A 72089-nucleotide genomic window follows, 5' to 3' on the forward strand; every position below is an offset into this window, starting at 1 on the left:
AATGGGGTGATGTGTGTGTTCATGGCACACAACTAGTAAACAAAGGCTTATTAAGGCTTCAGTCTGTGCTCCCCCTTGGGGCACTGATAGTCTCTTGGGGCAATGGTCCCTGTTCCCCACCTTCCCTGCCCCTTATCTTCCTGATAAAGCTTCTTTTTCTTCCAGGCCTTGGTTTGGAGGGCTAAGGCCTAGAGAATTATGTTTCAAACTCTGGATGGATGTCTTGTAAATTTTGTGAGTCATACTTGGCATTTAAGGAAAGAAATTATAAACGAATAAGAAGTGCCTGCCATAGAGGCAGGCTGGGCAGGAGGAGAGCTGGGGACACCGGTGGAGGGAAGTGGACACTGGTACAGGGATGGGCGTTGGAACATTGTACACCTGACACTCAGTCATAAATAACATTGTGACTTCACAGTGAATCAATTAAAAAACATTTGAAAAACAAATAAAGAACAGAATCCAGATTTTGCCAAACTTGTTCAATGCCCTCCCTCCCGGAAATCTCCCTTTTTTAATGAATAAATAGAAAGCACCCCTATACACGGTGTACACCGAAGTCTGGTCCATCCCCCTGGGGAGATGCACCCCACTTTGGAAAAGACTTGAACCATCTGACTACATAAGCTACAATAAAGTCACACGTGATTTTAGTTACATATATGAAGTTCTCATGATTATTTCTGAGGGGGTGCACACACAATGATGCTCAGGGCTTCCTCCTGGCTCTGTGCTCAGGGATCACTCCTGGTGGAATTCAGGGAACCATATGCAGTGCTGAGGATCAAAACAGGGTCGGCTGCATGCAAGGCATGTGCCTTAACTCCTGTGCTATCTCTGCAGCCCCTTATTGATGATTTTAATTAAAAATTAATTAACTTAAATATTAGAGGCTTATCTATATCCCCCCTACAACACTGATCAGAAAACATGATTAAATTTGGTTTAGACATGAAGGACATTTATTATTTCATATAAAAGAAAGTTCAGTGGGGCGGGGGTCAGGCAGAAGGATGGTATGGTGGGTAAGGCACTTTTTTGTAGGTGTCTGACCTGGGTTCAATATGAGTACTGAATATGATCCCTTGAGCACCTCTGGGAGTAGCCCCAAAAGAACACAAACAAAACAGAACCTTCAGAGGTGAGTAGACCCCAGGGAGGGTGGATACATGCTGAGGGGCCATAAGAGAAAGCCTAGGGCGAAGGAAAAATCCTGGGTTGAGCCCTGACACTAAGTCTGGCTTCCTGAGCACGCTAGGGATCACCTCCATGCACAGGGTCAGGGTGGACACTGGGGCTTCCTGTGTGGTCCCCAAACCCACCTCAGCCCTGAGTAAACAAGCTCATAACAACTGAGTAGATTTTTTAAAATTAAGCTGTTTTGCTTTGACATCCTCCACACTGTCACAGGTGCGAAGCTGTTGTGGTCAGCCCACCTCTGCTCTCTCATTCACTAATGTGGCAAGGAACTTTCTCCCACACTTTCTTCATAGGAATGGAATAGTTAGTCACATGGCATATGCATGTCACAAATAGACCCAAGAAGACCAGACAAAAATTGCCTGATTGCCATAAAATAAGCATAACACATTTTGTTCCACACATGGTCCAGATCCAGCAGCTCTCCTCGGGAGCAGCTTGGACCCACATTCTCCCCTCTAGTCCACTTCCCTTCTACTTCAGGGCATCAGAATCAATTGAAGGGTGAAAGCCCATGATACTGACAACAGGAGCACCCAGAGTGGCAGAGAAGCCAACTAAATGCAATAAACGAAACCAATAACACAGAAGGCTCAGCTAGCAACAAACAGCTTGGTAAGCCCTCAATGACTTTAATGACCCCGCGGTGAGATATAACAATTTCACAAAGTTTCTTTCACTGAAATACTTTTTGAGAATCCCATTAGCCATTTTATTCTTACACGCAGTAAAAAATAAATGATTTTGTGCCTACGAAGGGGGCAGACTGTTGTGGTGGGTGGGAAATGGGACAGTGGAGAAAGGAAAGTCACACTGGAGTGACCCTTTCCTGGAATGTCCCTTTCCATAATCTCACACTGGTGGTGAGATTGGTGTCGGAGCATTGAATGCCTGAAACAACTATATTATGATCAACTTTGTAAACCACTATGTTTAAATGAAGTAAAAAAAAAATTGGGTGGGAGGTGGAGAAATATAAAGCTGTTGGGGCATGCTTTGTATGAGGCTGACTGGCTCAACCCCAGCACAGGAGTGATCCTTGAGCACAGAACCGGGTGTAATTCTTGGGTACCACCACATGTTGCCCAGCTGCCCCAAAGTAAAAAGGGGAAAAATGTGTCTTAGAATCAACTGGAGGCTGAAAACATGATTCTTCAGAATTTGGATTCAGCAAGCCTACATAAGCTGTCGAGAATGTCCCTTTCCATAACATTTCTAGGCTATGTGGCTGCTGCTGCACAGGGCCCAGGTGAGAACCACTGCTCTAGGGCAACGGATTCTTGTTTTTCTAAACTGGAGCCACTCTTGGAGGGGCTCCAGGGCACTTGGGGCTTCCAGGAAGTGCATGGGAGCCTCATGGTGCCTGGGATTGCATTTAGGACCTCACACATCCAAGGTATACGCTTTCCTGCATGAATTACCTCCTGCCCCTGCAGTGGTTTTTAACCTCAAAGATACACTGGCATCACCTGAGAGCTTTACATCAGCTGCTTAGATACCACTTCCAGAGTGTCTGTTGAAATTGGCTGAGGAGGCAGCCCCAACATAGAGATAGTTAAGGCAGTCAAGGAGTCCCTGCTCTAGGGCCTTACTCTCTTTCCCTCCATTCATTGTGGTTGCTGCAAGAGAACAAGGACTTAATATGGAATGTTAGTGGGTCAGGTATGTGAAGGATCTGCCCACCTTCCTCAGCCTAAAATGGTCACATGACTGACATCTGCAAAGAAGGCTGGAAATGTGCTCTCACTGGCTACTTAAGAGAAAAGGGAGTTCAGTGTGCTTGACCTACAAAACTATCACTTTTTATTTGGTTTTAGGTCCACACCCAGTGATACTCAGGGGTTACTCCTTACACTGCTGGAGAACCATAAGGGATGCTGCGAATGAACCTGGGTTGGCTGCATGCAAACAAATGCTCTACCCTCTGTACTATCGCTCTGGCCTGAAACCTATACTTCTGAGCACACTTGCCTGATGGTGCTCACATATGTGGACTCACGAGCAACAGGAACCTAGGTAAGTGTATGGGATTCCTGACTTTTGCTATGTTGAGCTGAAAACTGTGTTGGCAGCGGAGATGTATGGCCATCCTGAGAGGGCAGAAGCTGTGTGGTGGAAGGAGCCAAGCCTCACAGACCTATGCTGACTCCCTTCTCTGAGAAAACTATTAACAGGATAAAGGGAATGAGTCTAAAGCCCTGACCAACGCTAGTGCAGCAGGTACATACATAGTACAAGTTTAATGAGAAAATACTACTGACACCAGAGATAAGGCAAGGGCTGTTGGTGGAATTCTGAGCTTATCTTGGCTCATGTCAATGGGATGAAGAGCTGACACTGAGTGCTTTGCTGTCTGTTCTGTTAAATACAGAGATTTGTATTGACTCCAAGATGGAGTGATAGTACAGTGGGCAAGGCTTGCACATGAATGAGCAGGGTTTGATTCCCGACATCACATCTGGTTCCTTAAGCTCCACTAGGAGTGATTCTGAGCACAGAGCCAGAAGTAAACCCTGAGAACAGCTGGGTGTGGCTCCCTACCCCACCTCCCCATTCTTATTGTTGTAAAGAAGGGAGCAATGGTTGTAGGCCCATAGTGAGCAATAATATCTTTGTCTGTCATTTTAGCTATTTTTTGTTCATTATTTTAAGAAACACTTAAAACCTTACAGTAAATGGAAGAATTATTTCCACCACAAAAAGATACTTCACATTATCCAACAATTCTTTCCACAGTCCTGTTTCCTTAGATCTGCATGATCCAAGGTAGTCCTGAACACTGACGGAGAAAAGGTCTCTTTCTAGGAAAAACACGGCGGGAAGGACAAGTCAGGGAGCCCAGAGTCTTCCCTGCCGCCAGTCCTCAGGTCACAGCCCTGCGAGGTCTGGGAGGCCGTCCACCACTAGCGGAACTGCTAAGCCGTGCAGAGTGGTTTGGGATTAGAGTCTGGCTCCAACCTTTCAGTTACGCAAGTCACAGTTTGGTCATCCAGCAGCTCCTGGGCGTAAATTCATCTGAGTAACTGTTCATCAGCATGCGCTTAATTTCCAAGAATCTTTCCATGATCTTTGGTTTTAACACCAACTCTAACCTTCCTGGGCTTTGTGTTTCTCAAAAAAATAAAACAAACAAAAAAGCCAACCAAACATACAACCCCCCCCCCCCAAAAAAAAACACTGCCTTTTTCCTGGCCTTTGCACCTCACTTTCTACCCAGTACTTCTCAAGCATTTGCCTAAAAGGCCCCTGGTAGAAAATCTGAGTACAGCTGTCAGGGTTCAAGGCAGATTAGCCACTGCAGCCATTAGCTGTGTGACTTTAGGCCAAGTGATTCCACTTGGAATTCTCATGGGGGAAGAGCTGTTGTTTGGGACATATTCTATATGAGGGGACCCCTAAGCCTAGTAGTGGTAGAGAAGTGCTTGTAGGTGGATACGGAAAGTGATTTGCCTCTTAATAGGTACATAACAAGCACAGTGCCAAACCTGGTCTATATTTTGCATCATTTAATCTTCATCAGACAGGTGTGACAATGGCCTTTCTTTGTTTTTTTGCTTGTTTGTTTTGTATTTGGGTCACGCCTGGTGATACTCAGGGATTACTCTGGATCCTGCTCAGGAATCACTCCTGGAAGTACTCAGGGGACCATATGTGCTGATGGGGATTGAACCTGAGTCGACCATCTGCAAAGCAAGTGTCTCACCTACTGTACTATATTTTGGTCCCCAACAATGGCCTTCCTGTTGTAGACAGATGGACTTAGAGCACTCTGCCAGATTTCCCACCTCTTGGGCTATAAAAGGAAAGTTCCCGGGACTGGGGGGTATGGTGCCACCAGCACTTCAACCTGTACTTGTGGGGCAAGTGCATTAGCAGCCTGATGATGCATTCAGGCTTCCTGATACCCCAAAATTGTCGCTGTGCCTCTGGCCAGACCCCAACAACTTGGGACCAAGTTTACTAAGAAATTAAATGGCCAAAAGTTAGGTATGTGGAAGCCATGCCCACAAACCACCGCTGGCTCAGCTATACAAGCTTATTTGTTGGCCTTATTTCAGAGACCCATAGATAATTCTTGAAAGAGATCAAAAGTCACAATTAATCTCGGACCTAAGCATGGCTGAACAGACTGGGGTAAATCGGAGAAGGGCAGGTTGGCCTGTGCCCACCCAAGCAGAGCACCCAGCTTGCTTCCACAATCCAAAATCGCTGCAATACCCCCGGCCTGACTCCATGTCTCAGGATGGACCTCACCAAGATATAATCTGCTGAAAATTTGAGTATGCGGGTTTTGTTGACTGAAATCTCCAGGCTTTCACGGAGTTGGGGTGGACTACCTCCCCCCCACCTCCCAATACACATGGAAGCACTGGCAGTCACCCCCATGAACCAACTCCAGGTCCACCCTGTAAACTCTATTACTGGCCCTGCTTCAGAGACCCATAAATAAATCTCGAAAGAGATCAAAAGCCAGAGACACAGCAGTGAATCCTGGAGGACACCATAGAACATCTCTCTGGACCCCATACTGAGCCAATTTCACTGAGGCACCCCAGATGGAACAGGTGCAGTCTCTCCGCCTACTCCTGATGGAATCCTGGCGACCAAGAGTTTCCACAAGCAAGGCTCAGGTATTCGGGTTCCAGAACTAAATCTCCATGCCACATGGCAGCAGAGGCACCAGGTTGTCCTTCTCCGGGTCCCCGCTCGATCATTAGTCTGGCTGTCACACACATAATGTGCCTCTGGGCGCCATCTTAGCACATCAACAGCCCTGGTCTAGAGATGCCCAACTGAATCCCAAAATGGATTAGTGCCCTACAGAAATGTCTCTGGAACCAAATTATTTACAATCTAGGATTCCTGAAGCGCACAGTCATGGCACCCAAGATACTAAAAATGAGCAATGGACAATAAATAATCTGGCATCTGCCCCCAACAGTGGTGGAAAAATTCAAGCAAAACATAATGCCTAAAAGTAGAGAGAGTACTAGGGAAATTGCCTGCTATGGAGGCAGGGTGAGGACTGGGATGGGGGGAAGGATACTAGGGACACTGGTGGTGGAAAGTGTGCACTGGTGGAGGGATGGGTGTTCGATTATTGTGCAGCTGAATCTTAAACATGAAAGCTTTGCAACTGTATCTTACGGTGATTCAATTTAAAAAAATTAAAAATAAATAAATAAATAAATAAAGTTGAAAGTTTGAAAAAGAAATAGATAATCTGGCATGGTTTTGATCGATGTAAGTCTTAATTCTTGGGGCTGGGGAGAGAGCATAGCGGGTAGGTGTGTGCCTTGCACACAGCCAGCCCGGGTTTGATCTATGGCATCGCATAGGGTCCCCCAAGCCTGTTGGGGGTGTTTCCTGTGTGCATCGTTGTATGTGGCCGATCAAAAGCCTCTACTTAAAAAGAAGATTTAATTCTTTAGTTTGAAACGCGCATGCCTATAAAGTTCTAAAACAGTATCACATGTTCTTCCCTTGACCACTGAGTTTGTTGATCTGACTCAGTGAAGATAACTGATTTGGCCATGTGTGGTTTTGGGTTAGTATGAAAACAGGATGGAATTGCTTGTGCTGATGTCACCCAGGAATGTTAGTATGGAATATTCAGGTCAAGTAACTTAACCAGAGAGGCAAAAGGTTAAGCCAAATCACAGACATCTCTTCATACTGAGCTCTCTCTATTTTTTTTTTTGATTGGTTGAAATTTTAGAACTACATAATGGGATGACTGGAGCAATAGCACAGCGGGTAGGGCATTTGCCTTGCATGCGGCCGACCCGGGTTCGATTCCTCCATCCCTCTTGGAGAGCCCGGCAAGCTACCGAGAGTATCCCACCCACACGGAAGGGCCTGGCAAGCTCCCTGTGGCGTATTCGATATACCAAGAACAGTAACAACAAGTCTCACAATGGAGACATTACTGGTGCCCACTCGAGCAAATCGATGAACAAAGGGAAGACAGTAATGGTGATACCATTTATGTTTGTGAAAGAACATTTTCTAATAGTTAACAACACATAACCTTGCAGTTGACCCTTAAACAATACGGCAGTTATGTACATTGACTCCTTGCCTCAAGTAGATGAAAACCTGCAAATAACTTTTTTTTTGGGGGGGGTCACTTTTTGGGTCATACCCCACGATGTTCAGGGGTTATTCCTGGCTCTGCACTCAGGAATTACTCCTGGTGGTGCTCAGGGGACCATATGGGAAACCAGGGATCAAACTCGGGTGGGCCATGTGCAAGGCAAACGCCCTACTCACTGCATTATTGCTTTGGCCCCAGGAAATCTGCTTGTAACTTAAGCGGCCCTCCATAAATCAATCTACTAAATGAGGGCCACAAAAATCATAAATCACAGGTTCCGAAAGAGGTCCCTTTATGAACAGGGACAACACGATTTGGAAATAGAGATGGCAGTGGAATTTTGTCTAGGGTTGTTTCCAGTCATAATGAATTCTGTAGTGGGAATATTTCACCTTGTTGTAGTATGTTTCCATGCTTTCCTAGAAAACAAAACACTGAGACAATTGTTCATCTGGCTTGCTTTTTCTAGACCATGTTACCATTCCTACAAGTCTAGTGTAGGCCATTTTGGCAGTTCAATTAAGATCATTTCATTAGAATCCTGTTTACTGATCAAGATTTTTGAAACTAGAATCAAGATTTTTGTTTTACCTAAACTGTTTAAAAGTAGAGTGATAGTTACATATGCTTGAATAGTAATATTTTTGTGAACTTTCTAGTTCCTTGCTGTAAGTTATTTGCAGTTTCAAACCACTGCAATCAGTAAAGATACATGCAGTTTTCAGTATTCTTAAATTCATTCAAAGATTTGTGGCCTAAAATTTGACCCACCTTGGAGAGTATTTCATGTGCATTTGACAAAAACATGTATTCTCTTGCTTTTGGATTATCCTGTACATTAAGTCCACATGGTCTAATGAGTAGCTTAAGGCTAATCTTTTTTTTTCTTATTGATTGATTGATTGATTGGCTTTTTGGGTCACACCCGGTGATGCATAGGGGTTACTCATGGCTCTGCACTCAGGAATTATTCCTGGCGGTGCTCGGGGGACCATATGGGATTTTGGGACTCGAATCCCCGTCGACTGCATGCAAGGCAAACCCCCTACCTGTTGTGCTATCGCTCCAGCCCCTCCTTTTTAATTTTTGTTTTTGAGCTACACCTTTCTCTTGGCTCTGCACTCAGGGATCATTCCTGGTAGGGCTCATATGCAGTGCTGAAGATCAAATCTGGGTTGGCTGCTTTCAAGATAAACACACTACCAGCTGTACAAATTGCTTCAGCCCTCAAGACTGATATTTATTTATTTTGTCTGGATATATTCAGTGATGAAAGAAGGGTATTAAAGTTCTTTATTATTATGTTGTTATCCATTTCTCCCTTTAGATATATCAATAGCTGCTTGAATATATAGCTGCTCTATATATTCAAGTGTATTGACAAGTGCTGGAGGCAGATTCTTCAGGTGTTCGGGTCTGGACCAGGTGCTGTATGTTTCTTTACTGACAAAATGGCTTGGAATGACAAACCATATTGTGGAATTTGGCATGTGGGCAGGTGGACATGGCTATCGAAGAGATCCTAGTAGAAATTGTGGATAACCTTTTCCATTGCCCTTCTGGAAGATGTGATAGATCCATCAGAATGTTGGAGGGCAGTCATCTTGGTCTTATAGTTGACGAAGGACAGGCGAGCATTGCGAATACTTTTCCCAGCTTCTGCTGCATTGGCCAACAATGCTGCTCTTCTCTCTTTGAGGTCTTCCTTTATCACTTCTCTGCACAGCTTTGAGAGCTTGGATGTGAGCTTGTGATTGCCTGAGGCTTGCGCCAAACCACGTTGGTGAATGAGCTCCAGAGTTTCCGAAGACAGGCATCTTTTTGTGGCTTTCTTATTCTCAGTGTTCTGTGCACAACCATGGAGGTGCTAAACCAGTTGATCATATTCTTTGTCGATATTGTCAATGACAGCATCTTCCCATATTGCCGCAATAGTGCCAAAGAGCTCCCAGTTGATGGTCGTTCTGAGAGTTCTCTTCTTAAACTTAGCAGCCCTTTCTTCCTGCTCCGTGAAGTAAAATTTAGCATGAAGGAGACGGTGGTCTGATCCTGTTTGGAATTTTGGGACAACAGTGACATCAGTCAGGCTCTTCACATGCTACCTGTCTGAATGCAAAGCTCCATCCCAATGGAAAACCAGCAGGACCATTCTGTTTTACAAGAAGGGAGACATCCACAACATCAGCAACTATCTCCTGATCTGCCTGTTGTCCATCATCTATAAATTGTTCACGAGTCATCCTGAATAGTATTGGCAGAACACTAGACGAAGGACAACTATTCGAGCAAGCCGGGTTCCGAAAAGGATTCAGCACGATCAACCATATCCACACGGTGACCAAGCTCATTGAGGTTTCTTGAGAGTTCAAGATGCTGCTCTGTCTAATGTTCATTGATTCAAAAGAAGACCTTTAATTCTGTTTCGACTGAAGCAGTCGTTGAAGCCCTAGCCAAAGGGCGTTCAAACTCAGTACACCAGGATCCTCCACGAGTTATATTACGGATTCACCACCAGGATCTAACCATTCTACAAGAAAGTGATTATCAATGTAAAGAGAGGGGTTCAGCAGGGCTATACCATTTCACCGAAACTCTGCAGTGCCACCCCCGAGAACATCATGCAACGACTGGAATAGGAATAAATGGGAGTGAAGATAGATGGTCAGCAACTACACCACCTCCACTTCACTGATGACATCATTTTATTAACACCAAACATTAGCCAAGTGGCACAAATGCTGGCTGACTTTGACTGTGGGTGTGGAAAGGTTGGACTGCAGCTGAATCTCACCAAGACAATGTTCATGAGAAACTAACTAGCTCCTGATGTTCCATTTGCTCTCAACAGACCAAACATCTCTGAATGCAGCAGTACTTAGGTCAAGAACTAAACATGACGAACAACCTGGCACCTGAGCTGCGCAGGAGGAAGAGAGCGGCATGGAATGCCTTCAAGAGCATCGAAGAAGTTAAGAGGATGAAGAACCTTCGGCTCTGGGCACATCTTTTCGACTCCACCATTCTTCCTGCACTAACATATGCCTCAAGAGACCTGGGCCCTACGGAAAACAGGATAAGAACACTATCTGGGTCACCCAAAGAGGAATCGAAAGAGCTATGCTTGGAGTGTCACATTTCACTCAAGTGAGAGAAGGAATCCGGAGTTCTGACCTCTGTCGAAAATCGAGAATCACGGATGCTGTCTTGTTTGCTAAGGTGTTGAAAATCAGATGGGCTGGACATCCAATGTGATTTGGAGACGACCACTGGACTGTTACTGACTGGATTCCATGGGATGTCAAAAGAATGCCTGGCTGCCCATCTACGAGTCAACAGGATGGAGACGTTACTGGTGCCCGCTCGAGCAAATCCATGAGCAACGGGATGACAAGTGATCAAGTGACAAGTGATTCAAGTATTCCTACATGGGGTATGTAAATGTTTACAGATGTTATAACTTCTTGTTTGATTCATATAACTGTCATTATTAGTCTCTGGAGGCCACAGATGTAGTTCAGTGGTACAGTTCTTGGCTTGCATGTCCTAGATTTGATTCCTGGCACTGAAAATCAAATCAAAACAAAACCAAAAAACAAACTAAAATATAAAAATTAAACTAAAATAAAATTTTGCCTGACATAAGTATAGCTATTCCAGCTAGCTTGTCTTTTTCTTTCCTTCCTTCCTTCCTTTTTCTTTCCTTCTTTCTTTCTTTCTTTCTTTCTTTCTTTCTTTCTTTCTTTCTTTCTTTCTTTCTTTCTTTCTTTCTTTCTTCTTTTTCTCCTTGTTTTCTTCCTTTTGTTTTGTTTTTGGGGCCACACCCAGTAATGCTTAGGGGTTACTCCTAGCTCAGTGCTCGAGTTACTCCTGGTGGTGCTCAAGGACCAAATGGGATGTTGGAGATTGAATCAGGATTTAGTTACATTCAAGGATCTAGTTAAATACCCTCTTCACTGAACTCTATTTCTGGCCCCTAATACAATTTTTCTTTTTCTTTGTGCTACTCAAATGTTCAGGACTTACTCATAGCTCTGCACTCAGGGATCACACTCCTGGAGGGCTTGGGGTGGGTGAGGCGGTAGGGGGGTGGCAAAGGGGAATCCAGGGAGCAAACCCAGGTTGGCTGCATGCCAGGAAAATGCCCTGCCCACTGTACTATCATCCCTGCCCCATTCCAGCTTTCTATTGGTTTCTATTGGCCTGGAGTATCTATTTTTACCCCTCCTCTCAATCTGTGCATCTCTTACATCTGTAATCCTTTATAGGCAATACATCTCTTATAAGCAACACATATCTAGTTTTTTAATCCATTAATGTTAATTATTAGTACTTAGTGCCACTCAGATTTTGCCAAGTATCACAATGCAGTGGGAAGGGTGCTCGCCTTGCACCTGGCTGACCCAAGTCCCAGGTTCAATTCCTGCCAGGCACTACCTAGGATCCCGAGCCCTGCCAGAGTGATCCCTGGGTGCAAAACCAGGAGATAGGCCTTGAGCACAACTGGGTGTGGTCCAAAACCAAACAAAAGGAGTGCATTGAGGAGGCTGAGATTTGCAAGGGAGAAGAGTTGCTCTGGAGCAATCTTCAGTAGAGACTTAAGTGAAAAATCTGTGACAAGGCAAACGAGAAAGCAGGCAGTTTCTCTGGCTGCCTTTAGAAAGCTTGGGATGGGCCAGAGACAGTATGGGGTCAGTACGGGGTCACTTGCTTGCATGTGAAGGACTCCAGATCAATCCCCAGTGTCTCATACCCCCAGCGTCTCATACCCCCAGCACCCTCAGAAGTGATCCCTGAGCAAAAATCCAGGTGTGCACCACGGCCTCCTCCCACCCTGCACATTTTCTGAAAAGAAAAAATAAGCTTGGGAGGACTCAGCATGTCAGGAGGCCTGTCTTTGGAACAAGTTTTACCTACCTTTTACTCTAGGCTCAAATTACCTTTCAAAGGACTGCTCAAAGGTGAAAATCTCCTGGAGGGAAGGGGCAGGAAGTTCAGCAGCTACCGCACCTGTCCATGTGGAGCCAGAGCAGTGAGTGCCTAGGTGTGGAAGGCTGTCTGGAGAAGCAGCCCCTGCTTATGGCCGCAAGCTGCTTCAAATCGTCTGTGCAGCAGCCTCAGTCCTGTCACCATGGAAACCATCAATGTAAGGCATCCTCAGGGAGGACCAAATGATGCTGCTGATCTCAGCACTTTAATCCTTCAGCAACTTCAACACAGGATCCTTGTACAGGACTGAATAAACAGCACATGAAGGATGATTTGCTAAGATGTGTGACATGGATCTTAGCCATAAGATCATTCCAGGGGCATGCACCCAAGAAAGGAGGAAGCACCTAGCTCTCCAAGGCTCATCAGCCGAGGGGCTGGGGGACAAGGACTGGCCAGGACAATTCTCTGCCTGCTCCCACTGCAGCAAATGCCACAAACTCAACTTTCTGCAGGACAACAGCAGAGCCCGACCTCTGATCTATGGTCCTGGCAGATACGGATGGCTGCCAGTGCCAGACGTAAGGACTGCTGTGTCCACTTAACCCAAGCAGGGCGGTGCTGGAATCTGAGCCATTAGTGGCACTCGGGTGGATAGCTGCCAAGTGTCTGACACTAGCTCTGAGAGCAGGAGTCCTCAGACGTGACTCTGATATAAATAAATCTTTTTCATCTTTTCTCCTTAAGTGCCTTCTGGTACCTGCTGCATCCTGAAACAGCAATTCCATGCTAAATAAGCGGGGGACTACTTGGCATGGCTGGGGAGACGACAGGGGCTCAGGTGGAGCTGAGAGACCAGGAGCAGCCAACTCCATGTTTCTTCCTCTTGCCCTGCATGGAAGGAAGGTTGGGGCAGTGGGGGGCGGCCTGAGAACCACAGGACAGGGGTCAGACCGGATTCCTGGTAGAGGTAATGACCAACACAGGCTCGAGAGTCCATTATAATAGCCACCTTTATTTGTAAAAATCCAGATATAAAATGTATTCTTTCAGTCTTTCCAGGTTATCCTTTTTACAAAAACAGAAAGGCACATAAATCCTTCCCCGCTGTCATCTCAGACGATGTTTCTCAGGCAGTTCCCCCCCACCCCCCCAATATAGCTACATGCTTCATTCCTGGACGTCTCGCTCCCCACATGCTTCGGTGCTTTCCTACCAGGGTAGAGTTCTTAACTCCGAGACTGAAGTAGACAAAGAGGGTGTGGGCGAGGGTGCAGAGTGGCACGGGACTCCACGGCGTGCAGGGCGGGGCTAGTAGTAGGTCTCCTTCTCTACCCAGCCTGCAGGCACAAGACAGAGGGTGTCTCAGTTACTGTGAGGGTGACACAGGCAGTGGGGTGCTGAGAACAGTAGACCCCACCCACCATGGGACTTGGTTGAATGTCCTTAGGAATACCACTGCCCAGACAGAAGGCAGGGGCTACCACGCGTGAGTTGATGGATATGTCAGTCTCAGACAGGATTGGTTCTCTTTTTTTTTTTTCTCTTTGGGTCATACCTGGCTATGCACAGGGGTTACTCCTGGATCATGCACTCAGGAATTACTCCTGGCAGTGCTCAGGGATGCCGGGGATGGAATCCGGGTCAGCTGCGTGCAAGGCAAATGCCCTACCCGCTGTGCTATCACTCTGGACCCAGAACAGATTGGTTCAAGACTTCACAACACCCATGGGGGTGACACTGGATGCAGTGGGCGGGTGGGTGCCTGGTCCACTGGCCTTTGCCAATCAGAGAAATGGTCCAGGGGAGCTCAGAATTCAATGGAACATGGCTACCTGAGACAGAGCGGCAGCAACTCCCAGCCCCTGCCCCCCAGAGCTGTGTCCCATAACTACCTCCAGGGCGTCTCCTGATGATGAGCTTCCTGACTTCGTCATACACGAAGATGAGAAGGGAGTAGGGGAAGGCACAGAACCACCAGGTAGGTCTGGAAAGGAAAGCCGGTATAGATGTCAACACGTGCGTGATTCAGGCAAGGACGGTCCCTGCTGAGCGCCACAGTGATGGGCATTTGCTGGTGGCCAGTGGGGAGAGTGCAGAGTCCAGACTTGACAAAGGAACCAGGCCCCCAGCTTCTGTTTTATTTTCCATTTTTGAAAAAAAAATCTGGGCCACTCCCAATAAGCTCAGGCATCACTCCTGGCAGTACTTGAGGACAGGAGACCCTACATCTGCATGTGGCACAGGAGTTGAAGGAGTTAAGAGGGGCTGGCTGCATCCAAGTACAGTGTATTGCCCTCCAGACAAGCTCTCTGGCCCCAGTCTAATGGTCATTTTTATTTGTTTCTTTTTGAGGGCACACCCAGCGGTGCGCAGAGCTTACTATTGGCTCTGCATTCAGGGAACACTCCTGGTGGGGCTCTGGGGACCAAGAGCCCTGCTGGGCTGCAGTCTGATTCCTTTCACTTTTTAAAATTGAATCACCATAAGATACAGCTACAAAGCTTTCAGGTTTAAATTTCAGTCATACAATGATCGAACACCCATCCCTCCACCAGTGCACAATCTCCACAATGTCCCAGTATACTCCCCCTTTCCAACTCTCCCCTCCCCTGCCTCCATGGCAGACATTTTCCCCCATACTCTCTCTAATTTTGGGTGTTATGGTTTGCAATACAGATACTGAGAGGCTATCACATTTGGTCCTTAATCTACTTTCAGCACACATTTCCCATCCTGAATCAATGAAGGTTGATTCCTCCAACCATCATTGTCTTAATGATCCCTTCTCTATTCCAGCTGCTTTCTCCCCCAGCTTATGAGGCAAGCTTCCAACTATGGAGCAATCTTCCTGGCCCTTGTGTCTACTGTCCTTGGGTGTCAGTCTGATATTGTGTCATTTTATATTCCACAAATGAGTGCAGTCCTACTATGTCTGTCCCTCTTTCTGACTCATTTCACTTAGCATGACACTCTCCATGTCCATGCACTTATTAAGCAAATTTCATGACTTCATCTTTCCTAACAGTTGCATAGTATTCCATTGCATAGATGTAACAAAGTTTCTTTAATCAGTCGTCTGTTCTGGGCACTCAGGCTGTTTCCAGGCTCTGGCTACTGTGAACACGGGCAGGCCTAAAGCACTGCCTACTGGCCACCTCAGAGATGCCGTACATGCTTCTAAATTGAGAAACTCAGGACATTTTTTTTGTCCTGTTCTGGCTTTTGGGTCACACCTGTCTCTCCAGCCCCATCCTAGTTTTGAAGAACCCTGGTTCTGACCCACATCAGTGGTTCTTCCCCAACCCTAGCAGGGAGACTTGTGGGTGGATCAGCAGTTCTCTGAGCCCCACACTGGGAAAATGAAGAAGGCCGATCTGTTCACACACCCCAGGGCCTTGGGGAGCATGGAGGCTGCTGCCATGGCCCCAGGCTGGGATCGGGGCTGAGCCTTCCTGACAACCAGCTTCCCTTGGAAAAACACACGAGCAGAGGCCATGCACGGCAAAACTCCCTTCTGCACTTCCTGCCCTGTGTCTCCTGCAGGTGCTCCTAGAGAACCCTGCATGACCTGGCCACCAAAGGGACTAAACCACCTCCAGATGGGGCAGAGCATGTCTGGGCAAGCCCTCTAGTCACAGTGTCTATCTTGAGGCTCACTGCAGACAAGGCTCCTCCTGTTACCAAGCGATGCCAGCCTGATCATGCCCTGGGCACACAGCCCTGAGGGCCATACTCTAGGCTGATGGGGGACAGGCACGACCCCCAAGGCCACCAGGAGGAGTCTGATGGGTTTAGGGATGAGGCGATTCCTTCCCCGCTCTGCTTTTCCAGCCTTCTTTTGATAGCAGACAATTCAGAGGCCCAGAAAGGTGGTGAAATGTAACAGGACAAGGTGCAGAGACAAACACACCAAGTTGAACTTGGGATGCGACCTCTCAGTATACCCTGAACATGGCTGGGAAGGCTGAGGCTTGGCCTGGAACTAGGCTGTGCTGAATCACCAAGGCCTCTGCAGCCCTTCCTGGGCTCAGTGTGCAGCACTGGTGTGGTCACTGTGAGCCCGGGGGACCCTTCTCCAGCTCCCTAATCCGGGGGGTGGGGGGAGGAGGAGCAGGTGTGTGCAGTGAGACAGGGCAGGCACAGGGGAAGGCACCCTGCCATTCCCCCCAACACACACACTGTGGGAAACTAGGGCTGGGGTGACTTACTTGAGGGGATACATCCTCAGGGCCACCCCCATTCCAGGGCAGTAGGAAAGGAAGGCAGCCAGGGCTGTCTCTTCAAAGAGGCCGAATATCAGGATCTTGTTCCTGAAATGAGGGAGGAAGTTTAAAACATGCAAACTGACATGTACATTTTTTTGCAGGGAGGGGGGGAGTAGGGGGCTTGGGGACTTTGGGGGGACCCACACCCAGAAGTACTCAGGAATCACACCTGGCAGGCCCAGGGGCCATACAGGGTGCCAGGCACTGAACCCAGGTCAGCTGCATGGAAGGCAAGTGCCCTACTTACTACTATCTTTCCAGCCCCAAGTGACATGTTTTAAAGCTATAGGTAAAGGTAAATGCCCTCCCTCAGGCATAAACTGTACAGATGCCCAGAGGAAAATAATCAAAGAATGACATCTTGCTTCCAAAGTTTCCCAAGTTTGCTCCCCTAACCTGAGATTTCAGAAACTGCCCTATTCTGGAAAGAGATTTTATGAAGAAGGCTTAGAAATCCCAGAGTGGATACTCAGAGCAGAGCTACCCCATCACTCACTTCATGCCCTGCTGGAACACAGAATTCCTCCTGGTCTTACAGATGACCAAGTCGGCCCACTGCACCACCACGATGCTGACAAAGAAGGCGGTGTGGCAGGTGAACTCCACGATCTTCCTCTGCTCGTAAGTCTGGAAAGCAGTAGGTAAACCCATGAGCCTGACCTCGGGCTGGTGCAGCTGTAAGCACCAGGCTGGAGGGCATGTGGCCAGGCCAGGCCCCACTCACCCACTGCTGTCCATAGCTGTCCTCCACGTCGTTGATCCAACGGTCATCCCAGTCCACGCGGATACCCAGCAGGTGGATGGGGAGGAAGCCGTTCTCCGCCAGAATCACAAAGTATGTGAAGAAGCCCCCCAGGGCCTGGATCATGCCTGCGAAGCCGGGGGAAACCTTCAGGACCCCTACTGGTTTGTTTGGGAGGTGCCCAAGAAGCCCACAGCCTCTCTTACATCCTTGCCTATGACCTGGTCAGTCCCAGGGTTGTGGGGGGTGGAGTTGGGGATAAGGGGCGGAGGGAAATCTCAATTCCTTCCACCGTGTCTTTTAGCTGGTATCTGTGGACACGGTCCATAAGGTGCTTTCTGGCTGATGCCTCCCCTGTTTCCAGCATACTGCCCTCAACCCCTCAGGTGGGATTCCTGCCTTCTCTCCCAATCCTGACTTCCCCTCTCTTGATTAGCCCGCTGACCAAGCCAGGAAGCTGACTCAGTTGCCATTAACTGTCAGAATCTTGGCTAAAATCTGGGGTAAGAGCTATTTTTGCCCAAGTGTCCTAATCATACATGTCCTGTGATCCAAAAGGCTGAGTGGTTCCCCAGATTGTTCTGAAGGGCCCCAGGGGAGGCTGGAGGAACAAAGCATATTTTTGTCCAGATTGCCAGCGGCCTGGACCAGGACCACTATTGGAGACCTGTCCACTGGCTGAGCTCCACCAGGAATGGCCACCCAGTCAAACCTTCAAACCCCTGTAATTTCTTCAAAGCCAACTCTGACCCTAAACAACTGATTTCAGCCAGGAAAGCTGCCTGTGCACCACACATGGGCTTAGAGGAGGTGCCACCATGTCACATAAGGCTTAGGGACCCCTAGACTCCCTGCCCGGCCCGTGTGGGCCTCAGAGCAGCCCTAGGTGAGGTGGTGCCATGGAGCCCTGCACGTGGCCCTGGATGTGCCCGCACTCCACTCACCGATCTGCCCGTAGGCCATGCTGATCAGACGCTCATTCACAAGCTTATCTGTTTTGGGGTTCCTGGGCTGTCTCTTCATGATGTCACTTTCAGCTTGCTCATAAGCCAGGGAGATGGCGGGAACCTGAGAAGGGGCAAGAAAGGGTTTAGGTCTGCAAACACTAGTTGATATCATCACAGCATCCTTTTTCTGTTGTAAGAAAAATATAACTTTCATGGGCCAGAGTCAGCTCAGCTGGCTGTGTGCAGGAGCCTGGGTTTGATCTCCGGCACAGAGCAGCCCAGGCAGAGCCAGGAGTAGCCCCAAGCATGGATACTGTGGCTTAAAACCACTGGTTCAAAAGACATTGAAGGTTCCATGAGAAAGCGACTCAAAAAGGGAATGTTCTTATTTGCAGGGCTTGCTAGTTTGCCCTAAAGAGATCTGTCCCTTTCACGCCAAGACCAAGAGCAAGGCCAAGAGCAACCCCTGGCGAGCCCTGCCCGGTGGCCATGAGGACCTGGCGCATGGAAGCAGTGACCTTCCCTTACCATGTCTGTGCCCAGATCGATGCAGAGGATGGTAACGGTGCCCAGAGGGAGTGGAATGTTGGCAATAATAAATATCAGGAAGGGGGTGATCTCTGGAATGTTACTGGTCAGGGTGTAGGCGATGGATTTCTTCAAGTTATCAAAGATCAGGCGACCTAGGAGAGCAAGTGTTTTATTAGGTTTTGGGTTTGTTTTTTTTTTTTGGCTTTTTGGGTCACACCCAGCAATGCTCAGGGGTTACTCCTGGCGGTGCTTGGGGGACCATATGGGATGCTGAGGACTGAAATTAGGTCGGCCGTGTCCAAGACCAACACTCTACCCTCTGTACTATCGCTACGACCCGTGTTTTAGGCTCTAAGGAGGCAGAATAGCTCCAGGTCCCAAGGAGGCAGACATGGAGCCATGACGCTCACCTTCTTCCACCCCCGTCACAATGGAGGCGAAGTTGTCGTCCAGGAGAATCATGTCCGCGGCTTGCTTGGACACGTCTGAGCCCGCAATCCCCATGGCGACGCCAATGTCTGCTTTCTTCAGAGCGGGGGAGTCATTGACGCCATCCCCAGTCACAGCCACAATCGCTCCCTGGAACAAGGGAGGCGGCGGCTGAGTCTCACGAGATAGAGAAGGCACAAGCCTGTCTCAGGGCAGTCACTGTGTGTGTGTCTCAGACATAAGCCGACAAGGGCCCACAACTGCCACTCAGTGGCAGTACAGCACCCCCATGTTGGAAGGGCAACCCAGGGCCAGGGTGGTGAGTCATGCTCGGAACACACCAAGGATCCATCTCCAAAGCAGGAATCAAGGCAGGCTCAAATTCGGGGCAGCCCCAGATCTGAGCGGGCCACGAGGGCTGGCCTGGCTGCCCACTGACCTGCCTCTGGCAACCCTCCACAATGATAAGCTTCTGCTGAGGAGAGGTTCTGGCAAACACGATCTCTGTGTGGTACTTAAGAATGTCATCCAGCTGCTCAGAAGTCATGTCCTTCAGATCACTTCCATGTACCACGCATGCCTTGGCATCTCTAGGGTTAAGGACAAAAGAAGATAAAAGTCACCTCCACATGGTGGAGGGATAAACCATGCAGAGAAAAAAGTCAGAGGGAAACTGCCCCAGGGAATAAAAATCTGCCTGGTCTGTACAGGGAGCAGAGCACTTTTCCCTAGATAGCCTCAATCAAAATGCACAGCCTTTGGGCATACCTGCTATCTTGCTGTAAAATGCACGGACAGAGGACCAGGCTATAGTAAGCTGCAATGCTTCTCAAACCCTCCACTAACAAATGCAAAGCAAAACCAAATCTCTCTCGAATCTATTTTACTTTCTTACCAGAATTCTCCTTTTTTGCCTGAACTACCCAGGAAAGTGAGCCTTCTTTATCTGATCTTGCCAGTGACAGCCCCTTGACAAGGGCTCCGTGGTCAGAACCATTAACTGCCAAGTGGGGCGGGAGGGACATACTTGTTATGGGCGGGGCCTGGGCTGGTTCCAGGCAAAACTGAAAATACCCCCCAAGTCAGAGCTGTGTTTTCCGCAGCCCTGTCCTCTGCAAGCTTTAGAGAAGGTCTTCCACAGACCCAAAGAGGGTGGGGGAGCAGCAGCCCAACAGCTCTCAACAGAGATGGTCCATGTCTGTTCTCGCTGAGTTTACTATTCTAAGTTCTGGATACAGGAGAGTTAGGCTTGCTTGCTCTGCCTTAATTCCTGCTCTCAGGAACTCGACCTACCTCAGCACGCTGCTCTTAGACCTCCAACTCTAAGCAAGCAGAAAACACTCCATCACTGCACCCGTGACAGCGAGAGACCCATGACTGCTCGGTGCACGAGCCAGGTAGATGCTGCTTTCTCCTCCTCACTCACCTGGGGTTCACCTGGCTCACGGGGATGTTGAGGCGTGCAGCAATATCTTCCACAGTCTCATTGCCTTCTGAGATGATCCCTACACCTTTGGCAATGGCTTTGGCTGTGATGGGATGGTCTCCGGTAACCATGATGACCTGCAGGGGGGAATAGGACAACGTAATACGGTTGTAATACGTAACAAGGAGTGTGTGGTGGAGAGGCGCAGGCGGGGGCACCCCACAGCACGGGGGTGAGGCAGGTGGACTCTACCTTAATTCCAGCACTTCGGCACTTGCCCACAGCATCAGGGACAGCTGCCCGAGGAGGGTCAATCATGGAGATGAGCCCAACAAAGCAGAGATTGTCGACGGGGAAGTTCACATCATCGGTGTCAAACTGGAATCCTTCAGGAAACTGCTCATCAGGCAGCAAGAGGTGGCAGAAACCTGAGGGGAGGGAGGGAGTCCCTGAGGGAGGGCCAAGGGGGAAGAGGACAGCAGCTCCTTCCTCTGCCTTCCTCTGCTGGGATAGTCTCTGAAGTCTAGTTTGATCAAAGAATATGGTTTCACTTCCCCTTATGTACCATTCATGATGAGTGGAGAAGGCAGAAGCTATCGCCAAGTCCCTAAGGAGAGGAATTGCTTCCTGGGGAAGCTGCAAACCACATGAATCCCCGGTGCGAGGACTTCAGGAGTGTGAGGCCTGCCCACCTGGTGCCATGGAAAACCACAGAATCCAGCTCAACTCCCTCCCAAGGCAAGTCAGCATCCACCTCTGCTCCTTGCTCACTAAACTGAGTCTTGATGCAGGCCAGTGTGCTAGCTCCTTACTGAAGTCAGGTCAGACCCATTCTCCCCAACATTTCCATCTAGTAGAGTTGTAAACACAAGCACCATGATGCCCAAGATGTTCCTTTCAATCTTATATGAAGGATACACAGACCAAGTGTTATGTTGAGTTGAAAGGAGAGAAACGGCTGCTACTCTGGGTGGCAGAGGAATAAAGATACTTTATCGGACAGACACCAACATAAGCCACCTCAAGTTAGATGAGGAACCATGGGCTCTGAATCCAGTTCTCAGTTTCCCAAGCTAAAGGGAATGAGAAGGAAAACATAAATAATGAATTATTTCTGCAATTCTATCAGTGTCATGTCCTGCAATTATGCAATGAGTGAAAATAAGCTTCTAATCCTCCAGTGGCTGACAGGGAGAAAAGGGAGCATGGAGCATGGAGACACAAAATTTACTGTTCACACTCCTTCGCTGCTGATCCTATACAGTCCCCGTGTAAATTCACAACCACTCTCTGGCAGTCAGGAAGTGGCTCTGTGCTAGCTGCTCTAGGAACTAATTTTAATCTCACTAAATTTACAGTTCATGGAACAACAAAAATTCATCATAAGTCTCTTCTGCCCCCATTTTCTCTGAGCAAACAGACGTGACCAGCAGGAGAGCAGAAGTCTAAGGCTGAGCCAGACGCGAGCCAGCAGGGGATGCGAGTCGTCCAACACAGCGGCCTTGCCCCCTGGCACTTGCTGTTTTCAAAACCACGAGAAGCAAATAAAGGAGCAGGAGGCAAGCTCCAGAGAGGCTCACTGGGAGGCCAACAAGATCTAGGTCAGCCTGCGCGGGCTCCTCCTGACAGCTGGCCCGTTACCTAGCACGCGCTCTCCGAGGCCGCCCAGCTCCAGGTAGGCGTTCTGGAAGGCATCCTTGAGCTCCTCATCCAGGGGCTGCTCCTTGCCGTGCAGGAGGATAGAGCTGCAGCGGTCCAGGATCCTCTCGGGGGCACCTTTCATCACCAGCAGGTGTCGGGGCTCATTCGTGTTGGGGTTTTTATGAATGGACAGCTGGAAGGGAGAGTTCAGGCGTGAGCCTGGAGGCCGGGCGTGGCAGTGCAGAGGTGAGCAAAGCTCCCATTCCAGTTAGTATTTATTACGGAGAAAGAGAAATACTATGATCTGGTTATTTCACAACCCCGATGTGTCTCGGACCTAGTAACATACACCGAATGAGACAGTAAATACCAGCACGACAATGCACTCACCAATCCCAAATATAAGCATGAATTTCCTGTAAGGAAATCTGAAAACAAAGGGATTGGTGGGCGCACACAGACACATCTTCACAGACGGCACAGCCCCATCCAAAGGGATCTAAGTGCATATCAGAAGCGGTTCCTGCTCACCCTACTCCCGTGCACATACAATGGGATTCTCGGAGTTCTCTGGAGAAGCCTCAGGCCAACCCCATCCGAGTGCGGCACCCACCTAGGCGGCTCCCAGGGCATCTCCAGCCCAGCCCGCAGACCTGGTACTTGTTGGTGGAGTTGAAGGGGATCTCCACGATCTTGGCGTAGCGCTCCCGCATCTCCTTCACAGAGCCGCAGCACACCTCGATGCACTTCAGGAGCGCCGACTCCGAGGCATCTCCCGCCACAGCCCGCTGTGGAGAGCCACAAAGGGTCAGTCACCCGCAAGGCCTCTCTGAGACAGCCAGTGGGTGTGTGTGGACACTCTGCAGCCCAGGCCTGTGGCCATGCCCAGGCTCAGACACTAGCTCTGGTCTCCTCCCCATAGCTATCCCTCCCCAAGTCAGTTTCTGCCCTAAGGTGTGTGTGTGTGAGTGGGGTGGGGACGAGGGAGAAGAGCCCACCAGGCTCTTTTCAGCCAACTTTGGCATGATTTAAGTTTTATTCCTGGAGTGCTGAAAGATCTCAAAGCATGTCCTTAAGTAGTGTTTCAAAGATGCCTTAAAACCCTGGGGCAAACTGTCAAGGACAAATTAGCCAGACTTTATATAATAAACATAATTCAACTGAGCAAAACTACCTGGGGTCTGAGAGATGTGAGTGGAGTTGCTCCAGCAGCAATATGATCAGCTAGGAGCACACCCCATGCATCTATGCACACGCCATGCCACACACGCTTCATGTTTCATGCGAAACACTGCTTTCACTCCCAGTCTAACAACAGACACTAACAACAGTTCAAGACTACATCTGCAGATGAGATTCATGACATGTGCACACTGCAAATGTAGTAGCTGTTTACTAGGAAGGCAAAGGCAGTCTTGCCTGAGAAACAAACATAAGCCGGCCTTTCTGCTGGGTTTGAGCCACACCTGGTGCTAGGCGTCTGGGTGGTGCTGGAGAGCAAACCCAGGCCTCCAGCATGAAAGCCTGCACTCAGCTTCTGTGGCTCTTAAATCAAGAAAGATTTATTCATTGTGAGCCCCAATGCTCAAAGGCTGAGCCATGGTTTCCTTCCACTTTGAGGGAAGGAAAAACACGAAACCGACATCTAGAATTTTATCCCAAGATAAACTCTTCCTACTCCAATCAACATCACTTTTGTTTTGTTTTTTTTTGTTTGTTTGTTTTTTGCTTTCTGGGTCATACCTGGTGATGAACAGGGGTCATTTCTGGCTCTGCACTCAGGAATTATCCCTGGTGGTGCTTGGGGGACCATATAGGATGCTGGGAATAGAACCCAGATCGGCACATGCAAGGCAAAAGCCCTACCCGCTGTGCTATTACTCCAGCCCCCAACATCACTTCGATGCCAAGAAAATCTCCCTGATAGTAAAGGGAAGCCTGTTCTCACAGGGGAGCCATCCTCATCCAGCAAGCCACACTCAGTGGCAGCTCTGCCCTGCCCAGAACAAGCAGACAGTGTCTGAGAGAAAAGGGAAAAACAAAAGCCAGCCCAGGAGGGCTCACAACTGTCTTTCGTCCTAAGAGGCCACGTGCAACTTTGGACCTTTCTAAGATTGCATCTCTGCTTGGGCAAATTTCCTGAGAATTCCACAAAGCTAAGCTTATTTTCATATCATCAGCAAGCAAGCTAAAAACAATTAAGATAACAAATAGCTGAGCTATTTTAAGAACATATATGGCTTAAGAGATTTGCTGGAATCTACTGTATCCTAGTATGAAAATGCCATTATGGAACCACAAAATTAGCCCTCACTGTCCACTGACTTAGGTGGTATATAAAAACAGAGCAAAACAATTGCTGATATGATGATTTAGTTATATTTATATTAATTTTATTAATGATAATCAGTCTTTCTCTAGCTAAGATTATATCCTATTTCCCCTAACATCCAGGTTTTCCTGTTTGCTCACCTCTGCTAGCCTCTATGGACCTACAAGAAACAGTTACTGTCAGGACTCCAGGGTCGTGTTGAAGAAAGGATGTCTGTGGTCCCATGCAGCCCCTGGGCTGGCAACCTCAACTTACCTTCAGGATAGGAAGGTTCTCCTGGTTCGCCTGGAACACAGCGCGGTTGCAGAGACCTGCAATCCTGGACAGAGCAATCCAGGTGGCTGAAGTCTTGTCGAAAGAGACACCTGGAAGGGGACAAGAAAAAATAAAAACAGCCTTGCACCAACTTTCTGTTATAGCATTAAAATGTGAGGCCATGCTGTTCGTTTCCCTAATAAATGAAACTCGCAAGTTGTATGTCTTCTGCCATCCCGTTTGCGGGACACTGGCCTTTGACTCCTGACCCCCCCAAAAAATTAAATCACCATGTTTTATTCCCCACCCCTGCAAAAAGCTTGCTCTGGGAGTCGTGAGGCCGAGCCTGGGCTTACCACTCTGGTTCTCCGTTGTGTCAGCTTCATGGATCTGATTGTCAAACCACATGTGGGCCACTGTCATCCGGTTCTGGGTCAGAGTTCCAGTTTTATCTGAGCAGATGGTGGATGTGGACCCGAGGGTCTCCACAGCTTCTAAGTTCTTCACTAAGCAGTTCTTCCGCGCCATGCGTTTGGCAGTGAGAGTCAGGCACACCTAGATACCAGGACCAAGATTCTGTCACGTAACCTGGCTGGGACTCATGCTCTGTGAGCTCTGACTGTATCCCAGGGAGGGGGGAAACTTAGCCTCCACGTAAGCTGGAGGAGATGACGCAGGTATACCAGGCCCTGCCACGCTATGAACACACACCTCAGTTCCCCTTTCTCCACTGCTCTGTGCAGGATCACGGAACTAGCTTAAGAACAAAAACAGTGCTCTCAAGTTACCATCTTCCATGTAAATCTGCCTGGCCTTCCCTGGCAACCACAGTGCTTGACAGAAAACCACCGAGCCCACGGGGAGGAGAGCTGACTACACAGTGGACCCCTACACTCATACAGCTGGACAGTAGGAGCTTCTCACCGTGACAGTGGCCAGCAGCCCTTCTGGCACGTTGGCTACAATGATACCGATGAGGAAGATGACAGCTTCCAGCCAGGTGTACTCCAGGATCAGAGACAGGATGAAGAAGGACACACCCAGGAACACGGCCACGCCAGTAATGAGATGAATGAAGTGCTCGATTTCTGCAGCAATTGGGGTCTGGCCTCCCTCCAGGCCTGAGGCGAGGGTGGCGATTCTCCCCATCACAGTGCGATCCCCAGTGTACACAACGATGCCACGGGCTGTGCCTGAAAGAGGGGTCGGGCATGGTAGCAGCAGAGAAACACCTGTCTAAGAGACACCACTTTTGGGCAGAGGGGCTCTAGAACAGAGCTCTGATCAAAGGTTCTGATCCACTAGCAAGGTGGCGGTTCCAAACTCCATGATTTTGGCTGGCACAGCTACAGAAGCAGCTTGCAGGAGGGGGAAGGAGAAGCACAAGGAGCCAGGAAACAAACGCAGATGTCTTGCGTCTCCCTGTCTACTCTGCACTCATGGAGGCTGCAGGGACTGTGGGCAATCCAAGCAGGTCTGAGGACCCCGCACCTATGGTCCACCCTAGTGAATGACCTGCGGTGCCCAGGCTCTCCAGTTACCTTCAACACAGTTAGTTGAGAAGAAGGCGATGTTCCTTGTCTCCAGGGGGTTTTCGTGGGTGAAATCCGGAGACCTGGTCTGGGGTTCTGATTCACCAGTGAGTGAAGAGTTGTCCACCTGTCCACAAGAAGCGCCACATGAGCATGACTGTATCGGGGCTACTCAGAAGCTCAACCTTTAGGGACCAGCTCAGTAAGGCCTACCTTACAGCCGTTCGCAGATATGATCCTCAGGTCTGCAGGGATCCGGTCACCGCCCTTCACCTCCACCAGATCCCCAACCACAACTTCCTCGGCATTGATGCTCAACTTCTCACCATTTCGAATGACAAGCGCTTGCTTTGGAAGGGAACAAAGGATTCATACCATGACATTCGCAAAAAACAGATACCCCAAAGTACCAGTAACCTGATTGCAAAGGGACCTATGTATGACTAATGACCTGCATAAACAACAGGTAACATTTCTTCATTTATGGGAATTACAAAGCTTGCTCACAGCAATCTCTAAGAGCTGGCCTCCCATTCGCAGGGTGGGTAGCAGGCCCCTGGTAGAACTCTGAGGTTCTCTCTGGATTATGGGGAAAATGGGTTTAGATTTGAAGATTGGGGGAAGCATGTCTTGCTCCCTGGCAGACAGACTTTCCAAGTGCTGGTTGAAGACTGGGAATCTCAACACCACACAAACCATGTTCCGGGGATGGTCCAGTGTGGATGAACAAAACCTGCAGGTACCTGAGGAACCATGTTCTTGAAGGATTCCATGATCTTGGAGCTTTTAGCTTCTTGATAGTAAGAGAAACAACCAGTGATGATGACGACAGCTGAAAGCACCACCCCAAGATACAGCTGGAAGGAAGGAAGTACACTCATGAGGCTACAGGCTCGGAGAACACAGGGGACGCCCTGTCAGTTTCTGACCAAGAAGGATGGATTTCTAGCCATGGGCCAACCTCCAGAAACAGAGTGTCCCTACCACACCTGACAGTCAGATGGTGGCGGGGGGGGCGGGGGGGGCCGCACGGAGAAAGGTGGCTCGGGTCCCCTTAGATATTTGGAGTTCTCGATGGATGTTCCCTGACTTAGTAAAATGAAGCGATGTTTGAGGCAACTGGTGACTGCTGCAGAGTAACTGCAGGTGTCTCTGGACACCTCCTGTGTGACAGAGCTGCTGTCCACACACAGCTCAGAAGCACTTCTATGGACAGGAGGGGCAGGAGCAAGGAGGGAGAAGGGAGGGCACTGAAGACGGCAGCGGAGGGTCCCTCTACAGCCCTCAGTGGGCAGTGAGGACTGGCTGAGGACCCCATGCTGGGCTCATGTGAACTCACATTATCATTCTGAGGTTCTTCTTCCGTGGCAGCGAGAATGCTATAAGCCAGGAAACAAAGAATTGCGCCGATCCACAACAACATTGAGAACCCCCCGAATAGTTGCCGGCAGAATTTGATCCACTCAGGTGTGGTAGGAGGAGGGGTGAGCGCATTGGGACCATCTCGGGCCAGGATCTCGGCAGCACGAGCAGTGGTTAAGCCCTGGGAAGAGAGGACAGAACAGAAAGCCTGCAGTCATTTCTCCCCTTTAAGCTCAGGCCAGCAACAGGAAAGCTGCCTAAGAATTCAGGAAAAAAAAGAATTCAGACATCCTCAAGTCAGTGTAGAACCCAGCATGCTCAGAGGATGAGCCACCAATGTTCAGGCATACAAGAGCCTGCAGCTCGCCATGGAACCCACAGCACCCAGACTGAATCTCTTTTCAACTTGATTCAAGGGCAAATTTGAATTCAGCATCACCTCTTCTAACTTTTGGATAAGGATTTAGGCCATATTGAATTTTTACCTAAAAGATACCCAATTTAACTCAGGTTCAGTTTTGCAAATCAAGTGCTTGGGATATTTTTGTGTATTAAACCTGCCAGGAAGCAGGAGAAAATCCCTTCTATAAACATTGAAGGAGAGAAAAAAATCTGTAGGAATTCACCTTGTTATTGGGTTAATAGCCAAGTTTTAAGTATACAACGATGCTGGATGGCAAGTAAGACACTTGTCTGATAGGGAAGGTTCCACATATTTGCATATTTCAGCTACCTCCCCCAACACACACACACACACACACACACGCCTGTTAACTAAAAAAAACTTACTGGAAAAGTCCACTTTGTCAAGGCCTTATTCTTTGAAAGAGACCTTGAAGCCAAAATTCTCTGAGTAGAAAGCAAGTCTCCTTATCCACACGCAGGGGTGGGGGAAATAATGAAGCACCTGGGCCTGAGCGTCTAAATAGCCCAGGTCCGTGTTACCTGCCCTATTGAGTTAACAGGAAGGAGACAAGGACTCTGCCAAACCTGCTTCCGGGCAGAAGCTACCACACACACCACCAGAACTGAGTGGGCTCCAGGGGCCCAACACTGAAGCTGATGCTCCAAATGGTCCTAATTCTCACAGCCACACTGGTGGTGCTGGTGGGGGGGGGGGGGGTGATGGAGAGGGCATCACTCCCAGTCTACAAGTCAGGATGAAGATCTACAGTACTTATTTAGGGTCACAAGGAGTACATCTCAGAGGAATCTGAAGAAAACTTAAGCGAGACCAGGGAGACACAGTAATGAAACCCCCTTCTTAAGAGTTTCTGGGTAACTATTGAAATAATGATACATATTAACTGAAACTCAAGTCTTAAGTCCCAGACTCCTTGGCAGTTGCCTAGAAATAACCAACCCCACTGTTCACAGTCAGTTGTAAATTTGGTATCAAACTTACCTAGACAACAAGGATACATGGTACATACTTTACGGAAAGAGCAATTTGTATACATTTCTACCGTTTCTGACATAGCAAGCTAATAAAACTGCAAAATTTTAAGGGGCCTCAGCTAGCTGGAATACTAAACTCAGTCTGGCCAGCGTGGAAAGGTAACAGGAAGGCTAGTCACCAAAGGATGGAGAGTGAGCATGGCTACGGGTCTGTTCACTTTCACCTGCCAGTGCTCCCAATGGCTGGCTCTCTCACACCTACTCCAAAAGGGGAGACTGTTCTTCAGAAGGAAGCCCAAAGTTGCAAGGGAAACAAAAGGATGTTAGCATTTATTTATTTATTTATTGGGGGGGGGGCGCTACACCCAGTGATGCTCAGGGGTGGGTTACTCCTAGTTCTGCATTCCTGAATTACTTTTAGTAGGCTTGGGGGCCCATATGGAATGTTGGTGATTGAACCCGGACTGACCATGTGCAAGGCAAGTTTCCTAACCTCTACACTATCTCTCTGGCTCCAGAAACAAAACTGATTTAAAAGCGCATGAAAGCTTCAGCTCTGCAACATCATAGAGCAAGTATGGGATGGTGGCCGTCACAATTCCAGAGACCCTGGGCCACAGTTAAGTGTGAAGGGGAGAATTAGGAGGCTGTGTAAATTACAAATGAGGACAACGCACTCGGTTCAAGTCTGTTCCATACTTCCGATGAAGCTCATCCAGGCTAAGTTTATGGTCATCCTAAAGGGAAATAGAAACAAAGTAGAAGAATTCAATATTGTACCATTTAAAAAGACCTTAACGACAACAACAGCAAAATGCCACCGGATAGGGGAGATGACTCCCAGGCTAGAATGAAGGCTTGGCTTGCATGGGCTTCTTTAGACCCTTGGCCTGGCTGATCCAGGCGCAGCCAGGAGCAAACTGCACCCCACAAGCTGCAGAGGGGTCACAGAACATTTCCCCTTTACCACAGAAGTTGCTACTGTTTTGGTGGACCATACAGTTAGTGAGTGATCAATACAGCCCTTTAGGGAGAGGCAAAGACCTGGTGCCAGATGGCAGGTGGACAGGTGACATGTGTGGAGTCTCCCAGAGCTCTTCAGGAATGGTAACGGTCTAACAGTCCACGTGTTCCTTTCTCTATAGGCCTTTGGTTCTGCCCAACTTTGATTAATTTCTCCACTCCTCTTAACAGTTATAATAATGAACATTTCCACAAATAAAGGGATGGGAAGGGGGAAAGATTATACACTCCAAAGTTATAGGGTGTATGATTCTTTGAAATTGTTTACAATTAAGTTTTTTGAGAACAAAAAAGCAGTCTTGTACCATCTACTCACCATAGAAACTTCTTTCTTCAGTTCATCCATATCCCTCTCCTTCTTCTGCTTCTTTTTGTTGCCCTGCTCTGACACAGCAGCAGGTTCATATTTATCACGTCCAACCTACAGGGGGAAAAGGGAAGAGAGGATGATGAATGAGCCTGCAACTTGAGCGTGTTTGGAGACAGAAATGTTAAGTCATTGGGAAAATATTTATAGAAATGGTGCAGGTACTGGTGTTAGCATCTCTAAGCAGAGTGGGCCATTATCATAGATAAAAACACTGTCCAAACCCTAGGCACCAAGGCCCATGGGGAAGTGTGGCCGGACTCTATGATAGCCAGTCCCTTCCACCTGCTGTGAATGGGAGATGGCTTTAACTGTTGTGGCCTTTATCTTCTCACCAAATGTCCTGTCTTTTCCAGGATTACAGGGGAGGACACCATTATCGTGGGTTCTGGACCACCTGCATTCCCAAGCAAACCACTCAGTCCTCACTTCCCTTTTCTTCTTTACAGCAGAGATACGAACAGTGGCCCACACCCCATTCAGGTTTTTGAGGAGACTGAAAGCTTCCCTTTTTTACTGCTGTGTTTAAGTGCTTAGCTTTATGAAGCTAGGAATATAAAAGTTTATGAAGCTAAGAATATAAAAGTTACACTGTATACAAAGTTTTAACCCTAGGGCTATCACACTAACACTGACCTTTTCATCTTAAAAAAAAAAATCAGTCCTTAAAAAATTCTGTAAATGGAGACAAAAAAAGGGCTCCCCACCCTAATCTGCAGACTGAAAATAACCCCCCAAAAGAAAGTCACTGGATGTTTTGACATAAGCAGGATGCAGAAAAAGCATGTGGATTATCACATGATTCACAGGATCCACCTACGCCTCTTGAAAACTGGAACAATTCTGAGAGAAAATGTTGATTCTATAGTTTAAATTTAGATAGTGCCATTCTCCCACCCTCTGTTTAAAATGCTTAAGTTTATCTATACACAATCTAAACTCAGTGCTCTGAGGCTCAGTCCACAGAAACTAGGTCCCCTCACCCTAGATTATCCACTCCCCAACACAAAACTTCCCTCATCAAGCACAATCTAAAAAGGGAAAAAGCAAGGAAGGGAGGTGTGGGGTACAGGACACCAGAGGAGCTCACGTTTCTTCTGGACTCTGACACTCCTGGTGAGACTTGGGGGACCATATAGAGCGCTCGGGTCAAATCTGGACCAGCCACATGTAGAGAAAGTGTCTTAGATTCTGTACTTTCTCTCTGGCCCTATTTGAATTTCTGTTATTCATTCCTAACTTCCATTAGTAAATTTTCAGCAACTAAAGCAATTAGGAATGTGCAATGCACTGGGAATAAAATAGTAAATTAAAATCTGGGTGTGTTTCAATAATAACCAGTTAAAGGCAACTATCATTTGAATTTGAAAAACAGTCAAAGATCCTAAACAAAAATCCTGCTCCGTATGAGCTGGTGTTGACAGCCATCCTGGCCACACCGCTCAGCTTCTGCTGCTTCAAGTTCGCAGTGTCCCCTGACGGATCACTTCCCCCAGCAGCCATGGGAGAAGTTATTAGTGTCTATCTTATCTGTTAGGAACAAGCAGGTCTAAGATATGGACATTCTTGACATTCTCTCCATTGGAGCAGAGGCATTTGGAGTGCCTCTCTGCATACGTACAGCCCATGGTGCCAGAGTAAAAATGGGAAATAATCACATACTGAAAGCGAACCAAGACAAGATAGGGCCTCTTCTCAAGAGGGGAAATAAGACACTTAAAATCATGGATGAGGGCTTTCTGTAAGACTTAGGAGACCATTTTTGTATTGATTAAAAAAAAAAATCAAGCTCTTTAATTCCCATAAAAGCGAGTTGCGGGGCTGAAAATACAGTACAGGAGGCAGGGCACTTGTCTTGCATTTGGCTGACCTGAGTAAGGGCCCCAACACCCCATATGGACTTCTGAGCACAGAGCCAGGAATAAGCATTGCCAAGTGGCCCCTCCACCAATAAATAAGTAAATAAATCAATGAAACAAGTTGAGTATCATCAAGAAGTATTTAATTTAAATATATGAAAACCATAATTATAGTCCCTCTGCATTACCATCTGCATTTTTTATTCTTACTTTCAATATTTTCCTCTCTGAAGGAAGGAGGGGAGAATCATTGGCGCAGCTTGGCCCTGGACCTTTCCCAAGTTTATGCCTACTTGCAAAGTAGAGAAGAACCTGCCCACAGTCTCCCAGTCCCCGAGGGCTAAGTGAGCTGGGGACCCCATCCTCTCACAGCTTCATCACCACCACCCGGACCTGTAGCCTAATCAGCTCAGGCAATGCAAGGCTGGAGTTTTAAAAGAAGCCATTTGTGAAAGAAACATGAAAATGGTGCTGTGGAGTTTCTCTCTCTTAGCAGCTTCCCTTTGCTCGCTAGGCAGGGCTGTCCAGGAGAGAGCCCCACAGCACCCCTTACTGAGGGTCTTCAGTCTGATGACTGTGGACTGTTTCAAAGAAGAGGCGGAGAGGGAGAATGTGGGCGTGTGGGGTCAGGAGGGCACCACCGCAACAGCACTAAATATAAATACGTTCTATTATTTCTCTGAGCGGCATGTGGTACAAACAAAGGTGAAGGCCAGGATCCCACCGGCCACTGCTCATCCCTGCAGAAGCATCCAAACTGCTTTAACCACAGCTCTCGCTGCCCTCCCCACGGCCCCCTGCTGGGGCGCCGACACAACCAGAGACACTTGTTAGAGCACGTTTTGGGAAGGGCCACCTCGACGACCAGGAAAGTTGAGTTCTGGGTTTTTTCCACTCTAGTTTAGGAAGCTGAAGGTCACAGCTGGACAGAGGCTGCCCGACAGGGCCACTTTCCCTGGAACAGTCACTCCCACTGTGGTGCCCCCTGATCCAGCAGAGAAAAAGGCGCTGGGGAGAAGGGTGGCACATCCACTCCTTTCCGTGGGCTCCCAGAGCCCCAGGGGCGGAGCTTGCTCTCCTCTGCTCCAGCAAGGCAGAGTTAGAAAAGATGGCCTGGGGAGGGGAGGGGAAGAAGGTGGCCCCCACACTGCCCAGGCAGGGAGGGTCTCCTGCACAACTGGCACCACTGCCTCAGGGCAGCAAGCACCCACCTGGAAGCCAGGGCTCTAGCCCTTTAGAACTGCTGAGAGTGTGTCAGCCCATCTGCTCTGCCAAGAGCCAGCCTGAGGCCTTGTACTGTCAGGCTGTTTCCTGAAACGGAGCAATACTTGGTCTAACTCTGAAAGACTCTAGGAAGGCATTTTGATAATCAGATTAATAATCAAGGAAAGGGCTGCCATCAGCTATGGAAAAAGCAAAGTCTTCCAAGTTGCACTCTTTTTCAAACCCACCAGTACCAGGGTCCAGGAGGGTGAAAGCCTACACCATCATTGTCCACATCAGTCCATGTCCAACCCAGAGACAGACCCCAACACTTCCACCTTAGGGGGGGATGGGAGCCAGTAGCTGGGAGACACAGCCAGTCTCACTGGGCTCATACACAGTCACCAGCAGCACTGTCAAGTCCATAAGGGACCTCTGCAGAGCAGGACAAGTTCTCTTTACTATAAAACCCAGTGTGGATCAACATCAGTGACCACCACCCTCATTTATTAATGAAAACTTTTTTAAAACTCATTTAGTGCATTGTAAATTGTGGATTAAAACGTTTTACACACAGAGACACACACACAAACACATATAATAAGAAATAATCATGCCAATTTCACTACACCTTCAGTTGTTCCCAAACAACTAAGTAGTTTAGCTAATATAAGGAATTTCCCAGCCAGGAATCTGAGGGTGGAAAAACACTGCCCTAGGACTGAAGCTGCTGGCCCAGGGCAACAGCTTCTCTCTGCAGAGGTGACCCTGAAGGACCACTGACCTTCAAAGTCCTTCTCTCACATCCCCATGCAATACAAAGAATGATCGTGGACAGAGTCCAGAGCTATCCATTTGATGAGCCCAGCTCAGCACAGTCAAAGCTGGCCTCTGCCTCCTGGCCAGCAGGGGCAAGAGAAACAGCCCCAGCTCTGATCAGCAGCTTCCCTGAGCCCCAGAAGAACCAGGTTTTGACCTATCTTCCTAATCCTGCAGGGAAATTTGGAATGAGTTTACATACAGTCTACCCTCCCTGCAACAGAATACACCCATGACTATTTAAGTAAAAACTCCAAAATGTCAAAAGAATCGATATACTTTAGAATGATTCTCTCTACAAGTTTTCCCAATTATAGCCTGTGCTCCAGGGCTGGGGTATAGCGTGATGGTAGGGCACATGCCTTGCAAGCGTGAGGCCCTGGGACTGAGGTCCAGCACCTCACAAAAGGTTTTCAACAGGCGACACCTGGGGAATGAAGGGCTGAAACTTCCTGCCACTTCCCTCTATCTGCTGCCCCCCTGGCTCCATTTTACTTTGCCAGGCCTTTTTGGTGAGCATTGCCTAAAGGACCTGCTGGTGTGTGAGACAATGGATTCATGATTGGCACAAGGATGATATGACTCTTCAGATGGAGTCCAGAGGGAAGATGCAGAGTAAAATGGTTAAAGGCAGATAGCAGGAAGGCAGCAGCACTGGAGAAGTGCCCTGTGTGTTAAAGGTAAGTGTAGCCCGCACCATGTGGAAGGGAAAGAGGAAAACAGCCCCAAAGTGCGTGTAGGGCCCAACTCTCATTGTGATTGCAGACTGGAAAGAAAAACATCAAGCCCCACTGAGGCATAAAACCTTCCAGCACCATCAGGCCCAAAATAATGCCAGAGCCACAGCAAGAGTAACAGCAAGAATCAACTTTTCCAATCACCAACAGAAAATGTCACTGGTACCCATAGATTCTGAACAAAACCAGACCCAAAGATTATTCAGGTTCAGATCATCACTCACTGAATAGTCAGAAAGATGCTCAGGAATGAAGCTTATTAGCCACCATCCCCTTGGCTTCAAAGGGAAGCCCAGAGAGAAACAGCAGAGTAGAGGAAGAAGGTTGTTCTGCTTGCTTAGGACAGACCTGCTGTCCCCAACAGTCAGTGAATGTGAAGCACTTATTGTGAATTCCTGACAACAGATTTCAGCACAACTAATGAGGTGAGTCATATGCAAAGAACAGTCTCCCTGTGACTCCAGCCAAAGAACACACTTCCTCTCATATACTCAATTCACAGAGACGTGAGAAAAGTTCAAACCTGACCCAGTGACGCCTCCATTTCCAAAAATACAGAAATGAAGGAGAGCTAGAGAAAAAGGAGGGTGAAAAGTTGTGGGTTTAAAAATCCCCTTAAGTGTCCCATCAGCCCTTACAAGGCATGTGTTTTCAGCCTGATCCAGAACTGGACAGCTCTGGCTGGGGCAGGGGAAACATTCTGGCCAGTGTTTTGCTGTGTGAACGCAGTTGCTCTGATTACAGGGAGCCCATCTGATGGGACTCTCGGGTTTCTGCTCGGGGCCTGATGGCTGGCAGAGGGCCCTGGTAGCCTGAAGGCAGGAGAGGCTCCCTGCACTCATCTACCCCAGAGGGGCCAAAAGGCCATTTCTTTTGCAAGATGTTGACAAAGACTTATGAAAATGTAAAGTCCTCTACTTGTGAAGTGAAAGTATACAGAGCTCTTAGAGGCTATTAAACAGGGCAGCAATGCCAACCAAAAGGCACTTCCTCAGCCTTCCTCTGACAGTAAGGAGTAGCCTTTCCATCATTTCCCATCCATACTTCAGTTCTGCATGTGACACTGACAAGCAGCAAACCGAGTTTATAAACTCTCCCCATCCCTGCTGCCCACTGTATGTGCTAAGCAAGCACCCTGCTGCCCACCGTACATGTCCAAGCAAGTACCTGGGCCCGCAGGGCACCCAGGGACTGCCACTGGGACCTAGGAGCCCTAGTCACAGGGCTTGTGGTCAAACAGGTCCAACCTTCTTTTTTTAAGTGAAGAAATTAATTCAACTTACTTTTCCATACAAAATCCTTCCAAAGTGAAAGCCCCTTTCTCTGGCTATCTTTAGAACTCAGCCAGATCTGACCAGAATGTCACAGCTGTTAATTTGTTGCTCAACTAAGCGGGCACAGTGGCTAGAAAGGCAGCTAGGAAGGAACATGGAGAGCCACTAAGTCTCTGGGGCTTTGGAATGATTGGATTTTTTTTTTTTTGCAACGCTGTTCAGGAGCACTTTGAAGGCCTGTGTGTCCGAAGTGTTGGCCCTCAGCTGGCTAAAACATTTTACTGGGTTAAAATGGCTGTCAGGGTTAGCCTATCCTCAACCTGTTCAGATTTATGATGTAGAATTCCTCCTCGCCTTGCCTCCCCTCCCACCCAAGGTGAGTCATTCCCTGTTACAAACTTGCTGGCATAGAGCAATTCAGATGAACAAACAGCAAGTTAGCAAGAGCGGATACACCCTGAGCTAGCGGAGGGCACAGGAAGTGGAGCCTGGGAGGCATGAGCGGGTGTGATGCAACCTCCACTTGCTCGGGGCCAGGGGCCAGGCTGGGCACCTTGCCCCTCCAGGGCTTCTAGTCTAAAGTACCAGCTTTATAGCAGCCAGCCGAGGCTTAGTCACGCTTTCAAGCTGCGCTCCAAAAGGGCAGTTGATAATGTTACCGTACAACCAGGATTTATGCTGACCTGTGGATCCCGTGGGCAACCTTCACCTGAACCCTTTTTCCTGCACCTCTGGTAGCTACATCCCCCCATTACCCTGAAGCTAGGCTTTATTTTCTAGGTAACTAAGTTAATATTCAAACAATGGAAAACCACAGGTGGCGCCACCACCCTCCTCCTTCTTTTGTAAGCTGGAGAGAAAGTTTCTCCTGGACCTCTCCAGGATGGTGGGTAGGAGGCTGAGCTGTGGATCTGAGCCCAGCCCCTGGCAAAAACACACCATTTGCAAAAAAAAAAAAAAAAAAAGGGAGGGGGGGACACACAATCCTACTTGTAGCAGGAATGATTCAGCAGGAGCTGTTCTTTTTTTGTGACCAAAGGCTGGCTGAGGAACTTCATTTGGAAGGACACAAAATCACCTACACTAGCACCTCAGCCCTGACCCCCACCCCCAAAGACAGCGTGAACAGAGGAGAAATTAACAGTGACCTTAGAAATGAGCTACCAGCACGAGCTTCCTGGTGAGCCAATCAGGAGCAGGCTTATAGTCACCACTCCACCCACATTTTAATCCCCATGTGGAAAAATCCCAACGTTTCAATGGAAAAGTGTCAGTGTAAAATAGCGTTCTGAACAACAACCAGGGTAAATCCCAGGAGGCAAAAGGGGTAACACCGCAAGAGAATCCCACTCATGCACCCCCCACTTGCCATGCAATGTGCTGGGGAACCCAGAATACCAACCGATCCCTTGGCAGAAAGCAGCACAGCCATGCTCACCACCCAGTTCTGAGTCTGCTGGGCCACCACCAGGTATTTCTGAGGCACCACAGGACATTTGAGTTGCACCTCCACTAACTACCCAGAAGTGTTGCTATCTTTACCACCACCATGCCGGCCTGTGGTTACAAAGACACCTAAGGCATACAGAGACAAACTGAAGCTACCACACACCCACCTCTCCCCAACACTAGCCTCACCCAAGGAAACCTGTGAGTGAGTACTGTGTACTGCTGTTAGAACAGTCAGGCTGTGCGGAGCCCACGGAATTCACTAACGAGGTATTTGACCTTGAACAAGTCACTTCACCTTTCTAGCCTCGGTTCCTATCTATGATCTCCGTAACCACCATCTCCCCACCCCCCCACCCCCCACGTCCCTAGGTCTGACTCAGAAAATAAAACTTTTCTTAGGGGTTGTGGGGGAGAGAGAGAAAATGAGCTTCCAAGAACTTGTTTGTAGGAATGAACAGGAGGAGAGGGCGATATGGAAGGAGCTGGGACCCCCCGTTTCCCGGTGGGGTGCTCCAGGCAGCTCCTCCATATTCTGTGCTTTCAAAAGATACAAGTTGTGTATTCCCTTGCCTCCAGAGGCGAGCTTTCCTATCCCTGGGTAAGGGCCTCTCACTAAGATGCACGGAGACCCACTAGCAGGAGGCCGGCGAAAACCTGAAGACCAGACCCTGCACAAGCTACCCACTTCCCCGCACGATCTCTTGGGGATTTATCTGGGTAGGTCTTCTCAGTTAGCCCTGCGCCTGCCTCACTGGAATCCAGGACCTGGTCTTCTGCAGCGGTTCAAGGCAGGCAAGACAGACCCCCGTCCCGAACACACCCCGCTCCTGCCCCGGAGACCCCCGCTCCTTGGAGATCGGCTCTGAGCGCGCGGGTGGACACCTCGCACTGACCGCGGCCTCCAGTCCTTTGGGGGCTTATTGTACTCAGAGGCCCCGGGGAAGGCGCCTGCGGTACTTCCAGGCACATCTCCCCAGAAAGAAAAGCGCCGTGCCCCCCTCGCCCCGCGACCACAAACACCCAGCCCCGTGGTCGAAGGTCCCGCCGAGGTCCCCAGGGCGCCCCTCCAGGGCCATCTTGGGGCCCGGGACACGCCCTTCCTGGCCCGCTCCCGCCGCCGGTGCTTCTCCCGCGGGGCGCCGCTCGGCCCTGCGCCACCCGGGGCCCGGGCGCCGGGCGGGGCGCGCAGGGCCGGGGGAAGGGGAGGAGCGCGGCCCGGGCACGGCGGGCGGAGACGGGAAGCGGGCGGGCGGCGGGCCGCGGCCGGGGCCCCGCGTGTCCCCGCGCGCCGGGACTCACCCCCTTGCCCATGGTGGCGGTGCTCGGCTGCCGGCGAGCGGCGATCAGAGAGGCCGAAGGACGGAGGCGGCCGGGCCGGTGCCGCTGCTGCCACGTGTGCGCCTCCTCCCGCGCAGCTCGCGCCCGCCGCCTCCTCGCTGCCTAAAATATGCAACCTGCGCGCGGCCCGCCCCGTCACGTCACCGTCGCCCGGGCAACCCCGGCGGCCGGCCCGCCCCCAGCCGGGCCCAGCCGGCCGCCGCCGGCCCCGCTCCCGCAGGGCGCGTGCCCACGGCCCGGGAGGCCAGCGGCCGCGTGGGCGCGAGGACCGCGGAGGGGTGTGGGGGTGGCCGCGGCAGCGCCCCCGGGGACCCCGCGGAGACCGGCGCAGGGCCTCGCCGGCCACCTGCCCGCCGGGGAAAAACGGGACCCGGCTGACCTTGCCCCGGTCCCGGTCACCGGCCCCGCCCTTCCCAATGACAACCCAAAGGGCAGTCGATGAATCCGGCCACCCTGCGTGCGCAGAGGCCCGCCCGGGCAGCCCGGGGCCCACTTCCTAGGGAGGGACCTTTGCAACCCGGAGGCCCGTCAAGAGCGCCGGCGACTGGCTGGTGCGGGAGCCGTGGGCGGGCCTCCGCGGGGCCCCTCGCGCCTCCCACCTGGCGCCCCAGGGCCCTTCCCCCTCCCCGCAGCCCCGAGAGCCGGGAGACCCTGAGCCTGGAGCAGGCCGACCCGCCCCCCCCAGGCCCCGAGGGATTGGCCTCTGGCAGTGCGCTGGGCGGGCTTCCCCCCCCGGTGAGAGCGTCTGCTACTCCGCAGTGACGAAGGGCTCCAACCTTTGGAAAGCAGACTCCTGAACAATGCTTCCAGGAAGTCCAGGCCAGCTGGAAAAATGTGAGATTCACAGGAGAAAGTCATTCCAAGTTCCCAGGAATTCTTATAAGGAACAAATAAATGTTAACGTTCTCGGTGAGTTAAGCCAACCCCACCAAATTTGAGTATTAATTTAACACCAATAAATAAATAAAAATGTAAATCTGGAAAGAAATGGAGAAGGCAAGCTCCGGAGATAGTACAGCGGGGAGGACGCTTGCCTTGAATTCGGCCCACCCAAGTATGTTCTCAGGCACCTTGTATGGACCCCAGAACTCTCGCAGGGAGTGATTCTTGAGCGCAGAGCCACGAGAAAGCCCTGAGCATCGCCAAGCGAGGACCAAAAAACAAAAAAGAAAAGAAAAAGTTACAGAAAAGGAGAAGGAAGGGTGGGAACAGAGGAGGTAAGGGATGAGGCTCGCAACCAGTTACAGATAATTCTTATTCCTTCATAAGAGATACTTTGTTACAAGAGAAGAATGTCATTGTTAAGGGCTAGTACCTTCACAAGTGATCTCCAGGTCATGGAAAACTGAAACACAGTAAACTGATTTCAAACTCATGACTGAGGAGAAGAGTCCCCTAACACTAGAGCAACTCTGCATAAGCCTTTTGCAGAGAACGATCAAAGTTGTCTCCAGGGTCCAGAACGTTTAATTTCCCTGCTCATCAGTACCCCTGACTGCTAACCTGGAGGAGGTTCTGGTAACATTAATTATCCAAGGTCTAAAAGGAAAAGGTACTACTGCAACAACAAAATGGAGAAAGCAAAAGTCTGAGTACTATAGATTTCTCCTGCCAGCTGAACTCCATTATCTTCGCATGAATAGAATGATCATTTCCCCATTCAACAATATAGCCTGCTAAATCCAGGTATTTCCATTTGTCACTAGAGCTGTTGATTTAGCAGCTGAGGATGGCTCAAGGTCCTTCCAGAGTGGGGGGGAGGGGAGCAAACAATTCAAACAATTTTAAGAAGTGTTAACTACAATCTGTATTTTGCCTTTCCTCCAGCAGAGCCCTTATGCAGGTAAACTCCCCTTGGAGTCTCATGGGTTGAAAGGGAGGACATGAAATGCACTTTACAGAATGGGAGATTGAAAGCTTAGGGACTTTCACCCAATTCTACTCAACTAGTGTCAGAGGGAGCCTGATCACAAAATTGTACAACAGAAGCCATCTTCCAAAACAGAGAGATAACAAAGCAGGTAGGGCCTTTGCCTTGCACATGGCTTACCTAGGTTTGATTCCTGACATCGCATATGATTCCCTGAGCCCCACTGGGAACGGTCCCTGAGTACAAAGACAGGAGGAAGCTCTGAGCACAGCTGGATGTGGCATCCTCCCACCCCCCTAAAAAAAGAAGAAATCATCTTCCACCATCTAAAGTTTGGGAGGAGCCTGGAAATAGTTCAAAGGGTGATAGTGCATGCTTGTGTTCTTTGGGGGAGCCAAAAAAGGAAAAAAAAATCCCAAACCCTCTGTAGTGCTAAAGGGCTACTCCCAGGTCTGTGTTCAGGGGTAACTCCGGAAATGCTAAGGGGTCATGTGACATCAGAGATAAAATCTGAGTCTCTGGTATACAAAGCATGTGCTCACGGGACTGGAGAGATATTACAGTGGCTAGGATGCTTACTTTGCATGCAGCTGATACAGGCTCAATTCCCAACACTGTATATGGTCCTCTGAATGCTTCTGGGAACGATCCCTAGACACAGAACCAGGAATAACTCCCGCCTATGCATAGCCAGGTCTGCCCTCCCAAATATTGCTCTCCCCTCCCCAAAAAGGTATTTTTGTTTGTTGGGGTAACAGCTAGTGGTCTGCACTCTGGGGTCACTCTGGGCAGGACTTGGAGGACCATATGGATTGCAGGGGATTGAATCCAGGTCCACTGTGTGCTAGGCAACCACCCTACCTGCTGTACTTTCACTCTAAAACCCCCTTCCCCTCAAAGCGCCCCCCCCCCCAAAAAAAAAACCCTGAAGCATGAACTCAGCCTGTTGAGCCATCTCTCTAGTCCTGGAATGTATGTTTTGCATGGCGGCCCCAGGATCTAGCCCCTGTACCAATGTCTGGTATCCTGGGCATTGGTAGGAGTGGCCCCAAAATAAAATGACAATTTTGGTCTCTGAGCATAACATCAAGGAAGTTCAGGTTGAATAGCAATTACACTCAACATTACTATCCTCCCAAATGCAGCAGGTTTCCATATAACCTCATCTTTATTAATTTTTTTTGTTTGTTTTGGGATCACAACCAGCATTGCTCAGGGCTTACTCCTGGAACTGCATTCAGGTTCCATCCCCAGCACCACATGGTCTCCTGAGCACAGTGGGGAGTGATATTTGATGGGAAGTAACCCCAGAGTACAGCCAGGTGTTTTCCAAAACACCAAACAACCAACAAAAAGCTTCTTCTCCCTCTTCCCACTCCCCATAAGTCTACTGTGTGTCTCATTGTAATTCAAACAAGCATTTATTTCTAGATACTTTTAGCTGATCAAGAAACCCTCCACTACCTCATTCTGACCCATCTGCTCCCACCTCTGGTGGCAAATTTCACTTAATTCTTAAGATATTTGATAATGTTATTTTCCTTTTCAGTCCTATTGAAAGAAAAACCATGCAACAGAAATATCACTAAAGGACTGCTCTTACTCTCCTCAGGCTGGGTCTTCCTCTAAAGTCTAGCCCAAGTGCTATGGACTAGGCATTTCTAGCTGGTCTTCAGGAATGTTTTGGGGTCGGAGAGGGTGTTTGGTTTGTGCTTTATTGTTTTATTTTTATTTAAAGGGGCAAATGGCTCACATCTGGGGCTATTTCTCACTCTATGCTCAGGAGTGGCCCCTGGAGGTGTTCAGGACACCACATGTGGTGCTAAGAATTAAATCAGGTCAACATGAAAGGCAAACACCTTACTCCCTATACTGTCTACATTTTCTACAGTTTTCAGGAGTAATTTTTAGGGTTAAAGGTTATTGTCAGGGAAGATGGTGGCAGCGCAGTGGCAAGAGCTGGAGCTGGCAGAGGGGTGCTGATGGGGTCATAAAATTTCTGCGTGAGCGAACGTGGGTGTCCCTTGGATATTCTGTCTCAGGTACAGTGCCATTAAACAAAACCTGCTGATTACCTGCTGTGGCCAGGATGTCGCTGCAATGGCTGCCAGAGGGCCGAGCTACAATGGCTCTAGTGCTATGGGCGGTGACAGTTTTAACATACCTATTTTAGGGCTCTTTGAATCCAACTCAGCACCACCTCAGAGGATGGGTCCCGGAGTTGAGGGGGCACCCCGGGTTCTCACCAGGGGGCCCTGGTGATTCACCACCTCTGGGGTGGTGGTACCCAACAGTAGAAGGCCTGAGCACAGCTGGATATGGCCCAGAAACCAAAAAAAGAGGTGGGGAGAGATGAAAAGAAGTCTTGACTGGTTGTGGTGTTAAGAAAAAGAAGGGCAGCTGAAGTGGTAGTACAGTGGGTGGGGCCTTTGCCTTATATGCAGAATACCTGGGCTAGTCCCCAGTGCCTCACATGGCCCCTGAGCCCTGTCAGGAGTGATCCCTGAATGCAGTGCCAGGAGTAACCCCTGAGAACTCCTGGGGTGGCCCCCAGTCAAACAACAATTAAAGGAAGTTTGCTCTGGAAAGATAGCATAGTGGGTAAGGTGCTTGCTTTTGCACATTGCCAACCGGAGTTTGATCTCCAGCATCCCATAAAGTCCTCTGAGCCATGCTAGGAGTAATTTCTGAACACAGAGCCAGAAGGAGTCACTGAACGTCACCAGGTCTGGCTCAAAAACCAAACAATGAAAAAAGGGAAAGGAAAAGAAAGGAAGGAGGGGGAGAGAAGGGAAAGAGAGGGAAGGAGAGGAGAACCAAAAGAACAACATGGCCAGAACTGGGGTGTGGATGTGTCGGCTGCTGTAGAGTTCCACCTTGGAACACAAGTGGCCAAAGAAGAAAAGTTTTTTTTCTTGGGAATGTCTTTTTACTTCATGGGAGAGGCTTCTGAAGGGAGGCTGAGAGAGAAAATTGTCCTCTCATTTTATAATGACGAATCAAAAACTCAGGGAATCAGCAACACTGGAGGGTTCCAGGATAGGGGCAGATTCTGGTGCACTTTTTCTAACTCTCAGAACAATGAAGGGATAATCATTATTCCCCAAAGAGAAGGTCAGCCAATACCCGCCTCCCTAGTCTGTCTTGTTTTAATCTATCAGGTCTGTTTAACCTCCTGGCCTTGGGGTACAATGAAACCAAGTGGCTAGAAAATCAGCATTTACAGACTCAAGTGTGGGTAGCTCCCAGGAGTTTTGGACCCAGTGATAGAAAGCTAGCCCAATCATTGTGCATAGAGTCAGCAATGTATGAGAGATATGATGCAAGTCAGTATTTTGAGCCAAGAATGCTAGCTAGCACTTTGAATAAGTACTTGCTGAATCTAACAAACATGCCAGTGCAATTAAGGATTAAGAAGATGAGTTGTAGCCTTCAGCAAGTGAGCATTTTCCATAGGAAGAAAACATTTTTGGAGATCAATGAGCTAGGGATCTAGAAGGACAGAAACCGTTTGGCTCAGCTTATGCTTAAGCTAGCATTAAACAATCTTAAACACAGGTCTTTTTCTTGTGTAATTTCTTAGCTACCCCAGAATGTCAGAAGCTACCTCTTTTTTTCTGCATGAAACAAACTCTTCTTACTGCTCCCAAAGTTCTCCTGGCCAATGTTGATTCCATCGTTGCAAGTCTATTTCCGCCCCTCTGATAACACATCACCTGCTTGAAAAGCACAATTTGAAGCACATAACTGATAATCAGATTCTGTTAGTTAATTCTGACCTCTTTAACTTTTCATCTCAGACTCGATTTTCTACCCCCCTTTAAATTATCTTTTATTTATTCATTTGCAGTGCCAGAAATCAAACCTGGGTCCTCACACAAGGCTCTACCACTGACCTACAGTTTGAGCCCTCTTAAGTCTCTTTTTAAGCTCTTGGATGGCCTTCTAAACAACACCTTCTTCTGTTAATGATTGTTGAGGTTCTCAAGTTTTGCCTTTGGGAATTTAGAAAAGTAAGCATTTACTTGGTGCCTGTTCTGGGAACACATGGGGTCAAGTTCACAGCATCCCTTGAACATAACTAGCAGTCTCTAAAATTGAACAATTTGAGAGAACACTTTTAGTTTTTACCCATATGTTCCATACTAACTCCCAAATAAAGAGCCAGGATTCAGTCTTCACTTCTAGCATTCTCCCCCCACCAACATCCTCCTATCCTTTCATCCCAACACAATGCATTATTAAATGCTAGATATTCTGGTATGTGAAACTCACCATTTATTTCCTTACAACTCATGAACCACTAGAGCTCTGCAAGCAAAATCAAATGATGACAAAGGATAAGGGATCAGATTGAAAAATATTCTTCTCTAGAGTCCCATTGGCTGCCATCCAGTAGAAAAGTGGTGCAGGTTTGGCTTATAACCCAGCCTGAGCAAGCTGTAAACAAAAAGAGGCAGCCAGAGGTGACGCTTCTTGTTTTCATCCAGGAGCACTAAGGAAAGAAACTGTGCCATTGGGGTAAAAACCTCTGCCAAAAGCCAGAGATATTTACTGGGTTTGGCCTTTGAGTGGCCCATGGAAAAACAACTGAGGATGTCTTGTGCAAGCCTGTCCCAAAGAATGATGCTTCATTATAGATGTCTTCACCCCAAACCTGAGTACCAGGGAAGGCAATGTGCTGATTATCCTTTCAATAGGGGGAAGTCACCCCAAGAAGACAGTCTAAAACCATTAAAAAAGGATTTGGTTCATTTATGAATGTCTGGAAGTTTTTGTAAGAGCAGCAGAAAATAACTCAAAAGCAGGTCATGTACAAAAATAGTAACCAACTTGATTCATTTTTCACAGCTTGGGGTTTGCTCTGGAAGCTGCCATTTTGTTGATAGATGATCTCCATATGTACACTATTACAGATGAGCCCTGGGAAAAGGTAATTTCATTACTTCTCTTTGATGGAGCCTTCTTCAACCCCTACCTCTATCACTCTTAACACTATTTAACAAAAACAAGAGTCACTTGATGCAAAAAAAAAAAAAATTCCTAGAATAATCATCTAGTCTGAGCCTAGCACTGAGCTTGGTGCTGGCATTAAAGGATGACTAGAACACATGATCTACCCTCAAATAGCTCACCATCTGGTATGATAGAAAAACATGCAAAGAGATATTAGTAATGCAATGAGAGGTGCTATATCTGGGAAGGAAGCATGCTCTGCTGTGGGGCAGCTGGTCCTGAGAGAGGGTGGAGCTCATTAAGTGAAATAGCATGTGTGTATACATGTGGGGTGGAGTGGGGTTCACAACCAAAAGCAGCAGCTTGGACAAACCTTTAGGACATAAACACAATTAGCCTGTCAGAGGATCGGCCTCTCAGATGGCTGGATAGGGTGAAAAGCTGGCTTCTGAACAGAATTTTAACTACATGTTAGTCTACAACTAACCCCAGAAGATTGGTTTAATTTGCAGAAAAGCTGCAGGCCTAGTGTCCACTTCTTCTTATATTTATTACTAAGTTGAAGTCCAAATTGACCAAGATCTTTATTGGTTTTGACTTCTTGAAGCCAACTCACTCCCAACCTCACTTATAAAGACTGTCACTGTAGAGAATAAAGACAATAAGGTCAGATTCACTTGGTTTCAGTTATCCAGATAATTCATGTAAAAGCAATCTCCATGTCACCAAATCTCAATTCTTCATGTTTGTTGACCACCCTCTCTCAGTTGGTTGTAGACAAGATAGTCAAGCGGTGGAGGTGGTAGTGGTATTTGTGGAAGTTTTGCTAAGAGATGATGGTGGTGGGTATGAGAACGTGGTGGTGAAGGAGATGGGCATGGGCAGTGATGGTGGCGGTGGCAGGAGGTGATAGTGGTGGGAGAGATCAGAGCAATGGTAGAGACGGTGAACCCAGAGAGTTGGTTGAATACTAGGGTCCCAACCAAACACTCAATCACAGTCTTTCACTCATCTGAAACGTTTGATTGTATTTGATCAGAACCTAAGTCTCCCGCTGCTTTGAAAATCACTGACTTGGAATACTTGAAGAACTAAAACATTGCCTGCAACATGATAATTGTTTTAAAAAGTAGAAGATTCATTCATTTGTGGGATATAAAAAATATATATAGTATGAGACTAATATCCAAGGCCAGAGAAAACAGGCACCAGGTGAACTAGTAAATGGTTAGAAGGTTGCCACAAGTTGGGGGGCAGGGGGATATGCAGAGGGCAGTTAGGATAGAGAAGGGACCAGTATGACAATGAGATGACTACTCTGGACAAGAACTGAGTGTGTTGAAAATACATAAAAGGATATACATGATAACATTTCAGTTTCTGTATTAAAACCATAATGCCCAGAAGAGGAGGCGGGGGGGGGGGGGCAGAGAGAAAGAGAGAGACGGGGGGGGGAAGAAAGAGAGAGAGAGAGAGAGAGAGAGAGAAAGAGAGAGAGAGAGAGAGAGAGAGAGAGAGAGAGAGAGAGAGAGAGAGAAGTGCCTGCCTTAGAGGAAGAGGTGGGGGGCACAGGAGGGTAACTAGGATATTGGTGGTGGGAAACGTACACTGGTAAAGGGACGGATGTTGGAGCATTATGTTACTGAAACTCAACCATGAATGATTTTGCAACTGTGTATCTTACTGTGATTCAATTAAAAAATAAATTTAAAAATTTTAAAGTATAAGAAATGATTTTTCTGTGGGTCCAAAGAGAAAGTTACCCGGGTTCAATCCTTGAGCACAGAGCCAGGACTAATTCCCAGGAGAACCACCAGGTATGACCCCAAATCTCATACCTGCCACTAACAAGAAATGATCATATCTTGATTTCAAATCCTAGAAGAAATGCGGTCTGAGTTGTCAGAGGAGAAAGGTATAAGCATAGAATCTTCTTGAATCTGGCTTTCCTCATCTCCCACCTACCTCCTTTCTTCAATAAAGGGCCTGTCTTGGGATCAGCTATCAGGGAGCATACAAGCAAAGTGCAGAGCCTGGGCAGGTAAGGTCAGTCCACGCCGGTCTAAACTGGTCTGATTATCATATCACCAAACCGCAGTGCAGCTGAGGACCAGGGAAGCAAACAGCGCTGCAGGAGCCCAGCCCCACAGACTCACCTGCAGAGAAAGGAGCCTGCAGCCCCATGTTTGGAGAGCAGAGACGTGGCACTCTCGCCCTGGCAAGAAGGAAATAGACCCCACGTGTGATTTCGAACCTCAATTTTTCCTCCTTCTCCTCTTTACTTGAGGAAAAAAATAAAGGCACCATCTGCGAATGTGCCGGTTAATTGATGAGGGAGAGTTCTGACAGCTTCCTCAGCACAGCCCAAGGGGCAGCCCTTCAGCACCAGCAGCCCTGTTCCGGGAAGAGGCGGGCTGCAGCCCAAGGCCTGGCAAGGCCAGACACTGCTCGCCTGTCCTGCCTCTTACTCCCATCCACGGGAAGTGTTTGAATCAATGTATTCCCTCCCAACTTTCGTTTTTCATAATGGAAACAAACAAAAACCGTGATGTTCAAGTTGAGAATGAAGAACCAGTTACCATGTGGGTGATGAAATTCAGCTTGCAGAAGGCCACCTGCATCACATCGGGGGCTCCTGCAGCTTCGGAAGTGTCAACTCAAGTCCTCACACAGGCCAGGCCAAATGTTGGAACCTTTCTCTCTAGAGGCGTATGAGTCAAGGCCCTGTGCAGACACCCTGAATGGTGGCCAGACTATTAGGCTTGGGGCTGCTGTCCACAGGCTACCTTCATAGAGGGAAGACTGAAAAGCTAGTTCCTCTGGCTTCCTGTTTCCTTCGTGTCATAGACATCTGTGTGACTTAAACACCTTGCTCTCCTTGAGGCTTCAGGAGCTGAGTGTTTCCAGCCCCTGAAAGAATGAGGGAGCTGGGAGCAGCCTGGCAGAAATGTCAAGGGTCTATCTCTGGGCTGGTGGCCACACCCTACCCTTCTTGGCAACTCTCTGGGGAGCCAGACCTTCTGTTGCCCGAAAGGGAGGCACCATCAAGCAGCTTGAACCAGATTTCTGTTGTGGCCTGACCTCAGATGCCCTGCATACCAAGAGACAAGGGAAGGAACCAGAGCTTTGCCTGCATTCCCAGGAGTGCTGCCTGGGTCAAGTGTATCTTCCAGTTATTGCTGAGACAAAGCAGGTATCTAGCAGCAGACTTGGCAAGGACAAGATGTGGGAAGGAACAGAAGTGCTGGGACTTTGGAGAGTCTTGAGCTAGGGGTCTTGGATTTCCCTCTGATCTGTTGCCATGTACCTGAGGTGTCTACAGTAGGACAACCAAGAGTTTTGCACCAGCACTGCGATTCCTGAGCAGAGAGGGAGCTGTGCATTAGGTAGGCATCTCACTCCTCAGAGATTTGGTTTGTGTCAGTGACACCAAGCTCAGGGAATGAGGATTCTGCACCAAATACAACCTACCCTCTTTTTTTCAGACTGAAAACAGTTAGAAATTGAATGTGTGCATGGAATGTGTGCACTTCCCCGAAGGGAATGGCTCACCTGCTGGGCACGAAGCCAGGTCCCAGCCTCTGGTGTCTGCTACTCCATCGTCTCCAGAGCTTGGGGTCATGACAGAAAGAATCAGTCTAAGAGTGGAACTGTTTTGCTTCCAAATGAATGAACATAAAGTGCTTCCCAAGACATGTAAATTAAAGGACCACCTCTTTTAAAATAGAATTTTAGGGGCCAGAGAGACACTAAAGTGGGAGGAACACTTGCCTTGCATCTTGCTGACCTGTGTTGGATCCCCAGCACTACATATGGTCTCCTGAGCCCACCAGAAGTAATTATGGGCACACAGCCAGCCTCGAGCATGGCTGTGTATGGCCCAAACCCCCCAAATAAGTAAATGACTAAAATTTTAGGGCTGGAGCCATGGCACAATGGATAAGGAATTTGCCTTGTATGAGGCTAACTCAGATTCGATCCTCTGCACTCACTATGGTGCACAAGCACTACCAGAAGGGGTGAATAGGCACAGGCAGGAGCAAGCCCTGAGTACGACTGGGTGTATCTCCCAAATCAAAATAAAGTTAAATAAAATAGAATTGGAAACCAAAATTTCCCATGATGCCCTGGGTAGTTATATAGGTTTATCTTAAAACTACTGCATTCTTTTCTCAAGAAAGCAGGTTCTTAACATACATGCATATATGTGCATGTGCATGCACAGGCACACACACATTGTCAAGTTTGAAGGAATTTGAGGACATCACTTCCTCCTTTTCAAAATGGTGTCAAAGCAAAATTCAAATTATGTCTCTTGCTAGGTTAGAAGCCCTCACCTCTTTTCCCCCTCATTCCCCTTCAATGGCCCTTTATATCCTGCCTGTGTGGGATCCCCACAAGCTGCTGAGTGACATGGTTCTACTCCTGATCATCTAGCATCCTCAGATCCTTCTGCTCCTCTGCCAGATGCAGGGAAGAGGGATTCTGAAAGAATGTGGAGGGTCCTATAGGTGGGGCCAGGCCTGGGGCAGAGTAGGGGAGAGGATAAGCAAATCACAGCAGTGAAACAGGGGTCTCTGAGGAAGCCAAAACAGCTCTAGAGCCTCTTCCAACCCCAGCAGGCTTGCCTCTGCTGCCTTGCCCTCTGATGTCTTTTAGTTTTATTATTTAGTGTTTTAGTTTTCAATGTTTGGGGCCACATCCGTTCGCTGTGGGTGGGGCTACTCCTACCTCTACTTTCAGGTTCTTGAGGACCATGTGGTGTCGAGGCTAGACCCTAGGGCTCCCACACTCAAAGCATGAGCTCCATCTCCTGGGTCCCTGACCTGGTCTTAATCTGATAAAGGGCATGTGCCTACATGTGAGGAGACATAGATTATTCCATCCACAGTCCTCTATTTCCGAGCAGCTCCTCTTCAAAACTAGTTTCTGACAAAGAACATGAGAACTCAGTCTTCAATTGCCACAGGAGAGGGGCAGGGCAGGTGGGAGAAGTGCCAGGAGTTTAGGATGGGGAGAGGGCACTGTGACAATGATGGGGGATGTGGTCACTCAGCAGCAGGGGGAGGGAGGTTTGGGGGAGCGGGGGCTGCTGGAAGGGGGCAGAGTGTTGTGCACAAAACACTGCCAAGTAACAGTACTATAACTCATTGTGGCTACAGAAAAAAAGACCATTTTAAAAGGTGCCTGCTGCAGAGGCAGGCTGGGGGACAGGAGAGTAACTGGGCATGTCGTTGGACAAAAGTGGACACTGGTGACGTGATGGGTGTCAGAGCACTGTATGCCTAAAACCCAATCATGAATCTCTTTGTAAATCACAGTTCTTCAATTGAAAACACAACACAACACAACACAACACAATGACCCTGATTTCTATCTGAAAAGGCTCTTGTCACATTGATCTTCAACCTCTAGTACCTCACCTCCCCCTGCACTTTTGTCGCTGCACTCTTCTTGCCAGCGAGCAGTGTCTGAAACCTGCCCTGGCTGCCCTGCTCTTGTTCTTCCTGCTCTCCTTATTTCTCTCCAGCTGCATCTCTGCCTTCACACACAGCCGCCCCACCGCCTGGCTCTTCTGAAAATCCTCTTCCCAGAGACACCCCCATCTGCAGCCCTGCTCCATGGGCAGAAATCAGGTCTCAAGAGAGCTGGGTGTACCGCGGGGTGGTGGCAGTGCTGTGGGGTGGGGAGGGTGAGGAGGGGGCTGCTGCTGCTGATTCTCTGCAATTGAAGGGAGGCTCGAGGGATCTCAGAGCCTCAGGACAAGGGTAAGTGCTGTTGACTTAGTGACAAAGCTCTTCACTCTCTCAACACAGGTCTCAGGCATTTCTTTGGTAACCTTTTCCTCTTTTTCTTTCATTTCAATCAGATCCACCCCAGCAGTGCTCAGGTAGGCCAGGTGATTTGGTCCTTGGCCAAACAATGTGGTGTTGCTTCGGCTGGGGGTCGGATGTGCAGTACTGAGGGCTTTGCACATGTAAAGTACTTTGTTTCTTTGAGCTTGCTTATTTGATGATTTCTCTGAGGCCATCATTTTCTTTTTTAAGGCTGTTTTCTTATAAATAACATTGCAGCAGTCATATTGACTTATGAAAGCTTGGATTTTTGTAGAATTATCCTGAGGAGAACTTCTCTGGATATTGTTCAGTTTCTTAAAAAATACAGCAAGAAAGTAGGTCAAGGAGCTGGAGAGTTAGTGTAGAGGTTCAGGCATTTGTCTTGCCATGTGGCTGAGTTGAGTTTGATCCCAGCTCCATATATGATTCCTTAGCCCCATGGGGAGAAACTCCTTTTCACAGAACCAGGATTCAGCCATTCCTGAGCACCACCAGGTATGGCCCAACTACCTCCCCACTTCCAAAAAAACAAAACAGGTCTGTCTGGGGGTGTGGCCAGTGATAAAGTGATATCTTGCATGCAGGAGACCTGGGTTTGACCCTGCTACTCCAGCCGTTGGGCTGGTGAATAGTGAACAGTTTTTCTCTGAAGGTGGGCACTGATAACAATAATTACCTTTTCCATCTGCCATAACAGAACAAAGGGGACAAATTGGCTAAGGAACTCAGCTCATGTCCTTGGGCAACAGGGGTGCTCCATCCACCAGTATGTCCATCAATAGCGGGGCACTACAGGCTTCTTGTTTCTAGGCAGCCCCTCCTTCCCCAAAGAGGTCTGACATTCAATCTCGACTGTGGGACCAGAGGTTCTTCAAGTTCTGGATTCTAACCTGCTCACTGTCTGTGCATCAGACTGCTTGGAGCCTAAAGTTGAGCGGTTTCTTCCCTTTTATTAATTATCCACCATCCACCTTTTTATATGCTGTTCTAGTTAGCACTTTTTTAATATATTTTTTGGGGGGGATTGGGGCCATATGTGGTGGGCTTTATGTGGTTCTAGTTGTTCTATACCTGATCCTAGTTCTATACCTGATCCCTGGTGATGCTCGGGGAACGTGGTTTCAGGGATTTGGATCCAGGGCCAGATGCATGCAATGCAAGTGCCTGAACCTGTCCTGTCTCTCAGGCCCCATATTAAATTTTCTATGTTCAAATTATTGTTCTTCTCACTGAACACTGACTAATACAAGGTCTAAATAAGGGCAGGCATCATACATTATGTTTGAGGATTACAAGACTCAATATTGCAAAGAAGTCGCTTTTCCTAAATTGAGCTGTAGATTGAAAAAAAGCAGGTATCTCCTAAATGCTTCTTTTGAGGGCACTAGTCTATTGATCATGTATAAAATATTCAACAGTACTGCATCATTGCTTCTGTTCATTTCTGGAAACCACATGGAAGACCCTAAATCTGATCTTACCCCATTGGGACCTGGTTAATAATTGGATGTTGTATTCTTGTCCAAACACTTAGTACCAAAGAAATCATAGCTATTAAATAAGTCATTAAATCAGAGTCAAAGTTGAAATTATAAATTCTCAACCTTGACTATTAGAATTGCCAAGGAAGTTTTTTGTATTATCATAATTATTATTTTTAATATCAGTGTCTGGGTCCCACTGGGGACCACTTGAAGCCAGATCTTTATAGGTGATTAGGTGAGCACACATCTCCCTCCCTCCCTTCCTTCCTTCCTTCCTTCCTTCCTTCCTTCCTTCCTTCCTTCCTTCCTTCCTTCCTTCCTTCCTTCCTTCCTTCCTTCCTTCTTTCTTCATTTAAAACCTATTACAAAAAAAGAAGAAAACAGCTATATTTGACATTTAAATTTTTTTTTTTTGGCTTTTTGGGTCACACCTGGCGATGCACAGGGGTTACTCCTGGCTCTGCACTCAGGAATTACCCCTGGCTGTGCTCAGGGGACCATATGGGATGCTGGGATTTGAACCCGGGTCGGCCGCGTGCAAGGCAAACGCCCTGCCCGCTGTGCTATCTCTCCAGCCCCAACATTTAAATTTTTTTTAAATTTTAAAGCAAAGCACAAGGTATATTGATTCTCCAAATGGAAATTTAGAGAGCCCTTTTTGAAAACAAGTCACTTCGCATGAAAATAAGATGTTGCTTATTGCATACTTTACTTACTCTATCCACTGGGTCTGAATTTGAACTAATGCCCTCAGGGTACAATGTTCTAAGGCTGAGATTTATTAGTTAATGAGTATTTAGAAAGATTTCAGGACAAGTGAAAAATCTCTGTACTGGGAAACTGGTCGAGGAGTCTTTGGAAAAGAATAACTAGTTCCTCTTCTTAAGAAACATTGAAGGAGAAAAGAGTGCAATGATTCTGTATTTTCTTGTTTGTTTTTTCAGCCATACTCAGTGATGCTTAGGGGTTACTCCTGACTCTGCACTCAGGAATTACTGCTGGTGCTCAAGAGACAACATGGGATACTGGGTCAGCCACACTTAAGACAAGTGCTTTTCCCACTTTGCTATCTCTCCAGTCCAGGGAATAAAGATTCTGAAGTCAGTTTTTTAATCATAAAACAACAGCAACAACAAAAGAAAAAACCTTGTGGGGGCAGGGATGGGAACTTCACAAATGATCTCAACCTTTCTAAATACATCCAGTTATTTGGAAATTTGGACCATCCAGAGAGACATTTTAGAATGGCCACCTTCCCTTGGCAGGTCAGAGATAGCTCACCTAAGTATGAAAAACATGAGTCTAGTCTTGCATGTGTGTCTTGCTGGATGCTGAGAGCCTGGACATGAATGAGGCAAGAGGCTGAACGAACATCTCAGTGCAGAGAAGAGCCTCCTTTATGCATTTTCCCCCTGTGTATGGGACTGAAATGGGGCCAAGCAGGAGGCCAGTGGCTCCTCAGATTCCAGTTCTTCGTCATGAACTATGTAATCTGAGCAGGGCATTCTATAATCCCTTAGTATGTTCATTTTACATAGGAAAGCAGAGGCTGGGGAGATAGGATAGAAGTAGAATGCATGCCTTGAACGTGGCCCACCCAGATTCAGTCCCATGAACTCCTTAAGCCCTGTTAGGAGTGATCCCTGAGTGCAGAGCCAGGTGTAAGCCCTGAGAACTACTGGGTGTGATACTAAAACCAAATAAAATAAAGCAAAATAAAATATTAAAAAAGCAGGCTTGTTCTTCCTGGAGATTGGCTGCATCTCAACCTGAGATATGTATTCTTGGCATTCTCCCCACTGGAGAAATATATGTTCTCTCTTGACCATATAGCTCTTTCTTTTTCTCCCCCACATTTCTTTAAATACATTTTTAAATAAATAAAATTTTTGAGCTTCAAAAAAATTAAAATAGAAAAACATATGGGTTGGGGATGTGACTTAGGGATGGACTAGGGATATGCACATACACGAGGGCTTACTTTTGATCCCTGTCCCCCATCTCCCCAAGGAGGATCTATTTTTTAACCTATCTCAAAAGATACCTTCCAGAAAAATTCAACAGTCTAAAAATATATATTAATCTTCCTTTACAACATTACTTGGTGGTTAAGCAGTACCAGAGACCAAACTCAGGACCCCACACTTGCTAGGTTAAACTGCTTTGAACAATATTCACAGCCATGATATCTAATATTTAAGTTTTTTTATTATAAGTGACATTTATTGAGATAAGGGATGTGTCTCAATGATAGAGCACCTGTCTTGCATACGTGAGATTCTAGAGTGGCTCCTGATACTAAACACACACACAAACACACACACACACACACACACACACACACACAGAAACAGTGATATTTTAAAAAGAAAATTTGTAGTTACATAATATAAGGAAGAAAAAAAACTCTCCTATAAGTTTGTTTGCTTTTAGGCTACACCAGAGGTGTTCAGGTTTTCCTCCTGGCTCTGTGCTTAAGGATAACTCCTGCAGGCACAGGGGATCATAGAGGGTACCATGGATTGAATCTGGTTTGGCCGCATGCAAGGCGAGTATCCTATACCTCTGTACCATCACCCTAGCCCTACAATAATTATTTTAAGCAAAATAAAATACAAAGGTAAAATTCTCTACGTGTGGTTTGTGTCCTGATTTTTTTTTCTTTTGGGGTCACACCCAGCGATGCACAGGGGTTACTCCTGGCTCATGCACCCAGGAAATACTCCTGGCGGTGCTGGGGAGACCATATGGGATGCCAGGGATTGAACCCAGGTCAGCCGCGTGCAAGGCAGATGCCCTACCCGCTGTGCTATCGCTTTGGCCCCATGTGTCCTGATTTTTATGAGAGTATATAATGAACATTTCCATAAATCTTAAAATATAATTTAAAATTAGTGTTGAACAACTATATAATATTTTATAGCAACCATGATTCATGGTGAGACATATAATATGAACATTTTTACAATACAAGAGAATGCTAGAATCCAAGAATATTTTGCTTGCTATTATATATAATAGTATAGGTGGGGATTTTAAAAGTATGAAGATAACAGATGGAAACAATTTAGAAGACAGAAAAGGAGATTAAAAAAATCAAGGACAAAAAAAACAAGGACAATTTTAATTTTAAAGGTCAATTGGTATACCCAGAGAACATACACAAATTGCCTATAACTGTGTTTCCATTGATTTCTGAGTTATAGTTTTAACTTTAACAGGCCCTGGTGGTTTGCTTTGTGGTTTTGGTGTTATAATTTCCATTACCAAAAAAGCCACCCAAAATCTCAGGATTTCTTTAGAAATTCATGACTATTCCTATCCTATTGCCATTCTTTTCCTCCAAAAACAAGGTGATTAGGGATAGGTATGATGGGAAAACAGAACTGATTCTCACCGTGTATGTCCTTCCTCAGCATCCTTCTGTACCCTGCGGCCCCTGTCCCCCAAACTTCTCCAGCTTCCTACTAGTGAACATAGGCTTATGCATTCTTTCAAGAACTTTGTGATTTGCTGAATTACTGACTCGTCAAGATCATTGCCAAAGGCTCTGTAGCTCAGATCATTCATCTTATCCAAAAGATAAGCTCAAGAATGTGTAGATTCACTGGAACTAAAGGGTTGAGTCAGGTCAGGGTCATTGGAGGCTCATCCTTTTCTTTGCCAGAGTTTTGGCAGCATTCAAAATGCTCAGTCCGTGAGAGGGCACCATTTAAGGATTAGAGTAAATTCCATCCTGTAACACCACTTCCAACCGCTAAGGTCAGCTGACACCCATCCACTGTAGGAGGGAACAGGAAGTAGCTGCTTCCCTACCTCTGACAGCCCCGGACACACTCCATTCATTTAGATCTGTTTAGAGTGTCCACTCTGGACAAGGCACCAGTCTAGGCAAATCTGAGCAGGTCTTTGCCCCTATGGAATTTCTAGCTAGAGGGAAAAAGAACAAGGGTGGGAGATATGTGGCAGGGATTAATCACTTTCCTTAGGACAGGATAGGAATGGGTTAAGGCTGAGCCTGGTTGGATCCTCAGCACTACATATAATCTCCTGAGTTCCACCAGAATGATCTTTGAGCAGAATCAAGAATAATTTCGAGGGGCTGGAGTGATAGCACAGTGGGTAGGGCGTTTGCCTTGCACGCAGCCGACCTGGGTTTGATTCCCAGCATCCCGTATGGTGCCCTGAGCACCACCAGGAGTAATTCCTGAGTGCATGAGCCAGGAGTAACCCCTGTGCATCACTGGGTGGATCGTGATCCCCCTCCAAAAAAAAAAAGAGTAATTTTGAGCACTGCCATGCATAGCCCTCCTCCATTCTCCCGCCCTCCCCAAAAGAAAAACAGTAATAAAGCAAAATGGAATTCTAACAGTTGCATTCAATCACTCTTTGTCTCCAGGCGCCCTGGGATTCTGCTCTTGTATAGAATATGCATTTCTCTGTGCACAGGCACCTGCATCCACCCAGGGAACTTTCTTCTGCCCAGAGTAGATGTTCTGTGGGAAGTGGTAAGAAGATCAAGGCCAGGGTGGTTTTCCAAGACTTTAAAAACCTCTGATGGGAGCCAGAGAAGTAGTACAGTGAAGAAGGTGCTTGCCTTGCAGTGGTCTGCTCAGGTTCAATCCTTAGCATCCTATATGGTCCCCCAAACACTATCAAGAGCCAGGACTAATTCTGAGCACCATCGGGGTGGCTCCAAACCAAAATAATAATAATATAATCACTTGTATCACTTGTTGACTCGTTGATCTTCGATTTGCTCGAGCGGGCTCCAGTAACGTCTCCATTTGTCCCTATCATGTGCCAGTGCAGCCCAATGATATCTGCTCACTCCAGGAACAGGAAGAGCCTCAAATCATTCATTCAGGCATTTGACGAAGAAATCTGACCATCTAGTTGGTGGGCAGCCACGAGGTCTTCTGACATCCAGTGGAATCCAGTCAGTAACAGCTCCAGTCCAGCAGTCATCTCTGAATTGCATTACATGACCGGCCCATTTTTTGATGCCTTGGCAAATGAGACAGCGTCCCTGATTCTTGACCATCGATGGAGGTCAGAACTCCGAATTCCTTCTCTCACTTGAGTGAGACGTGATACTCCTAGTATAGCTCTTTCAATTCCTCTTTGGGATACCCTAATAGCATTCTCATCCTGTTTGCATAGGGCCCAGGTCTCTGAGGCATATGTTAGTGCAGGAAGAATGGTGGAATCAAAAAGATGTGCCTGGAGTCAGAGGTTCTTCGTTCTCTTAACCACTTCTTCGACACTCTTGAAGACATTCCACGCTGCTCTCTCTCATCCTCCTGAGCAGTTCTGGCGCCAAGTTGTTCCTCATGTTGATTTCTCGACCCAGGTACACATAGCTGCTGCATTCGAAGATGTTCATTCCATTGAGAGCAAATGGAGCTTCAGGGACCAGTTCGTTTTTCATGAACATAGTCTTGTTGAGATTCAGCTGCAATCCAACATTTCCACACTCGTGGTGGAAGTCGGCCAGCATTTGTGCCGCTTGGCTAATGTTTGGTGTTATGAGAACGATGTCATCAGTGAAGCAGAGGTGGTGTAATTGCCGACTGTCTATCTTCACTTCCATTCCTTCCCATTCCAGTCGTCGCATGATGTTCTCGAGGGTGGCACTAAAGAGTTTCGGTGACATGGTATCACCCTGCTGCACCCCTCTCTTTACATCAGTGATCATTTCCTTATAGAATGGTGAGATCCTGGTGGTGAATCCACAATACAGCTCGCGGAGGATTTTGATATACTGAGTTTGAATGCCCTGTTTGACCAGTTCATGATTGGGTTTCAGCAATAAAATGTTCCAAAACCCATCCCTTCACCAGTGTACATTTCCCACCAACAACAAATGACCAACGTGTCCAGTTTCCTTCTACTCCCAGGCTATGCTGACTCTATGGCAGGTGGTTCTCTCTCTTTGTCCCTCTCTCTCTGTGCTGTATCTCTCTCTGTCCCTCTGTCTGTCTGTCTGTCTGTCTGTCTCTCTCTCTCCTTTTGGGCATTATGGTTTGTAATACAGATACTGAAATGTTATGTATAACCCCTTACCTACTTTCAACACTCAGAACTCTGGTAATATTTTAATGTATGCATGTATGTATTGGGGGGGGAATGTTTAAAACTTTTTATTTCTTTTTGGGTCACACCTGGCAATGCTCAGGGGTTACTCCTGGTTCTGCATTCAGGAATAACTCCTGGTGGTGCTCTGGGTACCGTATGGGATGCTGGGAATTGAGCGCCCTAGCTGCTGTACTATCACTCCAGTGCCTGCTTAAAATTTTTTAATCAAAAAATATTGGGCAGTGGGGATTATGCCATATCCACTGATGCTTAGGGACTGCATCCAACTCTGTTTTTGACTGCTCAGGGGATGATGCAGTGTTGGGGATCAAATCCTAGCTTTCCACATGCCTGCAGACAAAACATGTTCTCAGCCCATTGAGCCATTTCTCTGGCCACTGGCAATAGTTTTTAATAGTTTTTAAATTGCTGGAGACAGCTTTTGAAATTCAGAACTCTTATCTGCCATTACTTCTTTAGCCTATAGCTGAATAAAGCATCTCTTGCCTATAGATTCAAGTAGCAGGTCTTAAGTCCACATACCAAATTTGGTGCAGAATATATATATATATATGTATATATATATATCCTCTTTGATATTTTTTTAAATTGTATTGAATCACTGTGAGATAGTTATAAGCATTCATGTTTGGGTTACAATCACACAATGATCAAACACCCATCCCTCCACCAGTGCACATTCCCCACCACCAATATCCCCGGTATACCTCCCTTTTCCCACCCTCCCCCTGCCTCCATGGCAGACAATATTCACCATACTCTCTCTTCACTTTTGGGCATTATGGCTTGCAACACAGACACTGAGAGGTCATCATGTTTGGTCCATTATCTACTTTCAGCACGCATCTCCCATCCCGACTGATTCCTCCAGCCATCATTTTCTTAGTGATCCCTTCTCTATTCCATCTGCCTTCTCCCCTCGACTCATGAAGCAGGTTTCCAGCTATGGGGCAATCCTCCTGGCCCTTGTATCTATTGTCCTTGGGTGTCATCCTCTTTGAATTTCTGTGATAATTCCTACAATGCAATGTGTCTACTAAAAATAGTTAGCTAGAAATGTCTCCTGTTTTAGGAAGGCATAATATGTCATAGGCATTCACATGTACACACCATAGTCGGTGCTGACCAGGTATCAGTCTGTGTTGACCAGGTAACACCAGAAAACAAAATATTAAAACAAAAAAAAGCTAGTTTATTCCAAAAATAATATAATGTCATATACACTCTAAAAAGATTTTCACATTGCTAGTAAACCCAAGAGAAAATGCTCAATATCATTTTAGTCACTAGAAAAACAAATTGAAATTATGATAAATTTCTCTTATACCAATCAGAATAGTTATAGTAAAAACAATGAACCTGGAGGTGGAACCCAGGCTCTCATACATCTAAGGCAAGTGCTCTATCACAAAGTGATACCCCCAGCGTCTGATATTAAAGCAATTAATGAGAGGGGCGATGCCTCCATTCATTGATAAGAGTTTATGTCTTGACTTTCCTATTCACTATGAGAAACTTGTAGATCCATAGATTTCACATACTTGCTAGTCCAAGGATTAATAAAACAGTTCATGATAAGAGGATAGTTTAGTGTTTATAAGCATTCATTACTGATTTATAGCAATGATGATGATAGTTATTTTGGTGTTTTTGGTCACACCCAGCAATACTCAGTTGGTGCTTAGGGAACCATATGGTGCCAGGGATCAGACCCAGCCTTCTCCATGCAAAGCACGTGCTCCATCCCATTGGAATATGTCTCCAGGCCCTACAGTGATTATTATGCCAATATACTTAAAGTATATAGAGTAGAAAGACCAGGACAATTAAAAAAAATCATAATGATGCCATTCAAAGAATGTCTAGTGTTCACTGAAATTGGTTCACCTGGAAGAAGTACAAGGAGAAATAATGTGAATCTGTTTTAAGGTCAAAACCAAAGTAAAAACAATATTCATGAGAACAGTAACCACAACACAGCTGGTGTGGAATAGTGAGATGAATAATGACCCCCTTCCCCGTCCCCCACCCAAATACGCCTAAGTACTAATCTTTAGAACCTGTGGAAATTTAATTTACATGACAAAATTGATTTACAGATGTGATTGAAGTATGGATCCATAGAGGAGAAAGAGATTTTCCAGGTTGGTCAAATTGAACTGCCAGTTTTTGCAATAGGATCAGCAACAAAGAAAGAGACATGATAATAAGCTGAGGAGATGAGGTGGGGAAAAATATTTTTGCTCCTGAATATAAGACAAGGAAAAGGCCACTTACCAAATACTTAGAGTCTCAAGGGATTCCAACAGGGATTCCTGCCAATCCTTGACTTTAGAACTTCTGACCCGGATAACTATTAAATAGTAGATGCATACTGTTAATATACCCATTTGAAATAATCTACTGACATAGGCAAAATAGACTAATAAAGAGATCAGAGCAAAATCAGAAAAGAGATTTTAAAACCAAAAATAAGTTAAAGATAGAGGGATATTTTACAGTAAACAAAAGGTCCATGCATCAGGAAGATATAATCGAGATTGATGTGCTTACCTAACAATATATGAAAACATATGAAAACAAACACCAACCAAATGTCAATGCTCCAGGTATAGTGTGCACATGTGTGTGTATGTGTGTAGGAGGAGTGCTGGACCTTGAACCTCTGGTGTTGTCCATGCAAGGCAAATACTCTACCATTGAGCTATTTATTGTCCTAAACCCCCCAAATCCTCTTTTAATAATGGGTAGAAAATCAATAGGAAATAAGCTTGCTTTCTCAAGCCGTGCTCTTCCTTGTCCATGTATCTTTCTCTGCTTTTCCATTCTGGTGAACCTGAAACTCTCTTGAACACATATTCCTGTCTCTCTCCCCACATCTTTCTAAGTAAATTTTGTTTTAAAAAATCTGTCTTGCTTCACTAAAAAAAAAAAAGGGAAATAGATTTTTATAATATTATAAGCCAAGTATATCTAGAAGAGTTCCACAGAATATTCCATCCGCAAAGCACGGGCTTCTCAAGTGTATATGGAACTTCCCCCCAGATAGATCACATACTACTCTGTCATAAACTAAGCCACAATAAATTAAAAAGACTCATAATTAGACAATGTATGTTCTTCAACCACAATGGAAAGAAATCAGTAACCAAATAACACAAACTTGTGAAAATTGCAAATATATAAAAAGTAAACACAAACTCCCAAATAACCAGAGTTGTGATGTCATGGGAGAATTTAGAAAATACTTGGAATTAAAATGAAAACCACAGAATCAAAATTTACAGATGCAACTAGCACCAAATTTTGAGGAAAACTTGATGGGCCAGAGTGATAGTGCATTGCTTTGTACACAACTAGCCTGGGCTCAATTCCTGACATTCCATATAGTTCCTTGAGCCTTCTAGGAGTGATCCCTGAGCACAAAATCAGGATCATACCCTGAGTAAGCACCACCAGGTGTGACCCCAAAACAGAAACAAACAAACAAGAGAAGACAAATTTTGAGGGAAGCTTATAAAAGAGACAAATCACTAGCCTGTCTTTTCTACTTTTAGACTTAGAAAAGATCAACTTAAACAAGAGCTACTCCTCTTGCCAGCAGCTTCACTCATGACTTCACTTATGACCTCTACTAGTCATAGGTTAGAACTTTCTGCTAGCCAAGATTTCTGGTGGCTACTATCCCAAGGCTGACCTCCACCCTCTCATAGAGGCATCATACGTGGACCTGCCTCTTATGGTCTATGTCACAGACTCCCCTATCCTAGTGGACATGCCACCCTCACAATTACAAGGAGCTCACTTAGCACCTCCATGGGGGATGTTGGTCTGGGCGGTTTTGAACTTGCCCCTCCCTGCCCCCCCCGCCATGTACACTCATGGCAGTTCATACTTCATCTCTACTAAACCTGAGGAGAAAAAGAAGATCAGGCTGCCACTGAAAATGTTTTGATCAAAGGCAAATTTTAGGAGAAAGCTCTGTCCTAATTCCTAAGTTCATTGCTCCTCAGCCTGTGCCTGAGGCTGGTCTGAAGGGTGCAAGTGCCTCTGTGCTGATTCATCGATTCCCTCCTGAAGCCTGGAGCACTCAGCTGGCCATAAAAGACTGCTCTGCAGCTCCTAATGCTCTGGGTACTAAATGGGTAGTTATGAACAGCCAGAGTGCTGGTGGTGGCGGAGGTCTTCAGTTATTCTACCTGAAACACAAAATGGAAATGAAGTTGATAAAAAAAATAGAAAAATAAATGTTCTGAAAGATAAAAGAAAAAAATTTTTTTTTTTTAGCTTTTTGAGTCACACCTGGCGATGCACAGGGGTTACTCCTGGTGGTGCTCAGGGGACCACATGGGATGATGGGATTCGAACCAGGGTCGGCCCTGTGCAAGGCAAACGCCCTACCTGCTGTGCTATCGCTCCAGCCCCAATAAAAGAAAAATTCTTAAAAGTAAGTTTAGGGAGCTGGAGCAATAGCACGGTGGGTAGGGCATTTGCCTTGCATGCAGCCGACCCAGGTTCAAATCCCAGCATCCCATATGGTCCCCTGAGCACCACCAGGGGTGATTCCTGAGTGCAGAGCCAGGAGTAACCCCTGTGCATGGCCGGGTGTGACCCAAAAAGAAAAAAAAAAGTAAGTTTAACAAATATGGTTCCCCAAACATGACTCGGAGTGACCTGAAATCCCTGAGAGCCCCCAGAGAACAGTTGGAAGTACCCTTACCACTACCTCTCTAAAGATGTCTGTAATTCCAACACCAATTCAGCACAATTTCACTCAACCACCTCTTTTTTTCATTTTGTTTTAGTTTTTGCAGATATGGGTCTGAAAAGACTGTGAATAGAAATGTAGTATAATGGACAGCTAGGCTGATCTTTAGAAAGAGCAGAGTTGTAGAACTCACTCTTCTCCATTTCAAATCTTACAATGAGTTCTTGAAATCAATGCAGTGTGGTACTGGTTTATGAATAGAAGTACAAATGGGTGGAATGACCTGAAACTAAGCCTTCACATTTATGGGCAGTTAATTTTCATCAAGGATGCCAAAACCAATTCAATGGGGTAACAATAGTCTTTTAAAGAAATTCTATTAAATCAAGTGGCTATTCACATGCAAAAGGATAGTGTTGGATTCTTTCTTATAACATCTACAAAAAGCAACTCAAAAATGGATTATAGAACTAGTAGCTAGAATTAAAATCATGCAACCCTTAGAAGAACAGATGGATGCAGATCTTCCAAGGCCTGGAATTAGGTGAGGATTCCATGACCGTACTTCTACTGATCCTTTCCATTTTTGCTTGAAAGAGCTCAGAGAACTGTGTGTTCTCCCTTGACCTATCTCCTTTTAAGACCCTAGGACAAAAATAGCCCCAAATACTTCGGGGCTTGTTGAACTGAAGATTGGTTTCTTTTCTTGTCTCTCCACACCCCTAGCCCCTAAGATAAGCTTAAATGTAAGAGGTTCTAACTTCAAGTATGGGAGATAAGATGAAAAAGAAGTCTAGTCAGTCTACTTTAGTTCTATTCCAAACCAAACTTCCATTTCAAAGAACTATTTAAAGGACTGACATATGTGAAACACAAAATGCTTTTTATAAACCACCAGGGATATGACAAAGAGCCTGAAATGAGACCTTCTCCTTCCCACAGCATTAGATACCCTGTGAATGCCAAGGCAGAGATGGTGCAGGAAAGACAGCTCAGTTTCACCTGTCCTAGGGCCATCTGTGATACAAATTGTACACTTCCTGACCTCCCAGCAAGTCCCAAGCTGTAAGCATTTGCCCAGCAAATCAGGTTAACATGAGCAAAGGCAGCCTGGAAGGGGATATAGCAGAAGGAATTGCAGGCTAAGAGGTGTGTGCCATGTGTGGTGGGGAAGGATGGGTGGATGCAGGGAGGCAGAAAGTTGTTGCTAAGCAACCAGCCTCGGTGCCTTTGTAAGTGTGGATATATTTTGTTTGACACAGCAGCCGGCAGCCAACAGCCTCTGTTATCTTCCTCCATTTCCTATCTATGCCCAGAATACAGACCTGAGCTATTACTCTCAAACAGAGGCGGAGGGGTTGATGGTGAGAACCTGCTTGGGCTACGGGGGAGGAGGGGGGAATGTAGGAATGTGCAGGGAGAGGCAAAGAACCTCTTTTTTTTTTTTTTGCTTTTTGGGTCACACCTGGCGATGCACAGGGGTTACTCCTGGCTCTGCACTCAGGAATTACTCCTGGCGGTGCTCAGGGGACCATATGGGATGCTGGGATTTGAACCCGGGTCGGCCGCGTGCAAGGCAAACGCCCTTACCCGCTGTGCTATCGCTCCAGCCCCCAAAGAACCTTTTAGGACCACACAGACCTGTGGCTGTGTCTGTGAGACCTGGCCGTTTACACCCACTCACGAACAAGATCTTGGACAAGTTTATTTCAGCTCTGACATTTGGGTTCCCTGAATGTAAAATTTGAAACAATATAGTGTCACTGGAATATGTAAAGTTTAGAGAAAATGTAAGTGCAGTCTGCTACATGGAAGCCAGTCTGCCACCTGGAACACAGTGGATGCTTCACAACTGGTCACTGTGGCAAAAGCATGGCCTCAGGCCCCAAGGGGGCATGGTACTTCTGAGCTGAGTGACCTCAGGAGAGTCACCTATTCTTTCTGGGTCTTTAAAAAAAAATTTAAAAATTGGTTCTGGGTCCACACCTGGTAGTGCTCAGAGTTCACTCCTAGTGGGGGTTGGGTGAGCATATATGGTGCCAGGAAGTGGACTGGATGGGTCGTGTGCAAGGCAAAGCTTCCCAGCTCCTGTGTTTGTGCTCCAGGTCCTTCAGGGTCTTTTTATTTTCATTTTAAAGTTGATTGAGGTTCTGTGATTTACCAGTGTTAATGATAGTTTCCCTTGCACATAATGCCAACACCAACACCCATCACCAGTGCACCCACTTTCTTCCATCAAGGATACCAGTGCCCCACCCTTTCATTCCCCTCCCCCTCTCCACTAACTCAGTTGTGTGGGTTAGTTCTCCCATTGTGTTACCTTTGTTGTTGCCTTGGTGTGTAACTTTAAGTCCCATATATCATTCTCTATCTATCCCTTTCCTTCTGACTGACTTCACTCAGCATGATACCCTCTAGTTCCATCCATGTTGTGGCAAATGGCATGATTTTGTTCTTCCTTAGAGCTTCTTAGTATCCCATTGTGTACAGATTCCACAACTCCTTGATCCAATTCATCATTTTTCAAACATTTGGGTTGTCACAATTCTTGGCTATTGTACTAAGTGCTATGGAAAGCAACATGGCGAGCTCTCCAAAATATAGGAATGGAACTCCTGTATACCTAATGATACAACTTATTGGTATCTATGCTGTAAACACAGAAATGTTAATTCAAAAGGATATCTCTCTCTGTGTCTCTCTCTGTCTCTGTCTCTCTCTCTCTCTCTCTCTCTCTCTATATATATATATATATATATATATATGTATGCCTATGCTCTTTAGGATTTTTTTTTCTTTTTTGGTTTTGGGCCACATTGAGCATGCTCAGCGCTTACTCCTGCTCTGTGCTCAAGGATCACTCCTGACGGGGCTCAGGGGACCATGTGGGATGCCAGAACTTAAGCCTTTATTGGCTGGGTGCAAGGCAAGCACCTTACCTCCTGTGTTATTGCTCAGGCCCCTATTGAGGATCTTTAAAAAAAGTGGGGGAGTGGGGAGCACTCCCAGTGGTACTCATACCAGACATGTGTGTCTCGATGGTTGTGTGTTAGGCTGCAGTGCTTAGGGCCCATCAAGGATGCACCCAGCATTGCTGAGTGGGAGAGCATTCAGTGCTGGGGGTCAAACCCAGGTTCTTGCACATGCAAGGCGTGTGTTCTATCACTTGAGCCTCATTCCTGGATCCATTATTAAGGTAGATTTTAAAAGGTTCAGATTTGTTCACAAACTATGTAATCTTCATTCAGGGGCTCAAGACTCAGGAAAAAAAAAAGATGCCTGTGCTGATACCTCCCTGCCTGGGAGAAGATGATAAAACATGATTACTTGGTAGATGCTCAGCATGGTGCCTGGCCCAAAGCAAATACCTCAAAGCTGGGGGCTGATACTGTTTCTGGAAACAGAGACAAATATTAGGAGCAACCTGGGGTCTGTGTCCATTCCAAACCAGCCATGGGAAGGGTTGCAAATGGAGGCTTCAGAAGCTGTGTCTCGGGTGGGGGGGTGAGGGGTGATGGGAGGGAACCGGGGGACACTGGTGCTGGGAAATGCACACTGATAGAGTTGAAATACTGTACAGCTGAAATCCAATCATGAACAGCTCTGTAAGGATATATATCACAGTGATGCAATAAAAAAAGGGTTTTTTTTTTTTTTTTTTAAATAAAAGAAGCTCTGTCTCAGAGCTGGAAAGATAGTATAGTGAGTAGGGTATTTTCCTTGCATGCAGTCAACCCGGGTTCCACCCACAGAACGCTGTAAAGTCCCCTGAGCACTTCCAGGAGTGATCCCAGAACACAGAGCCAGGATTAAACCCTGAATACAGCCTTTTTTGTTGTTAAATTCTAATAACATTCTGCAGCTATTTAGAACAATAAGGCTATGCATGGCTCACATAACCAGAAGTCTAGAGATTGGGTAGATTTCAGGACTAGCTTTATCCCTAAGCTTGGTCTGAGATTTCTAAGACTTATATATGTGCAAAATAGCATCCAGAGAAACAGAAACAGGGTAAGACCCATCATTTCTGAGAAGAAAGAAGAAAAATGGAAGGTTGACTTTTAACTATACAGCAAAGGCCAGAACTGTGATGCAGTGATATAGAGTTTCTCTTTTACACATACGAAGCCCTGGGTCTGAGCGCTACCACTGCAAAAGGGGCCAGGTGAACAATGCTACAAGAGTGTCTGGGCGGGTGGAGAAGGGTAGTTAAGATAGAGAAGGGACCAGTATAAAAATAATAGTTGGAAATGATCATTTTGGATGGGAACTTGGTGTTGAAAGTAGGTAAAGGGATATACCTGATAACCTTTCAGTATCTGTATTGCAAACCATTAGGCCCAAAAGGAGAGGGGAGGGAGAGAGAGAGAGAGAGAGAGAGAGAGAGAGAGAGAGAGAGAGAGAGAGAGAGAGAGTGAGAGAGAGAGGAGAGAGAGAGGGAGAGAGAGAGAAACAGGGAGAGAGGAAGAGAGACACACACAGAGAGAGAGAGAGAGAGAGCAAGTGAGAGAAGGGTCTGCCATAGAGGCAGGCGGGGGTGAATATGTGGGAGGAAACTGGGGACACTGGTGGGAAATGTACATTGGTGAAGGGACGGGTTTTGAAACATTATCAACTGAAACCAAATCATCAACAACTTTGTAACTTAAAAAGAAAAAGAGATTGTGCAGCAGGCAGGGTGCTCACCTTGAACATGGTCGACTTGGTTCTATTTCTGGCACCCATTGACAGCCTGAGCCCTGTTGGCAGTAATTCCTGAGTGCTGAGCCCAAGAGTAAGCCCTGAAAATCACTGGGTGTGACCCAAAACAAAAAGATAACAAAGGATAGTATAAGCTACACTCTAAAGTCATGGTAATCAAAACTGCATTATATTGGCATAAAAATAGAGATCAATGAAATAGAATCAAGACATTAGAAATTAACCCATACACATATTAACAATCTATGATAGAGGAGTGACACAACTCTCTTCAACAAATGGAGCTGAGAAACTCAGTCATCTGCAAAAGAATGAAACTGTACCTATATCTAGACCAACAGACAAAAGCAAGTTGGAAAAATACCATAGGACTGAATTTATGAACTGAATTTATGAAATATGAAGAAGATAAAATAGATGAAATGTTCCATGACATCAGTATTGAAGATGTCTTTGGGGACTAGACCGCTAAGGCAAAGGAAGTGAAGCAAAAGTAAACAATGGGGACTACATTAAATTAAAAAGCTTTCAAACAGCCAAATAAGATGTTACAAGAAGGAAATAGAAGCTTACATAATGGGAAAAACTATTCACATACCATACATCTGATATGGGTCTAACATCCAAGTTATATGTAAATAACCTATGAAATTCAGCAGCAACAACAAAAAAAGCCAAACAACCCCTTAAGAAATGGGCATAGGATTTTCTTTTATAATAAAAAATTTACTTGTTATTACAAGCATCAGAATGATGCCAGTGGCTATAGGGGGAAAGCTTTTAATTGTTGGAGCTTACAAATTTTTACAGGAAAGTATAGTATACAAAAATCTTAATTTTAATACTTTTATAGCCAGGATAAAACCCACAAGAGTTTAGCAGAACCTGACAGTACTTCCCTTTCATTCGTGTATTTTTAATAGATAAAATCTAGTCATGGTCAGCTGTTTTTATGCCAAATTCTAGTAACAGTGATTATATGGGCATATTCCTTTTGGGCTTGGGGTAGGGCTACATTCAGCAGTGCTCAGGGCTTACTCCTGACTCTGTGCTCAGGGATCACTCCTGACTGGGAATTGGGGGAACCATATGTGGTGTTAAGGATCAAACCAGGTTTGACTATGTGCAAAGCAAGCCTCTTATCTGCTGTACTATCTCTCTGACCCTGGTAAGATCCTGGTTTTATTTTTCCCCAAACTAATATTTCTTCCTCTCTTCCTCTCTCCCTCTCTCCCCCTTTTCCTCTCTTTCACTCTTCCTCTCTCTCTCTCTCTCTCTCTCTCTCTCTCTCTCTCTCTCTCTCTCTCTCTCTCTCTCATGATCTCTAAACACAGAACCAGGAATAATCCCTGAGCACCGCCAGGAGTGGGCCAAAAATAAAACCAAAAAGGAAAATGAGCCCTCCTGTGGGGGGAAACATGAATTGGTGCAGCTGCTTTGGAAAACTGTATAAAACTTTCTCTAGAAGCTTAAACTAGAACTACCATAAGACCCTGCAATCCCACTTCTAGGTATCTATTTAGGAATATGAAATTATTAACTTGAAAAGTTATAGCCATATGCTCATTCATTGAAGTTTATAATAGCTAAGGTATGAAAGCAGCTGAAGTGTAACTGATAGATAATTAGAGAAAGATGTGGTTTATACACAGAATGGAGTCCAGCTACCGCCCCCTCAAAAAAAAAATAAAATAAAATTTTGCCATTTGAAGCAAAACAGAAAGATCATGTGAAATGAAATAAATCAAAAAGGGTTAGGAGATGTTAGATGATTTCATTTGTATGAGCTACAAATAAAGTTGATGATTGTGCAAAAATAAATAAATAAACCTAGGGACCAGAGAAACATTACAGTGGATAAGGTGTGTTCTTTGCAGATGACCAAACTGGGTTTGATCCCCAGTACCCCAATGGTCCCCCTAGTCCGTGAGTGCAGAGTCAGGAGTAAGCCCAGAGCTAAGCTGGTTGTGACCCCAAAACAGACAAACAAAAAAACCCACCTCAAGAGACATTACAATAAAATTTGGGGTAAGGGTTGAGAAGTGAAAGAATGGAAGATTAGTTGCTGCTTTTTAACTTAATTTATTAATTTATTACTTTTTTTTAGTCTTGAGACCATACCTGTAAGGCTCAGAAATGAATTTTTTTAGATAATATTGGTGTATTATCCAAGAATCTTTCTGTTCCTGGCTAGTATGTTTTTTTCAATAAATACTGTTTGAAGAGGAAAAACATATTTTTCAGATGGAAAAAGAAAATAATTGGTTTCCTTTGGAGATGTTATAAGTAGAGAGATGTCTAATCTTAGCCTTACAGGGAATAAATGGGTGATGACTATCAAATTCATTCAGGAATTCACATATTCCTTTTCGGGAGGGGGGGCACACCAGGCAATGCTCAGGACTTATCCTGGCTCTGTACTTAGAAACTGCTCCTGGCAGTGCTTGGGGGACCATATGGGATGCCAGGGTTGAAACTGGGTTGGCCATGTGCAAGGCAAGTGCCTACCTGCTGTACTATAGCTTTGTCCCTCAACATATTCTTTTGATCTCATCAGATCAAGATCTTTCTGGTTTTGAGCATCATATTCTTTGCAATACGAAGTTTTGTATTGCCTTTTTGGCAGACATGACAACTTACTGACTCATCTAATTTGTGGTTCTTATAAAGCTTTGCTGCATTAACTGCTATGTGCCAGAACTCTGTGTACTGTGCTACAAATGGCAAGAATTTGTTCTTTCTTAGAGTTGAATAGTGTTCCACTGAGTATAGATATCACAACTTCTTGATTCGTTTATCTATATTTGGGCATTTGGGTTGTTTCCCTATTGTGGTTATTCTACTACACTCTGCAATGAATGTAAATGTGCATATATCCTTTTGAACATTTTTTTTGGGGGGGATAGATGATCAGAAGTGGGGTTATGTGTGAATTTAATCCTGGAGTAGTTTTCTTACCAACAACTGCAAGAGTGCCTTGAAAGTGGATGCTGCGGCGCTAAGGATCCTTCAGGTAACAATTGTTTGCCAACACTTCACTGCAATCTCATCAGGGACCCTGAGCAGGTGAGACACCCCTGGGATTCTGATCTCGCAAAACTAAATGAGAGAAAGTGTTTTGTTGTTTTGACCTGGTAACACTTTCAGGTAATTTGTTTTGCAGCAATAGAAACAGAAATGAAGGAAGGAAGAAAGGAGGAAAGGAAGGAAGGAAGGAAGGAAGGAAGGAAGGAAGGAAGGAAGGAAGGAAGGAAGGAAGGAAGGAAGGAAGGAAGG

General features: G+C 46.7%; 1 protein-coding gene across 1 annotated transcript; it reads right to left on the reverse strand.

Moving 5' to 3' along the window:
- Positions 1 to 13218: 13218 nt before the first annotated feature.
- Positions 13219 to 39298, reverse strand: ATP1A1 (ATPase Na+/K+ transporting subunit alpha 1). Its single transcript, XM_055138986.1, has 23 exons — positions 39120 to 39298; positions 30426 to 30530; positions 29764 to 29823; positions 27666 to 27869; positions 27070 to 27183; positions 26540 to 26674; positions 26336 to 26453; positions 25719 to 25987; positions 25151 to 25349; positions 24795 to 24904; positions 22861 to 22995; positions 22208 to 22400; positions 20819 to 20994; positions 20567 to 20703; positions 19580 to 19730; positions 19122 to 19290; positions 18709 to 18863; positions 18178 to 18301; positions 17216 to 17361; positions 16988 to 17118; positions 16435 to 16536; positions 14119 to 14210; positions 13219 to 13563 (listed from the first exon to the last, which is right to left on the reverse strand). Exons 1-23 carry the CDS (start codon positions 39129 to 39131, stop codon positions 13535 to 13537), a joined length of 3066 nt encoding a protein of 1021 aa, XP_054994961.1. The 5' UTR covers positions 39132 to 39298; the 3' UTR covers positions 13219 to 13534.
- Positions 39299 to 72089: the final 32791 nt, after the last annotated feature.

The sequence above is a fragment of the Sorex araneus genome, chromosome 5, assembly GCF_027595985.1.
Source record: "Sorex araneus isolate mSorAra2 chromosome 5, mSorAra2.pri, whole genome shotgun sequence".
NCBI lineage: Eukaryota > Metazoa > Chordata > Mammalia > Eulipotyphla > Soricidae > Sorex > Sorex araneus.

Coding starts and splice junctions, on each gene's coding strand:
- ATP1A1 (XM_055138986.1), bottom strand. Junction 25,350..25,718: donor GGCTGCTGGCCACTGTCACG/GTGAGAAGCTCC, acceptor CCTGGTATCTAG/GTGTGCCTGACTCTCACTGC. Junction 20,704..20,818: donor GCCGAAGTGCTGGAATTAAG/GTAGAGTCCACC, acceptor TCCCCCCTGCAG/GTCATCATGGTTACCGGAGA.